Source organism: Amblyomma mixtum, chromosome 4, assembly GCF_055824585.1.
Source record: "Amblyomma mixtum isolate Tamu chromosome 4, ASM5582458v1, whole genome shotgun sequence".
In the NCBI taxonomy this organism is placed as follows: Eukaryota; Metazoa; Arthropoda; class Arachnida; order Ixodida; family Ixodidae; genus Amblyomma; species Amblyomma mixtum.
Genome location: NC_143015.1, coordinates 96441191 through 96513279, shown reverse-complemented (window position 1 = coordinate 96513279; position 72089 = coordinate 96441191). Strand labels below are relative to the sequence as shown.

Below are 72089 nucleotides of genomic sequence, written 5' to 3'. Positions count from 1 at the left end.
CCTGACGTTTGAATAAGTGAAACTGACTGTGCTATGGTGAAGTGCGCCACGAGAAGCTGGCACTTCAGAAAGCGTGATGAGTTCAACCTAGGTGTTGGTGTATTTTTGGCAACCCCTACAGTCTGGGCTCCTGGAACCGAATGCCCCGTAATCATCCCTGCAGGCTTTTCCAGCCTGCCCAACCTTTTCGTTATCTTCGTTAACTGTCGAAATTCTCTCAAAAGCTTTCGAAACAGATGCCTTCCTTATAAAAATGGTCTATAGGCAGTCTATAAACTTCTTATGCACGCTATTCCCTTCCTTTTGATCTTTCTTTTTGTTTATTCATAGTCTATAGACTGCCCATAGACAAAAGCCTACTAAAGTGTATGGCCATAAATCTATAGATTGTCTATACACTGTGTATAGCATTTGCATTGCCTATAGACTGTTCTTTAGAATTTGTCTATAGAGAGTCTATAGGTTTTATAGACAGAAGTCTATGGAAAGTCTACGAACCGTCTAAAAAAATTTAGTTAGGGCTATGCGCCCATTTTGTGCGAAGCTTCGTAGTTCTTGTTTTCTCATCTAAAATTCTTGTTTCAAAAGACCAGAGTCTGCACACGTGCGCCAATGCGAACGTCGTTAGGCCGTAGTAAGGAAACGAAATAAAAGGGTAATAGGAAACTATGCAAGGCTTAACGAAGGACGTACCTTGCGGGCCTGGGGGGCGCTCCGGTGCGGGCCATGGCGGTCGGTGACGTCATCGCTAGCAGTAAGAGCACGGGCAGGGCGAGCGCTACCGGACCGGCCGGCCGCCGTCGCATGGTCCCGCGCGCACACCTACAGCGCATGCGCAGTCAGTTGATCACTATGACAATACGTGTACACGTTACAGATTATACACACGTTGACGTGTTCGCTGGTTACAATGCAGTAACGTGTGTCGGGTGACGTGTGCATCCGAAGCCACAGCAGCATTTTCATACCAACAGCTCTCCCGTCGTCTAGAGCAACCACAAGAAATTATCAGAGCGAAGAAAGCCATCAACGCATAAAGTGCAGAGGCTCAAGCAGAATACGCAGTAGACCCTGCCTAAACAAATCTGACGTGACGACAAAGGCAAAGTGCTTATTTTTATTACTTTAAAGCATTATCTTGGTACAGGGAGGGCTTTAAACACACCCGATGACATCAATGGGAGTTGTGCTCGACATCGAAAAAGTGCCGTAAATGCGTTCCTGTAGTAACACACGAACTGAGTAGATGCCGCCCTCTTAGCATTAAGCCCACGACCGGTGACCCTTCGGTGGATCCCTGGTCGCATGGGCATCCCCGGCAATGAGCTGGCTCACCAGCTTGCCTGCGAAACTGTACACCGGGGATACCATGGACGAGCCCACCGACGGAGCAGGCGGTCAGGGCTTACAGACACACTGTCGACGAATACTACACGCAGCAAAAATTAGACTTAGCTGATTTACGACCACCACACCCATCCTTATCGATCCGTGAAGCTCGCATTCTTCGCCTAATACAGTTTAATCTCCTACGTACACCAGCCAAACTTTATCTGTACCGGCACACTTCCACACCTCAGTGCCCAAACTGTCCACACACATATGCACACATAGAACACTGCCTTACACAGTGCCACGCAGCCTTCCAGTCCCCCGCCTATCCTTTCCCCCACCCCCACCGTGGCCCATCTGCCTCGGCTCCCTGGACCTGAGGCTGCAACGTGCCCTCGTCGCCTTGGCCCAGGACGTACTGAACGCCTAGCAGAAAGGCTGTTAATAAAAGTGTCACACCCCCACCACCACCAGAAAATGCACTACTGGTGCTAACATCGTTAATAATTTCTACAACGCAAGACTCAGCGTCAGTGCGCGCTCTCTTTTGGGTGTAACGTTGGAGGTTTAACAGACAAAAAAAAAACAGACATAGCGTGAGCTCACAGAGTCGGCACGCACATCCAAGCCCTTTCAGTCTATTTCACAGATGGCTGGATTTTACAGGGGCAAAGTTTCCCACCAATTGAGAGTGACGTCATAATAATAAATTTCAAGTAGTATTAGTGTATGCAAAGTGCACTTACTGCATAATTTAGTTTTATATCATTTTATTCTCAACAATCGTATAAGGGTGCGCTATATTTTCGAACATCCTGTGCTCCTATCAGACGCACTTACTCTAGACTATTCTGGTTCGCACGACGCCCTTTGCGCAGTAAGCTTTCCGTTAAACGAACGAGCCATGCGCGCGAATCAAATAATAGCGCCGAGCTTTCAGACGCCTACCGAGGCGGTTTCTCAGATTTCAGTCGCTGGCAATAAAAATAAGAACGAGAGTGCGTGAGAGTCTAGAAGTTAAGTGCCCACTCTTAAACTTTATCTTTAAACGTAAAGAGAGTGCTTTCCCAGACATGTTGCAAGGAGTACGCGATGACAGCTAACGATGCGAGAATATTCATAAAGCTTAGGGTACAAGCCGCGCGACGGCCCAGCGCTATCATTATTTGAAAGAAGACTACCGAGAGAGATAGAAGGAAAAAGGGGGGGATGAATTAAGGAACAAAAAAAGTCAAGAAAAGAACTTGACACGCGCAACTTCTTTTTTTTTCATAGTAGTAGTATCAATGAGTGGGCCGATTACTTATTCAGCGAGAGTGATTAGCGTTTGGCAACGATAAGGGAGGAATATATTTGCATGAATAGAAGAGGTATCACCTACTGAGAAAGCCCCAGAAGGTACTCGAGCCATGGAAGAAAAACTGAGCGTGTGATAGAGGGAAGTTAGCACAAGAAGCGGCGCTACATCGCTTCCCAGTTTCGTAACGTGCCGCTCCTCTGACGCATCAGCGCCGCGGCACGGGGGTAGTACACTCGGCTGCTAGTTGCCCTATCGCGAGTAATGGATTGTTTCCCACTGAGCAAATATCTTTCACGAGGCCAACGAAGGAATTTTGAGTATGAGGGAAAGGGGCCTCTTATTGAGAAGCTGGTGGCGAGTGCTTTTGTTTAGATGGGCTTGCGATTGGCAGGCTCCTGGGGGCTGCCTCCGAGAAGCAGCAAGAGAACGAAAGCAGAGAACGGAAATGAAGAAAGAGGAAGCAATGAGAAAGAGGAAGAAATAAAGAAGGGTTGGTTTGTGGTTTATGGGCTTTAACTTCCCAAAGCGACTAAGGCTATGCATGAGAGACGCCGTAGTGGAGGGCTCCGGAAATTTCGACCACCTGGAGTTCTTTAACGTGCACTGACATCGCACAGTACAAGGAATGGGCCGAAGAATGAACCGAAGAAAGAAAGAAAGAAGGAAGGAAGGAGGGAGGGAAGGAAGAAAGAAAGAAGGAAAGAAAGAAATAGAGAGAAAGAGGAAGGAAGAAAGGAAGGAAGGAAGGAAGGAACTCAGGAAGAAAGGAAGGAAGGAGGAAAGTAAGAAAGAAAGAAAGAAGAGAAGAAGGAAAAAAAGAAAGAGAGAAAGAGAAAGAAAGAGAAAGAAAGGAAGGAAGGAAGGAAGGAAGGAAGGAAGGAGGAAAGGAAGAAAGAAAGAAGGAAAGGAAGAAATAGCGAGAAAGAAAGAAAGGAAGGAAGAAAGAAAGCAAGGATGAAAGAAAGAAAGGACTGAAGGAAGGAAGGAAGAAAGAAGGAAGGAAAGAAATAGAAAGAGAAAGGATGGAATGAAAGAAGGAGGAAAGGAAGAAAGAAAGAAGGAAAGAAATAGAGAGAAAGAGAAAGAAAGACATGAAGAAAGAAAGGATGAAAGAAAGAAAGGACTGAAGGAAGGAAGGACGGAAGAAAGTAAGAAGGAAGGAAAGAAATAGAGAGAAGAAGAAACAAAGAAAGGACGGAAGGAAGGAGGAGGAAAGAAAGACAGAAAGAAATAAATAGAGAGAGAAAGGAAGGGAGGAAGAAAGAAAGAAATAAAGAAGGAAAGAAAGAAAGGAACAAAGAAGGAAAGAAAGAAAGAAAGAAAGAAAGGAAGGGAGGAAGAAAGAAAGGAAGGAAGAAAGAAAGAGAGAAAGAAAGAAGGAAAGAAAAAAAGAAAGAAAGAAGGAAAGAAAGAAATAAAGAAAGAAAGAAAGAAAGGAAGAAAGAAAGAAAGAGAGAAAGAAAGAAACAGAGAAAGAAAGAAAGAAAGAAAGAAAGAAAGAAAGAAAGAAAGAAAGAAAGGGAAGAAAACCCATTGATACAATGTTGCTGCAGAAGGTTGGATGGTGGAAGAAACCAGCCGTCAAATTGAGAAAAGCAAATGTAGAACGAACGAAAGAAAAGGAGGAAATAAGGAAGGAAGCAAAGAAAGAAGAGAAATGCTTAAGTAAAAGTAAAACTTCCCATTGCAACGACGCCAGCTACGAAACGGTCAAAGGCCGAAGGAATCGACGGGCAAATTAAGAAAGAAAGAAGTAGGAAACAAACTAATGAAAAAAAAAAACACCCGTTGCAGCAATGGCTGCTGCAGAACAGGGGGAAGTCAACGTAAGCGACAGGAAAGTTAGCACGCTCTCTTCACGCAGCAAGACACATTTACCGCCAGTACCAACCGGGCGCCGTATTTAACCTCCTCCACTGTGAGACTGCATGGGGAACGTCCTGGAGATTCTTGCGATTGCGCAATTCACTTGCAACGCGGTTCGGTAAGCGCACCGTCCACACAGGAAAAAAAAAAATAAATTATCCGCCAACGCTTCCTCACTGTTCGTCTTAAGAGCGTTGGCTACGGGAGCTTCAAGCGTTTACATCGACGTGCTCAGCAAACGTGGAGAAGACCAAATCCAAACATCCCCTGCGACAAACGGTTCGGCCGTAATGGCCGTTTGAAGGTCCTCGGAATGCACGGTTTGGGGGCGGAAAGGTCGCCGTTGCGAATCCCGCACATTCTCGGGGCTTCATATCAATTACTAATTTTATCCTCAGGAACATGCTAAGTCATTTGACACCACTTGGAACATTCTGCGTCAAACAGGTGGCCCCCCAAATTTTATGCTAACGGTGGTCCCGAATAAAAGGGGGGGGGGGGGGGGGGGGTCCAAATTCAATGCCCGCTCTATGGGCACATAAATAACGTGTATATAGATGTATATATTGCCAAGAAAAACTTTCTCGACTGCTGTTTATAAGTTAGATAAAAGGAGGAACATCGCTTCATATCGAAACATTTATTAGGTCGACGTTTCGGCCAGATGCAGGCCTTCATCAGGACTGAGTATGAATGCAAACCAAGTGCAATACCTTCATACGCAGTCCTGGTGAAGGCCAGCGTATGGCCGAAACATCGATCTAATAAATGTTTCGATGTTCCTCCTTTTACTTAAATTATATATATATATATATATATATATATATATATATATATATATATATATATATATATAAATTATTTCTTGGCAGCTGATTGATTAATATAAGATAAATTCACCAGAAATTGAAAACATAATAAGATTTAATTCAGGACGTTTCGGCTGGAGGACGAAACGTCGTGAATTAAATCTTGTTATGTTTTTCAATTTCTGGTGACTTTATCTTATATATATATATATATATATATATGGTTGGTTGGTTGGTTGGTTGGTTTATAGGGTTTAACGTCCCAAAGCGACTAAGGCTATGAGAGACGCCGTAGTGGAGGGCTCCGGAAATTGCGACCACCTGGGGTTCTTTAACGTGCACTGACATCGCACAGTACACGGGCCACTAGAATTTCTCCTCCAAAGAAATTCAACCGCCGCGGCCGGGATCGAACCCGCGTCTTTCGGGTCAGCAGCCGAGCACCATAACCATTGAGCCACCGCGGCGGCTATATATATATATATATATACACACACGCTTTTGTAAGTGCGTTAGCTCTAGCTACTTACGCTTGTCAAGGACGCGTCTATCTGCAATGAATGTGGGTGATATATCACCCACTGTTATATGATCTCGTGTAGTCACGTGCTCTCTGTTTTGACCAATAAAACATTCATTGCAGACAGACGCGTCCTTGACAAACGTAAGTAGCTAGAGCTAACGCACTTACAAAAGCGTGTGCATTGACACGTAAACAGCTGCCCAGCGACCCCATCGACACCTGTCGGCCCTGGCGATTATTACATACGCGCGATATCTATGTGCACTTCCTTAGTCCGGATACGTTGCAGGTACTGTAAACGTCTTAATTTCTCTGAACAGCATTTACATTTCGCTAAACATTTGTCGCGCCAACAATTAGCGATGCCACAGTCACATAAGCGCAGTTTGGATATCCAAGCACCGTTATTCCTCAATCCGTCAGTTTAAATTATCTCAGATTAAAGGCGTAGTATAAGGGCTTTTCGATTATGGCAGTAATCTCTGTCATCCCCGCTGAATTCGGCATGGTCGAACTAAATAACAAAAGAATCCCGGCCGCGGCGGCTGAATTTCGATGGAGGAGAAATTCTAGAGGCCCGTAGGCTGTTCGATGGCAGTGCACGTTAAAACCCCAGGTGGTCGAAATTTCCGGAGCCCTTGACTATGGCGTCCCTCATAGCCTGAGTTGCTTGGGGACGTTAAACCCCAATAAACCATTAAACCAATCTTTTGAGGGATGCCCTTCCAAAGCATACTCGGTTTTCATCGCTGTTCTGCGGAAAAAAAAAAAATCTGAAAATTCATGCCGTGTCCGCAGGCTTCATTGCATTGATAAAAAACATACCAAGACCCTGCACGCGCCATGTCGCTGCTTGAAGCCACCTCACGCAGGCGCAACCGTATATCAGTGAATAAAACGCTTCATCGAAGCTCTGGTAAACATGCTGTTAATGTTGAGACTATTTGCTGCAAAAATCGCGTGCACTTGGCTAGTACAAGAACTTGTACTATGGTGTACGCGGTCAGCAATCGAGTACCTACGGCCTTTCCGAGAAATTCTTTCCCGCAACTTCACAAACTGAAGTGGCCTCGAATTATTTCGAAATTTCGGCATGGAATCAAATTGCAAAAAAAAAATTGTTATCAAGATTAAAGTACTGGTTTATGGGGTTCAACGTCCCAAAACCACTCAGGCTATGAGAGACGCCGTAGTGAAGGGCTCCGGAAATTTCGACCACCTGGCGTTCTCTAACGTCCACTGACATCGCACAGTGCACGGGCCACTAGAATTTCGCCTCCATAGAAATTCGACCGCCGCGGCAGGGGTCGAACCCGCGTCTTTCGGGTCCGCAGCCGAGCGCCGTATCCACCGAGCAGGCCGAGAATAAAGCACTCTGAGTATTTAGTTAATGCGCCCTTTTTTAAGTACTTTGCGCATCCAGTTTTTGCCTTTTATTGAAAAATTTGAACATCAGTCTTTTGAATTTATGGTGAATCACCAATCGTCCCAATCGAAAGCGGAAATCGTGTTTGGAATCAAAGAAAGCGAAAAGAAAATTTTGACGGGCACTAGTGAAATTGCAGTGTTTGAATTGTAAGCATGCAGCGGTAATTTAACAACGCTCAAACCGGCACAAGTTACATCAAAAGCGACGAACAAACTCCTACCTTATTTCTATTTTTTTTTTCACTTTTCTACAACTTTCCTTCCGGCTTAAGGCTTGAAAAACTAATAAAAAGGCCACTTCGCTTATTTAAAACCTCATACTTTTCCGTTCACCCATGCTTGCTTTAAGAAAAAAACATGTAATTGTAGATTGTACATGCGTCCTTAGGTTCTAGAAAAAACGAAATTTTTCGGATAAGTTTTAACTTGTAGCCCCGTCCTGTCCTCATCTTTCTGTGTCCTGTTTCAACACTACGTTTTTTCGTTCAGATTAAGTTTTAACTTTTCGAAAAACTTTTGATTTAGCACCACAGAAACACATTTCTAAACTTGTATTTGGCTTATGATAGCCTTAGCAGATTTTGTGCCGTAAAACCCAACAGAAGATAATAACACAAATAATCGGTTTGGTTTATGGGGGTTCAACGTCCCAGAGCAACTCAGGCTATGAGGGACGCCGCAGTGAAGCGCTTCAGAAATTTTTACCATCTGGAGTTCTTTGCACTGACATCGCACAGTACACAGGCCTCCAAATCCGCCTCCATCGAAATTCGACCGCCGCGGCCGGTATCGAACCCGCGTCTTTCGGGTCAGGAGCCAAGCGCCATAACCAATGGGCCACCGCGGAGGCCACTAAACAACAAATTGCCATTTTCCAGCCCACATGAACACTTCGATTCCTGGCGAAGTTTTTTTTTTTAATTCTTTATTCTTCAGGGTTGAGATGACAGCTGCCTACCCCAGTTCATCGCTTAACGAGCTCTCATCTCAATACACTGTAGCGCAGCAAAAGACAAGTACACAAGAGACGAGAGACGAACACCACGAGCGCTAACTTCCAATTAAGTTTAATTAACTTCTAATTAAGTTTTTCTAAGGAATTGATACTGTTCGCACATGTGATTACTGTTTTCTGGCGTATAAAGGTGATGCTTCAGGAGAATAAAATTTGTTGGAAGTTAGCGCTCGTGGTGTTCGTCTCTCGTTTCTTGTGTACTTGTTTTGCTGCGCTACAGTGTATTGGAACTATGTACCAACAAGCCCAAAAAGCCACGCTACTCTCATCTCACCCAATAATTTTTTTTCGTTCCACCCAGTGGCACAAATGCATTTGTTAAACCGGTGATTAGCGGCCAGAAAAGAAATAAAAAGAGTAAAGAAACGCACTGGACAGACAGCGTGCTATTAAAGCGTCACCCACCTTAGCGTCAGGGTACTCGCGCCGAACTGCCCGCCGTCCGCAGAGCGGTCTTCATGACTGCCAGCTTTCCACGGGCACCGCAGCCACTCCGCTGGCGCTGGTGTCGGCTCGCTTCCCGTCGTCCGGCTAAAAACAAAACGAACGCGACGAAAGAAAAAAAGAGGAACGAAGCGGCGGCGATCACGTCGGCCGACGCTCCAGTTCTGAGCAGTGCATGGCTGCAGAACGCCGATCGGTGTCGTCGGTTGCGGACGCACCACGCTAAGACGTTGCAACTTCTCACTATCGGTGAGCGATGAAGTCTTCTGATCGCCTGCTTGATCACTACCACTAGGTCCTCAGAGAAGTCTTCATGCAGGAGTGCTTTCGCTTCCTTGATTGCCTTGATTCTCGAAAATGTTTTCTGCCGATGAAAGGAAAAAAAAAAGGAATCTTTCCGTTAACCAGTTACTGAAGACGCTCTCATGATTTCCGATCACCTGTCTGTTTCAGGCTCTTAGCGCAGGGTTCCTGCGAAGATCCAGTTGTTCGAGCTCTTTATAATCTCTCAATAACGTGGCTAAGTTCGGCTTTCGCCACTGTCTGTCCGACTTACTTTCCCTCTAATTAAGTTCCTGTCTCTTATGTCCGGGTGTCTTGGTCACCTAATTCAAGCCTGCCCTGATTCCAGAGTTGGAGCGGCTTCCATCAATCTTCAGTTTTTCCCGTCTGCAGAAACAACGAAATTACTTCTTCCAAGCGATAACCATGAGGTGAGGCAGGTTGGGTGTCAATAGTTCTGACTTCCCAAAGACTGCTCGCTGAAGAGATGGACATGTGCAACCTCTTTCAAATTTTTTCAGTCTCTGCCTATAGCTTCCCGTGTTCTAATATTGCTGCGTTCCCTGAAGAATCAGCACTTGGTTCGAAAGTCTACGCCGACCACCCTGGATTGTTTTCTAGAGCTCAGTCAGCTCACCAATTATTGTAGTCCTGGGAATCCAGAAGACCCCTTAGTTGTAGCAGCTGATAGCAGACTCACCGTATCCTTGTGCTTTCTTGGTTAGGTAAAACGTACACTCTTCTCGTCACTTAAAAACCAGTGCGTAGAGTCCAGATCCTTTCACAAGTATCCTATTCGCTTGCTTCCTGTTCTGGTTACATAGTCCTTAAAGAGGTCACGGACAACGACACAAGGACACCACTATCTTGCATAGACAGCAGTCCAGTGATGTCTTGCAGACAAAGGAACTCTCAGTGTCGTTCCGCAGCGCCCTCTTTACACCCTGACGAACTTCTTGTCCAGTACTTTTCCAGTTCACTCGCCGACAGCGTCAACGTGTCCTGCACCACGTCACCAAAACGCACCTTCAAGAAGAGCGGCAATGGAAAGAACCACCTCCGTGAAGACACTCCGTTTGTCTTAGCTTATTTCAGTTGATTAATCGACATCCGAAGCCCACAATCCCGACACAAAGCCTTACGTCACAAACAGTTCACGTGGAACGTCCACAAAGGAAGATTTCCATATCTCGTGCGCGATGACGTCATGTCCAGTAGTCGTCATTAGCTGAAGCGTCGTCGGCGTACCGTCTGGTTCGTCTTCTGCGTACTTCCCCGAAGCATGCGGAACTGTTGGAGTCCTGTGACGGCCTGAGTCGTCCCTAGACTCTGTGCGTCGTCGGTAATTGCACCTACCGGCTTCTGCAAAGACCACACACAGTTTACTCGGAACTCCGGGTCGAGAATTAATTCCTTCTTCAGAGAGGGCTGTAAGGTTTCTGACGTGATTAATTCGGGTTGTTCCCAAGACGACGCAAAGGTTTGCTAACCGTGCTGGATTTCGAACGTTCCTTTTGAGTCAGGCTTAATGATGACTATGTGTGGGCACCGCAGTATGCAAAGAATGTAGGTCCATGAACCACGAAAAACTATTCAAACTCATAAATATGCCACTTAAATCAGGTAGTTTGTTCAAAACGTAGCAGACGACACAGGAACTCTCCTACGCCTGAAGTGTAACGATACGAATAGTGCAGTTGGTTCTAAACGTCGCAGCAGACGACACACCGACTGTTGAAGCTCGAAGTGATGACGTCACGACGTTATTGCAGTTTGTGTAAACGTTGGAGCAGGCGGCGGCTGCACTCATCAGGATCGAAGAGATGACATCACTCGGATACTGACGTTCTAACGCCCTACAGACTCCTCAACCTTGAAAATATGATGTCACTTGAATTCCGCTGTCATGGGTTAGACACGTATTGCAGACGGCGCACAGACCCTTCAAGCTCGAAAGGGTGACGTCACTGAAGTACAGTCGTCTGTTCGAAGCGTCGTAGCAGACGAGCCGAGAGATTCTTCGAGCTTGAAATTATGATGCCACTCGAACCCCACCGTGTTCGGTTAGACACGTCGTTGCAGACGGCGCACACACGGACACTTCATGCTCGGAGAGATGACGTCACTCGGGTCCAGTCGCCTGCGAGGAGCGTCCGCAGCAGACGACGCGCGCGCACTCTTCTTCAACCTCGCCAGGAGGTGCTGAGAAAAAGGGGCGGCTCCCAGAGCCGACCCATTGCTTCGGAAGCTTGCCTTTACCGGCGTGCGGCGGCGCGCTATAGGTCTAAAAGAAAGAAATTAAACAGAAAACAGGAACAGCGGAGAGAAGGGGCGATGGTCACGTGACTGGAAGAACGCTCGCCCGCCCGCTCTGTGCGGCGTAGCGTCTTACCGTCTCTCCCTCGCCCTCTTTTGGTTTATTTTCGCGGTTGATTTCACCTGCACTCTTTTAGAGAGGTCCCGCGCTCCGAAAAAAACGAGCGAAAAATAAGGACGTGGGAGTTGTGAGGCGCGGCGTGTGTGCGTACGCGTCCGACGACTGAATGGGCGAAGGGGGGTGAGACAGCCAGGCCATCCTGGCTGCTTGCTTGAGACGGGTTTCGCAACCCGTGACGTCACTTGTGGGTGGGCGGGGCCATTGAGTCCTCCGCCTCGGGGCATTGACGACGGCGACGAGGTTCTGTCGCATGCGGTGGGTGAGTTTGTGTCGCGAACGCCCTTGACAAACAAAAAAAAAAAAACGGCCGAGAGACGGCGAATACGCGCCCGTACGTGCGCGGGTTTTGTCAATGTAAATGCATATGTATATACGTATGATGTCTCATTCACGCTGTGTAGTCAATAACGAAAAAAACTTCGAATTCGTAGTATTTTCCTCTCTAGAGGTCCGTTCACACTACGTCGTACAACCGATGTGGTATGTTTTTAGGGGACGCGAGTTCGGTCAAGGAATTTAATTTCTTGGGACGCACGGTGCGTTGCTAGATATTTATCGATGCGCTGATATAGCGTGTTGTAAATTATTGACTATGGTTGTACTTTGGCAGCAATCCTTATTCAATAAAGATAACTGTAAACTGGCTAGACATTGTTTCGGAGTAAGACGCCCACATTGTTTCCATCTCGAAGAGAGTTGGTTCTGCCATGACAACAAGCGCAAACATTTTGGGCAGCCCAATGGAATCGACGTAAATGCAAGGTGATATCACACTATGTGCCTGCGTCATAGACGAGGAGGAAACAGGAAAGTGATAGCGCATGTCATTGGGGGGGGTCAATGACTTTTGTTTCCCAGTGTCTTTCAAGGACTGTAAGAACTAATTGTATGCCCGCTATCAAATTGAATCAGTCTGCCGGCGTCTTAACGTTATTTACTCGCGGTTACGGACGTAAAAGACAGCTAAAAGCATCTATTAGCCTTTTGTTTAGCCTGGTAGCTTCTGCTGCTACCTACATGTCTTCGTTCTAGCAGTCCCTGTAGCCGTGGAATTCGTAAAGTCGGTTTTGTCCACATGGTCAACTCTGCATTGTCCAAGAGCAAAGAATGCCAGATAAAGGTCTTCAACTTTATCTGGCACCGCTACATTGTGCAATGTAGCGGTGCCCGCATTGCAAAACTGAAATAAACTAGTAGACAATTAGGAAAGTACGTTTACAGCACACAAAAAAATGAACAAATTGAGATTTCGCAGTGCAAGAATTATAAAATTGCACAAATACCGGGGCGTGTAATGCAAAGGAACAACATAAATCAAAGCTGTTCCGTCACTTGCTAATGTAGCTTTACGACCGTGTAAATTTTAGGCTCCTTTTTACTAATAATAAAAACTTTGACATCACAGCGGCGACCCGCATTGGAGCAATGCGAAAGCAAACAGTCCACATACTGTATCGACGTCCGTGGCTGCTCTGACGTCCATGTACTATATCGACGTCCATGGCTATTTTGACGTCTAAGTGTATTTTTTGCGTTTCTCGCGTTTAATTAATAAACTGATTATACCTCATCAACCAAACGTTTCCCACGACCCTATTTTATCACGCACTATCTGTCACAATCACACTTTCACACATTCATCTTCTGAGAATGACGTAATCGTGCGGACAAAATTGCGGACACTTTTCGCTGACGCGACAGAGCCGTATAATGCTCTGGCATCAGCAATAATTATAATCAGATATTTTCCTGCAAGTTATATTCCAGCTGCCGTCCAGCATAATGCTGCACTTTTACCTTGCGTCGACAAATACGTCGGAAACGACCGCTTGTACAAAAATATGATCAAAAATGAAAAGCAAGTTAGATTTTTGTAGTCCATATTGCACTTGATACGACCGGCAGTGGACGGTTATGCATATCGGTGTGTCACACAGTTAGGCGAGGAGTATTCTAGATATGTGAAACGCCGTTACATATATACGTCCACTTCTGCTTTGCAACGAACTAATGAAGTTCACCTGTGTTGTATACATTGCTTGTTTAAGCTTTCTGCGAGGTGTTCGAGTTACCAACGCGACTAATCGTTAAATCTTTCGCTTGGAAACCCCCTAGCGAGAGCTTTCAGAAACAGGGCCGTTTTCCACTCCACCTCTTTCACACGGCAAGAATACTAGTTGGCACGCTTTCAACTAATCGGACTTGCAGACAAGGTGTAATGGGGTTTAGAAATAAAGGAATGGAAAAAACATATACCTTGAAGTGTTTTTCTTTTTTTCAGCCACAAATGTCTACTTGGACATGTTTTTTTACGACTTCCAGGACGGAAGCTTTTTATGACCCTAAGTCTTGTTGATAGTGAGCTCGTCGCTGAAAAGGAAAGTGGTAGAAGTTGCTTCTTGGCGCCCCCTATAAGTCCTTCCACACTTGTTGACGTTTGCGCTGATCTCGTGAAGACAGAATCGCGTTAGGGGCCTGAAATAAACGTCTGCTTCGTGGCATAGTTTCACCTTTGAGGCGATGTGGACATCGGTAGAAGATACCAGTCGCTGGCGTAAACACCAGCGCTGGTCTTTGGGCAGACGGATTTCTACCCCGGAGGAGCCAGCACGGTCAGAAGTGGCTAGTGCAGGTGCTTCTTTAAGTAGATACTTTGACCCTCACCACTAGCTGACTGTAGTTTTTGTTGATATTTATTTTTTTCCCGCCGGAAGCCAACGGAAGGAGTGTCAAAATGAAATAAACTGCTCTTACATTACTCGTAGGATTTTCTTGTGCATTTTCTCAGCTACGCACACCACGCAGACGGTACAGAAAATCTCAGTGATGGCAGGAAAAATTGGGTGACGTCATCAACGACACACTCAAGAGAAGTTTATTTGAACCCAGGAGCATAAAAGGGACAGCCGTCCCTCTACAAGGAAGGGAAGGGAAAACTTTATTTCTACTAATGCTTTTCCTGCGGTTTGGGGGCATCTTCAGAGACGTCTTGGTTCTACCTCCAGGAGCCTTCTCTGTCGAAGTCGTCCGCCTCTAATCAGTGGCCGGTTGCCCTCAGTCCAGGGCTCCTTTGGCCACTGCCGCCCGTTGAGCTCGCTGTACCAGACCTTGTTGGTCTTCACAGTGGTCGCTGGACAGCAGAGTCTCCTATTCCTCCGCACTCGGGTTTTGTATTTTGGGGACCACGTCTATGTTTTGGCAGGCCCATGTGATGTGATATAGAGTAGGTTTTTCGTCGCACCAGGGACATTTGTCCGCGTATATCGTAGGGTGCATTTTGTTTAGTATATGTAGGTTTGGGAAAGAGCCTGTTTGTAATTGTCTCCAAGTGACAGCTTCCTCTCTGCTGAGAGATTTGTGCGGTGGGGGATATCGCATTATTCTGCCTCTATAATACAGAAAAACACATTACGGTGACAGATGTCGCCCGATGCGCTCACATACAATCACAAGCAACACAGCAGGCCGAGCACCGCCACCTGAGGCAATCCTGCACATGTTGTTCGTCTGTCTATACTCACCACTGGCCCATCTCAATGTGGCGCCAGTTTTTCCAACTACAGTCGTACCGAAATTGTGACGCAACCCTTTGTCGAACAGCGTTCCGAGTGGTGTGATACCATTTATCGTTGCGTATAGCTTATATATGCTAGTCAAGCTGGAGGCTATAGCTTACGATCGGCATTCGAACCGACGACATATGCTCCTTCAATTGTATGCCTCCCAAGACTTTCGTATCGAAACTGTGATTCAACCGTTCGTCGTGTAGCGTTACAGGTTGGTGTCATACGCTCGCGCGAGTGTGTGTGGGTGGTGTAATATATCGCGCCATTGGAAACGGCGCAGACAGTGAAGCGCACTTTCTGCTGCACACAATTTACGCCACTTACAATACGCGTAAACAATGAACCCAGGAACAGTAATGTTTTCGCATTTGCATATGTAAGCAGCCTTATAATAAGTGTCTCTACGGATTTTTTTTTTTTTACGCTGAAAGTAGCATAGATCTTTCCTCCCATTATCCACCGTAACTTCAAAACATGTGTTCGTTCAAAAAACCTGGCATTCATTCATTCATTCATTCATTCATTCATTCATTCATTCATTCATTCATTCATTCATTCATTCATTCATTCGTGAAGCACACGGTATGGGTTACTTGGCTAATGACTGTCTTCTGCGAACGCATACCGGAGCCACACAGGGGTGAAAACAGCGCGACGCGGTGGCCGATTCCGGCACGGAGTGTTTCCCGTCGCTATGCGTGCTTCGAGGGTTACGCAGAAGGGGGCAAACAACGGGCGAAGTGGGGGGTCTTGACGAGGCGGCATCCCCGGCAGCGTCAAAAGGAGGTGCTAAGTGTTTCACGGTTTGCACGGTGGTTGCCTTTCTGTGAAGCGAGAGACCAGCAGGGACCGTTTGATGTGCTTCCGAAAGCGACCTGAGCGTAGAGGACAGCGGAAACGTGAATGAATCCGGCAAGACCCCCTCAGATCGTTGTGCAGGCATTTTTATGGCAGTGCCTCACAAAGCGTCGGTAACTAAAGGAAAGTGGGCTGTATAAGACTACATAAGAAGATCACTGGGAGTCATACACCTTCTGGCGCAGTGGTGCAGCGGTTAAGCGATGCGCCACAGCCCTGCGATGGCAGGTGCTCCCAGAGGTGGGCCTTGTGCGGCCCGGGTTGCTCTTCACAAGCGACCAATCATTAATTTAACTGCCACCTCCCGAGGTGGGCAGTTTTCTCACTATCCGGTGGATAGGTTGTGATGACGTTAACTAGGTGGCCCACCTGTCTCATAGGCTGCTCTCTAAGGAGCACCTGCAGAGCCATGCTCGTGATGTTTCGCTCACAACGCCGTGACTTATCAAAACGAATATACTCAAGGGCCACCTCGCAAAATATCGTTCTCGGAGGCCATGTGTGCGTGTGTTCGTGCGTCCGTCCGTCCGTCCGTCCGTCCGTCCGTCCGTCCGTCCGTCCGTCCGTCCGTCCGTCCGTCCGTCCGTCCGTCCGTCCGTCTGTCTGTCTGTCTGTCTGTCTGTCTGTCTGTCTGTCTGTCTGTCTGTCTGTCTGTCTGTCTGTCTGTCTGTCTGTCTGTCTGTCTGTCTGTCTGTCTGTCTGTCTGTCTGTCTGTCTGTCTGTCTGTCTGTCTGTCTGTCTGTCTGTCTGTCTGTCCGTCCGTCCGTCCGTCCGTCCGTCCGTCCGTCCGTCCTTCCTTCCTTCCTTCCTTCCTTCCTTCCTTCCTTCCTTCCTTCCTTCCTTCCTTCCTTCCTTCCTTCCTTCCTTCCTTCCTTCCTTCCTTCCTTCCTTCCTTCCTTGAGGCCAAGCTAAGGGTTAACCTTACGTTAGAGTGGCTCTGACGATTAACATCCGAGTCAGTACATTCTGCGTGCCTGCAGGAGATAGAGCTTTCAGGGAAACGACGTACACAAGACACGCTTAGACAATGACGGACTGTTGGTTTATGTTGAATAATGATAACGGTTGAGAGAAACGAAGGCTCAAAAATGTGAGCAGGGAAAATAAATTGACATGTACCCCGCGTGGTGCAGAGGTTTGTACCTCGACACTGCGAACTCGGATAATCATGTAGTGCAAAGGGATCGAACCTGCAAAACGGAATAAGCAAGATTGTTCCTAATTTTGTCCTCATATTCTCATCAGAAAGAAAAAATCGTGATTCTATTCAGTGACGAAGACAAGGTAAAAAAAAACAGAGAAGTTTCAGGTATATTATGAAACTAGAAATAAAAAGCAATTTCAAAAATAAAAATGACGGTTGCAGGAAGGATCGGAATTACTGCAATAAAAAAGCCTGACTAGAGAAAAAAATGCAGACCTTCAAAAAAATCTGATTTATCGCGAAGAGGAAACTGCGCTCTTAAAATATAAAATCCCGGAAAGCCTATCCATCAATTATCAAAAGGTCTGCGCACCTAAATGTTCACGTATCTAAGGGTTTGTGCTCCGAAAGCCCTTCTACCTAAACTTCCATGGCCTGAAAAGTCCGCTCAGCGCAATGTCTGCTTTCTGAAGATCCATGTACCGCGATGAGCAGTTCCGCAACTCTGTGCCACAAAAAAGTCCTGGGATGTGAGGTCCATATATATACAGAAAGATCTGCGCACTGAGCGGTCTTTGCTTTGAAAGTGCTTCTACCAGAACGGCCGTGGACAGTAAGGTTTCTTTACTGTAAATTCTATGTGCCGAAAGGTCTGCGTACCCAAACGCTTACGTACCGAAGGTCGTGCACCGAAAGGTACGTGTACCGAAAGTGCTTGTATCAAGAAGTCATGCACCGAACGAACCTGAAGGCGGTGCTTTACGCATTGTCCTTCCCGAAGCCGAATCATAACTAGACGAGAACGTAGTCTAAGGTGTACTTACATGATATTTGAACCAAGTGCGTAGTGTTGAGAGAGCACACAGAAAAGGTGAGGACAGCATACGATACGTAAAGCCCGTCCTGTCCCCCTTTTGTATGTGCTGTCCGAACGCTACCTTCTTTGTTCAAATAGTATGGCTGACTAGCTGACCACGGAGTATACTTTGCACTTAGATTTAAACAATTGCCTTCCTCTCCAATGTGCAGGCATAAGACTAGCACAAACATGTAAAAGCTTGGTATCAAGCATTAAGATAATAGGATTTGCATTTCAGGAGTGCAGTCGAGTGCGTACACCACCCCCTGAAGCTCGAATAGTCGACAGGGGTGAGGAAAACAGTCTGCCTTATTTCGGAAGTTTGCACCAACTTCTGGTGTGGTTTATGTAAAGTTCCAACTACGCGGCTAAAAGTAAATTCGAGTGGCCTTAATACTTTTCCCCGAGGGGGCACATTTTCTAACAAGGCGGCGGAGTCCTACATATAGCAGTGAGCCGACGCCGGCAGAATCCGGCCGTAAAGCTTGAAACAACCTCAACCTCAACCTCGATGCCGGCAATGTAGCCGAGGTGAACAGAGGTCAAGACTTGCCCGAGCACCTCACGCAGTTCATCAAGTTGGTGAATCAAAGTGACCTTAAACACTTCCGCCAGAAACGGAAGCGACGACCAAACAGACAGCTGTGACCAGCGACCACTGATGACGCCGCAGCCAGCGAGTACTAAGAAATCCGCGCCGATTTAGAAAGTTCTGGACGAGCTATCTTCGCCCCTCAGACACGGGATTTAATAAACGTGTTTTGCCTGCTGGCTTTGCAGAGGCGTACTTATGGAAACCTCTATAAAGGAGGTGATGAAGTGCGCGGTCTTATGTGCACGATATATTTCTTGAGCGTTTTTTGTCTAAGAAGTTACAATTTGGTTTCTATTTGAAATGTTTACAGCATGGGGGGCGGGGGAGATCAGAGTCCCCAGCGTTTTTTGTCTAAGAAGTTACAATTTGGTTTCTATTTGAAATGTTTACAGCATGGGGGGCGGGGGAGATCAGAGTCCCCAGGAATCGCGCGCGCGCGCGCGCACACACGCACGCACGCACACACACACACACACACACACACACACACACACACACACACACACACACACACACACGCACACGCACACGCACACGCACACGCACACGCGCACGCACACGCACACGCACACGCGCACGCGCACGCACGCACGCACACACACACACGCACACACACACACACACACACACGCACACACACACGCACACACACACGCACACGCGCACGCGCACGCACGCACGCACACACACACACACACGCACGCACGCACATACGCACACCGCATAAAAAATACAAAGCATTTAGGCACGCGTGGACTGCAAACATCGGTAAGAAGACAAGAGCCTAACAAAAGTACTCACGGCGTGGCACACGTGGCCGACGCTAAAACAAAAGAAAAACTAATTACAACATTCCTCAGGAGAACCAAATTCTTCCTCCGAGATGGCCACAAAGGGTCGGATAACACATTCAGCCGTCTCTTAAACCCGATGATAACCTTCTGCGTGAGCTGTTCCGTGCGTCTATTCATTCCAACCTTTTGTGTCACGGAGAAGGAACGAAGCTGTTATATAGGCCGCGCAGATCCAGGCGACCGGCCACTGCCTTCTGGATGCTATAATGAAGTGTTATAATCGGTCGTAACGCGTCACTCCTGTTCGAATGACGCACGCTTTGCCGCTGGATAAGAGAAGTGACACAATCCGCAATTTCTCGGAAAGATACGGAAGCGCTTCTAATGCATCGCGTTCAATGCTGTCTCCTCTGCCACGCTAAGCATTTTAACTTGCTTGCAAAACCTCTCGGTGCCAAAATGATTTCATATGCATGAACACAAGGTCCAGTGAATTTTAAAAGATTGCGAGGACACTTTGGCAAGTAAAGTGTTGAGAGATGCCGTGACGACTTCCGGTGGATCTGACGTCACACCGTTCCCGTGGCTATATCGATACCCAAATTATATAAATTTCGAGGATTTTAAGTGTTAATTACGCTTAATTACACATTTTTCCATCTAATTTGTCACAAATCTGAAGTTTTACCGACCATTCTGTGACAATTTTCACTATGCCATGACGACTTCCGGCGGGTGTGACGTCACACTGTTCCCGTGGCTATATCGACGTCTGCGTTATTTCGATGCAATTTCGGCATTTTTGCCTATAAGTAATTAATTAATTAATCTACAGTCATAAAACTTGGCTTTCAGGTTCATTTTTCATTTTCTATCTGAAGCAACCATTGGTTTTCTTCTTTTTTAGTTCCCGAGTTAAATGCGTGTGACACGCTTTCTTAACGGACGACAGTATGAGCCATTAAAGGCTTTCGCCTTAAAACGTCTGAACCTTTATAAATGTTACGAACGAGAACCGGTTCCCTTCAAGAGCCATTTTTTTTCGCAAGCTATGGGGTGCGTTCCAATTCTCTATACGTCCGACAAGACGTCTGGTGTGACGTCTAGGAAGCCGTCTACATGTCTACATATTGGAACATGTCTACTTCACGCGCCGTCTTGCGGCATACAAATTAAACTAAAATTTACGAATAGTTTCACTCCTATGTTCTTAAAAATTGTTACTAAAACAAGTTAAAAACGCGCTGTTAGTAGTTTGCTTGCTTTTTTTTTCTGCAATAATGGTGCGTTCATCGCTACCGCTTCACACACGATCTCACCCGCACGATTTCCACTCGCGCGATTCACATATATAATCGTAGGTCCACAAAGACTGCTTTATTGGCCGCCAGTTCTCATAAAAAATCAACTTAACGGAATGTCTCGCACTTTAAAGATGGTGCACCTCCGGGCCCCAGTGCCCGCGAAGAGCACGGCTCGCTCAGCTCTGACTGCACCAACAGCTCCGCCATCTTTAGATGGGAAGTTAGCCTGCATCGGTGTGGACTTCGGCGAAGCAGTCTTCTTGGACGGCTTCGTGAGAAATGGAACGCGTCTCAAAATGGCGGCTGTCCGGCAAGACGTCTAAGTCATAGAGTTTCTTACTATTACCTAGAGGGAAAGCTGGCGGCGCTGCACTTCAGCCACCATGGACGCTCAAAGCATCATGGGGCGGTGAGCTACTTGTTGCGGCACAGTCGTAGTTTTTCGGGAACACGGAGTGTCATTACTAAGATGTTTCATTCCAAAAACGCTGTCCGTGTGTGCGCAGACGACTTTCGCGCGAACGCAGTATGCAAAAGCCATAGTAGTGAAAACGCGACGACACACGACGCCAATAAAAGATTTTACTCTTCCGAAATGCCATTAAAAAACCTCTTAAAGTATCTAAGCAACAACATTTTTTTAAAAACATATTTACTTTTAAAAGTGCGCCTGTTAATTACGCAATATTAGTTTTTTTAGAGTTCATCACTTGGCCAATAGGAAAGCTAGTCATCTCTTATTTTGGGCAAACTTTGCACTTAAATGCTTTTCTGCTCGTTTGTTGCAATCATTAGACAAGATATTGAATGTTAGGACATTCGTAGTTATCTAACAGCTTTATTTTTCTATTATTTTTTGGCCAAAAGTTGTAGTTCTACAGTCGGTAGTTCACCGCCCCATGATGCTTTGAGCGCCCATGGTGGCTGAAGTGGTCTCGAGGGGTCTCCATGCAAACTCCCATAGAGGGGGTCGCCAGCTTTCCCTCTAGGTAATAGTAAGAAACTCTACGGTCTAAGTCGACGTCTACTCGGGAGTATTGGAACGCACCCATAGTCATCTTCATGATGCGGCGTACGTCTTCTGTTTCTTTATGCGTGCAGTTGGAAACTGACGTCAGCTAACGCGGTTATTGGAGGTTATGCCTGGAACAAAAACCACTTCGAATTCACTCTTTTCTGTATTACAAAAGTCACTAATATTTACGCTATGCTAAAATTGACTCCTAATATAATACCTTGCAAAGCATGATCAATGAGTTAGACAGGCAGAGCAGAACGATGAGGCAAAATATTAACATGCAGAAAACCAAAGTAATGCTCAACAGTCTAGCTAGGGAACAGGAGGAGTTCGCAGTTGGTGGCGAGGTGCTGGAAGTAGTAAGAGAATATGTATACTTAGGGCAGGTAGTGACCGCTGATCCGGATCATGAGAGGGAAATAATTAGAAGAATAAGAATGGGGTAGAGTGCATTTGGCAGGTTCTCTCAGACCATGATTGGCAGTTTACCAATATTCCTCTAGAGATAAGCATACAACAGCTGTATCTTACTGATCTCACGTATATGGCAGAAACGTGGAGGCTAACGAAGACGGTTCAGCTTAAGTTAAGGACAACGCAGCGACCTATGGAAAAAAAAATGATAGGTGTAACGTTAAGAGATCGGAAGCGGGCAGAGTGGGTGAGGGAACAAACGCGTGTTTATGATATCCTAGTCGAAATCAAGATGAAGATATGAGCTTGGGCAGGGCATGTAATGCGAAGGCAAGATAACCGCTGTTCCTTAAGGGTAACGGAGTGGATTCCAAGAGAAGGCAAGCGTAGCAGGGGGCGGCAGAAAGCTAGGTGGGCGGACGAGATTAAGAAGTTTGCGGTGGCCGCAACTGGCAAAGGACAGGGACGTGGGAGAGGCCTTTGCCCTGGAGTGGGTGTAGTCAGGCTGATGATGGTGATGATGATAACACCTTAATTGGTCAGTCTCCTGGTTTTAACTCCCCTATCCTCCAACCATTTTTCTCTAACGATTTCCGCTACTTAATTATTCATAAACTCTAACTCCTGGGAGATGCAGATCACACCATCGATATATAGATAGATAATGCGAGATTATAACAAAGGTCGCATTGATTTAATCTATGGATTGCTGCTAAGAGCGCCCCCTTTGAAACGGGTTGGGGGTGAGTGCTAGCAGTATTTCTTTTCATCTGTTTCTTTTGTTTTTGCCTTTTCAACCATTATGCGCACTATCCTGACATTTACCCATTTAAAATATCAATTATAATAAATTTTCGGCCGTATCTACTCTAAATTCTTAAATTAATTGCGTCGTGACGTCACTGCCACGATTTTACGCCACCAGTGATTCTCGCGGACGTCTACCGGAGATACGTTCACATTATCTCTGTTATCGCCGGACCCTACGGCCTCGGGGGTATTGATTATACCTGCATCGACATCAGGATAGATACTGCAGCATCCTAGCAAAATATGTCCCATTGTTTCTTCATATTTGCCATACTCTGCGCATGAATCATTGAGGGCGTATTTTTTTACAGCTACGCATTGTAAGGCATCCTGATTTCGTTTCAAGCAATTTTTTCCTACATTTAGAAAATATCGCAAAACACTTCTAAAACACTTCAATACACACCAGTGTACAATACCCGATGTTTTTTGCCTTGGCTTCTACCGTTTTGCCGTACTTTATACCGTAAACAGTCCTTATCCTATAACCTAGGAAATTACCTCAACACATTGGCAGCAAATAATGTTGGTATAGAAGACATCTCAAAGAAACAGTTATTATCTGTCATGTGCATTTCCGAATCTATTGTGGCATCAATGTAAATAGGTTTGGTGTATTATATTGTCTATTGTTCCTATTATTTATGTGTATCTCTGTTGTTGTGTACGCGATCAGGGTTACACTATTGTTGTCCTTTTTCGCTCTTTGTTTTGATGCGGATATTCAACTCAACTTCAGCCTGATGTTCGCGAAACACACTGCTGTCGTTGTATTCATGGGGCACTGGGTGCTACTTCAAGCTGCATTATGCAGCTTTTTGCCCAGTGTCCCCTTTTTCCACTATAATGTGTTTGTGAAATAAATTTTCAATTTAAATTTCAATTTCAATACTATTCTCTTTTCTAGAGGCCCGTGTACTGTGCGATGTCAGTGCACTCTAACGAACCCCAGGTGGTCGAAATTTCCGGAGCCGTTCACTACAGCGTCCCTCATAGCCTGAGTCGCTTCGGGACGTGAAACACCCAATACCATAAACCAAACCTGTTCCCCTTTCCCCCCTTCTATTTCCATCGTCTGCTTCTTTTCCACGGGACTGATGCAGCTATAACCCATACCCACAAAATTCAGGACAAGCGCATTTTTCAACACAAAATTGTTTGTTAATGCAATATTTTCATGTGTAAGGTTTAATTATAACAATCAATGCATGCGCGTATCTTCTCTCTCGGCAGACTTTCATGTTTTTGCTATGAACGTTTCTGCGATCGTCAAAAACATTCCCCATTGGTTTCCTGTATGTATGTATGTATGTATGTATGTATGTATGTATGTATGTATGTATGTATGTATGTATGTATGTATGTATGTATGTATGTATGTATGTATGTATGTATGTATGCATGCATGCATGCATGCATCCATGTATGTATGTATGTATGTATGTATGTATGCATGCATGCATGCATGCATCCATGTATGTATGTATGTATGTATGTATGTATGTATGTATGTATGTATGTATGTATGTATGTATGTATGTATGTATGTATGTATGTATGTATGTATGTATGTATGTATGTATGTATGTATGTATGTATGTATGTATGTATGTATGTATGTATGTATGTATGTATGTATAAGTTTGGTTTGGTTTATTGGGGTTTAACGTCCCAAAGCGACTCAGGCTATGAGGGACGCTGTAGTGAAGGGCTCCGGAAATTTCGACCACCTGGGGTGCACTGACATCGCACAGCACACGGGCCTCTAGAATTTCGCCTCCATCGAAATTCGACCGCCGTGGGTATGTACTATGTATGTATGTATGTATGTATGTATGTATGTATGTATGTATGTATGTATGTATGTATGTATGTATGTATGTATGTATGTATGTATGTATGTATGTATGTATGTATGTATGGATGGATGGATGGATGGATGGATGGATGGATGGATGGATGGATGGATGGATGGATGGATGGATGGATGGATGGATGGATGGATGGATGGATGGATGGATGGATAAGGCTGAACCCTTTAAATCAGGTGGTGCTCACGCCACCTAGCCATGACTCATGAAATTTCACTATTGTCTTGATTTTAGCCACCAATCAGATAACCTTCGCTCGGTAATTCCTACCCATGACAATCCAAGCCCGCGCCATCTGGTGACAGACCGGGGCGCAAGCGAGCGTGGCCGCTTCCTGCTAGACGCCCCGGTCCGGCCACGCAGCGCGCTCCTCCTAATCGCGGCCCAAATCGACGATTAATTACTCTACCGTGGGCGAACTCGGCAGCGCCGTGCACCCAAGCACCTGTTCGATAATTACGCCCGTGGATGGGCGGCCCATGCAGAAGGAAGAGAGAAGCCGAAGGCGGCGGTAGTTGGGACGCGGTTGCGACACGCACCACACACGCCGAAGTCGTCCGGGTCTCGAAAGGGAGGGTGGGTCCTCAGGGTGTCTGGCTTCCAGCGTCACCGGCTTTACGCTTACGGCATCGCGTACACGAGTAGTACTACGCGTGGTGGTGGTTGCATTTTAACGTCTTTCTCCTCTGTCGCCTCTCTCTTACGGCTTCTTTGTTGCTGTTGCCTGTTTGGAGGGGAACGATTAATGACTCGAATGGACGGGGAAGGGCTTGAATGTAGGGGGAGAGGTGGCGACATTAGTAGAACTGTACACTTTCCCAGGGGCCATTAGGCGTCTGCCGGACCCGACGACACGATCTGAGACGACGACGGCGGAGGCCAGGCCATATTTGTGCTGGCTCATCGATTAATGCCGAAGTTGTGTCGCAATGCAGACAGGGCCCGGCCCATAAGATGCACGTGTTCGTCGGGTCGGGCCGTGCCGCTTGGGGGAACTACCTTAATAAGAAGCGAAACTGCAAACGCTATAGAGCCGGGAAAAGTGTGTAGCTATTCGTGAGTCGGGTCTAGTGGCTTAGTATCTGCAGGTCGTGCTTACTTTCCCCAGGAGGTCGCTGGTTCAAGTGCCTGTCACGAGTATATACGGCTACTCTTTTTATGCTGCCGGCGAAAGTCAAGCTGTCGAAGAAGTCAAAAACCAATAGGAAGAGTGAAGGCATGGCTGTGCGCAGAAAGAAAGAAAGAAGGAAATAAGGAAAGAGAGAGAGAAAGAAAGAAAGAAAGGAAGAAAGAAAAAGAAAGAAAGGAAGAAAGAAAGAAAGAGAGAAAGAAAGAAAGAAAGAAGGAAAGAAAGAAAGAAAGAAAGAAAGGAAGAAAGAAAGAAAGAAAGAAAGAAAGAAAGAGAGAAAGGAAGAAAGAAAGAAGGAAAGAAAGGAAGAAAGAAAGAAAAAAAGAAAGAAAGAAAGGAAGAAAGAAAGAAGGAAAGAAAGGAAGAAAGAAAGAAAGAAAGAAAGAAAGGAAGAAAGAAATAAGGAAAGAAAGGAAGAAAGAAAGAAAGAAAGAAAGAAAGAAAGAAAGAAAGAAAGGAAGAAAGAAAGAAGGAAAGAAAGGAAGAAAGAAAGAAAGAAAGAAAGAAAGGAAGAAAGAAAGAAAGAAAGAAAGAAAGAAAGAAAGAAAGAAAGAAAGAAAGAAAGAAAGAAAGAAAGAAAGAAAGAAAGAAAGAAAGAAAGAAAGATAGACCGGCTCATGCACTTAGAAAAAGTTTAACTGCATTATTTCTGAGGCGAAACCGGTCGATATCGACTCTGCATAATTTTTGTACTTTGTGCCTAGCTTGTTGTTGGCTTCTATAGAGGTTCTTCATGCTGTTTACATGCGTGTTCTCAGACGCAGTCAGCATGCAGATACCTTGTGTGTTTTGACCCTTCGAGTATTAGAGCTTAGTAGTCGATTCTCTTTCTTCTCTTAGCCGCTCCAATTCCGTTGAGGCGTTGTTTAAGTAACTTGGCAAGCCAGAGCTGAATGAACTATATAGACATCGAACTATATAGGTTTGACAAGTGCGTTCTTTTAAATTTCTCGCTAACGGGGCAAGGGAGTAATTACATATTGACATCCACCCAAGCGCAGATATCCGGTTGCAAAGGAAAGCTACAGAGCTTTCTCAAAACCCCGGACCATTTTTTCTTTAACTACGAAGTTTTTGAGACAGCTGTACAGCTTTCCTTTGTAGGCGCATGGCTGCGCTTGAGTGGATGCCAATGAGTAATTACTCCCTTATTACGAATCTACCCCACCTTAGGGGATTGCCGTAAGCATTTGACCAACGCTAACGGGATGAGACACCTCCACCTTGGTGATTACCCTAAACATTCGACTAACGCTAACGGTACGAGACACAGCACAATTCTGATACTGAACGCGACAACTCGTTCTCTTACAGCGGTGAAGGTTCACGATGGCGCCGTGCCCTTCTTCATGATCGCGGCCGCCGCGGTGGGTCAGTCGTTATGGCACTCGACTGCTGACCCGAAAGACGCGGGTTCGATCCCGGCCGCGGTGGTCGAATTTCGATGGAGGCCAAACTCTAGAGGCCCGTGTAGTGAGCGATGTCAGTGCACGTTAAAGAACCCCAGAGTGATCGAAATTTCCGGAGCCCTCCACTACGGCATCTCTCATAGCCTGAGTCGCTTTGGGACGTTAAACCGCCATGAACCATAAACCAATCCTCATGATCGCTTTGAGCTCGTTATTATCGGACATAATAAGTGCTTCCGGATATCTCAGGTCCTGGTGACCAGCCGGAGAGGAACTGCGAGCGATGTGTGCACGACTTGGTGACTGCGTGCTTAACACGTGCGGACGCATGTAGGCACGAGTTGAACACATGACCACCGCGTGGTCAGCACGTATTCAACACGCAGTCCACACCCGGCTGTAGGCTTCTCTCGGGCTGGTCACAATGGCCCCCAGGCATCAGGCAGCACGGATGCCTGCTCCCGTTGGGCTTAGGAGGACAGTGGCACCAAATTGCTTGCGCAATGCAAATTTCAATCGCAGTGTAAGCGGTGCATCAAGTAAATAAGACCGGGCATTGTGTTTTCTGAGAATAACTTCTTCCCTTCATTCTTTCGCCTCTTCGTCATTGGCGGCTGCCGTTTGTGACGACAGGGTTGCTCGTTAAGGAGCAGTGTCATTGGCCGGGTCTGGTGCCATAGCCGGGAATCGCCAATGATAAGAAAGGAAAACTTCACGGGGACAACTAATTTATTTTATTTATTTATTTATACAGAATACCCCTAAAGGCCCTCGAGAGGGTATTACATAGGGGGGGGGGGGCACAGGCAATTGAACAGAATAAAAGAAAAACCACAAATATAAAACAAACAACAAAAGCACAAATAAGACACACTGGATGAAATAAGTAAGCAAAAGAATCAATCAAAAGCACAAATAAGACACTTTGCATGACATATAAGTAAGCAAAAGAATCAAAAGAATGGCAGCGCGGCAAAGAACGAAGATTACTGCATTATTGAAATTATACAAACAGAACACTAATACAATGAATCTTTTTAGTAACAAACCCTGAAAGAAAGGAAGCCATGAACAAATAAAATAACAATGTATGCGAAGAGTTAAGCAGTAGTTATTGAAGATATAAGTTTAAAATATTTATCAGGATCAGTGGTGGTTGCGATATGTGAAGGCAGAGTGTTCCAGTCAGATATTGTGCGTGGTAAGAATGAATGCGCATAGATAAATGTTCGGCACGTGAAACGTCTAACTTTAAAGGGATGATCGCGGCGGTCAAAAATCGAAGTAGGCGAAGAAAAAAAGTCGTTATGAAGGGATGGATGATGATAAAGCTTATGAAAAAGTGACAGTCGTGCAATTTTACGGCGGAGACATAGATCCTGGAGACCTGCGCGTTTCTTTAAGGCTGTGACGCTGGTGTTACGTGAATAATCGGAGTAAATAAAACGAACGGCGCGGTTCTGCAATGATTCAATGTTATTTATTAGGTAAGATTGGTAAGGGTCCCAAATAGCCGAGGCATATTCAATTTTAGGTCGAATTAGAGTGGTATAGGCATGAGCACGGAGGTGAGGAGGAGCATGCTTTAGGTTATGTTTTAAGAGACCTAATGACCGATTAGCAGATGCAAGCATAAGGTTAATATGGTGGTTCCATGCTAAGTCTGAATGAAGGTGAAGTCCTAAGTACTTATACGTGGTGACTAGCTCGAGTGAGGTATTATTTAAGGAGTATGCTGTTTGAATTCGAGACATTCGGTTAGTAAAAGACATCAATTTAGTTTTTGAATGATTAAGTTGCATAAGCCAGGTTGAGCACCATGCTGTTACTGAATCAAGGTCAGATTGAAGGGATTGGCAATCGGTGTTAGAATAAATTTTGCGATAAATTACACAATCATCAGCAAAAAGTCTGATATGGGAAGAAATGGAATCCGGTAAATCGTTGATAAATATTAGGAAAAGTAAGGGGCCAAGCACACTTCCTTGTGGGACGCCAGAGTGTACTTGGCTGAAAGACGAATTGTGGTTATTGACAGTTGTAAATTGAGACCTGGAAAAGAGAAAATCTTTAACCCATGCAATGACAAGAGGGTTAATATTAAGCAGTGCTAGTTTCATTAATAACCGGTTGTGTGGTACTCTGTCGAAAGCTTTAGAAAAATCAAGAAATATGGAGTCTACTTGAATGCCAGCATCAATCGATGAATGTATGTCTTGAATGAATCCGGCAAGTTGCGTTTCGCAAGAGTAGCCTTTACGGAACCCATGTTGATATTTAAAGATAATGTTATGTTCTTCAAGATAGTTAATTACCTGAGAGTGAATTACGTGTTCAAGAAGTTTGCAAACAGTGCTAGTTAATGAAATGGGTCGGTAATTTAGTGGTGAGGAACGATCGCCAGACTTGAAAATTGGCACAACTTTAGCTAGGCGCCAGTCCAGCGGAATCACGCCTGATGATAGAGATTGTGAAAAAATAGCGGACAAGATGCGATGAATACCATCAGATGAATTTTTGAGTATTTTGTTATTAAAGCCAAGGTGATCTGATGCTGATGTTGTTTTAAGCTTCCCTAGTAAGGATAAGATACCGGTCTCACTGATAAATATTTCGGACATTGATGTATTAGAAGTGCTGACAGAAATAGGAGGTAGAGGGAGATCTTCACGGGTAAAAACGGATGTGAATGCGTTATTGAAAAGTTCGGCGCATTCGGCCACTGGAACACTGCTGCCTTCCGCGTTAGTAAGAGTAATGTCAGGATGATTAGCGGGGTTTATTATCTGCCAGAACTTCCGTGGATTGTTTGTTAGCATTGCCGGTAGATCGTGTGTGAAGAAGTGCCTACGTGCAGATATCAACTCAGACTGATATTCCTTATCACATAGTTTGTACCGTTGCCAAGATTCGGAGTGTCTGTTCTTGTCGGCTTGTCTGTAAAGGCGCTTTTTCTTGTTATTAAGGCGACGTAGATGCCTATTAAACCAAGGCGCTGTGTTAGTGCAAGGGATACTGATGACGGGTATGAATCTGTCAATGAGAGTAGCAAGTTTCACGCTGAACAGGTTCCAGTTCGTTTCCACGGAGCGTGACGAAAAATCGTGAAGAAAATGATCAGCAAAGGCTGACAACTGAGCGTTTATTTCGCCGAAGTTTGCTCGGTTGTAGCACCTTATTTGTTTAGTACGAGTTACCTTTTTATGGGGTACAAAATTCAGGTTACCCGTGATTATGGAATGGTCGGAAAGGCCTTCTAAGAGCGCAATGTTGGAGCAAAGGTAAGGATCACTTGTCAAGATAAGATCGAGAATATTGGCTGTAGTGGCGGAACGACGCGTAGGTTCAGAAATAAGTTGTTGCAAAGAGAAATCGAGACAGGACTGGAGGAAAGCCTGAGCTTCGGGATCATGTGTTGGCAATGCAATAGCATTATAGGCTGTTGATGCCTTTAACAACCGTGACCTCCCTTCCGGTTTGGTGACACCGCTTTCCGCCAGCCAATGGTCTAAATTTATGACCTATGACCAAATTTTTTCCTCCGAGGCTTCCAATATTCGAGAAAATAATAGTTTGAAAGTATTGCCTCCAGGCATTAGCGTCCGTAAACACGCACACTGTGTAACGGCCTGGGCCGCAGTATCCCAATAGCGTATTTCGTTCCCTTTTGGTTCCACTCACACTGAATGCAGTAAAACAGAGAGTTGAGCAAGTTGGTACATACCCAGCTGAATGCAGTGCTTGCGAAAGTAAGCAGGCCGCTTCCTTTTTTTACCACAGTAGGGGGCGAACAGTTTTGCAACATCTCTGAAACTTTAGTAACTTTGCTTATTTCCAAGGGGAAAGTAATTCCAACATCCGCGAAAAGTCAATGTTCTTCTTTCTTTCTTTTCTTTTACTTCCTGCGGTTCGTCCATGAGGTTATAGGGAAACACTAATTATACTTTTACCCATTTTCTGGATCTGTAAGAAGAGACAGTTAATGTTTTAATTTACTAATATCACTTGCTCAATATCTGTCCGTCTGCAGTCGTGTGATGCCGCCACCCTCCAGGAGGCCTCTTCCCACTGCCCACCCACCTTTGCCCTCCACCTATCTCCACCCATCTCCACCTTCCATAATCCTACACCCTCCACCAAACAACCAACCTACGCCCTTTAGAAGGCCTCCACCAACTATCCTCAAACCTTCACTGTCCAGCAGCCACCACCAACCGTCCTCCCACCCTTACCGTCCAGAAGCCACCACCAACCATCCTCCCACCTTCACCCTCTAGAAGCCACCACTAACCATCCTCCCACCTTCACCCTCTAGAAGTCACCACTAACCATCCTCCCACCTTCACCCTCTAGAAGCCACCACCAGCCATCCTCCCACCTTCACCGTCTAGAAGCCACCACTAACCATCCTCCCACCTTCACCCTACAGAAGCCACTACCAACCGTCCTCCCACCTTCACCCTCCAGAAGATTTCCACCAACTATCCTCCTACCTTCACCGTCCAGAAGCCATCACCAAATGCCCCGTTCTCACCCTACGGAAGCTTTTCCCACCGCCAACCACCCATCTCCGCCCTCCAAAAGGCCCTACCCACCATCCACCCACTCACTTCCACCCTCAAGAGGCCTCCACTCACGACAAGTCCACGCAGCACTAGAACGTAAAACCCGCGGTGAAATACAATTCAAAGCCGCCACAAATAAGGCCATCATTGTATACCACCAAAATGTACAACCAGCACGACTAATGCAGATTTGGCGCACCACCTCGTATGATCGTCATTGAATTCTTTCCTCTGCCATTTAGACGCTTACTATACTACTCCTATGGTTAGCTCTCATGTGCGCAACCTAGAAAATTACTGACCACTTCCTTTACCGTCCACACTAGTTTAAATACACTCTCCGGAATGCCAAGCGCGCACCGGAGGCTTTTGAACTCGCATGCGTAATCCCGACCGTCAGGCGGCGCCGAGGAGTCGCGCCGGCCAGTCTCTGTTTGAGGTACATGACTGAGCGATCCCATCTCTCCACTCGATGATGGCGTTATTGGCGCGAGCCCAACCTGCGCCCGTTCTGCGCGATGACCTCATTTCTCTTCAAACTCGCCCGGCATGTTGTATGGCGCCTGGGTGTGTACACGCCGTCTACGCACATAGGTTCTGAGGAAAAACTCCTCGAAGTCACCCCTAGTGGCGGAACTGCTTTTGCTTTCAGTTTGTTTTTATGTGGAGCACTATATATACTATGGTACGCCTCAAGGGCACTCAGTGTTTCGTCCGCAGCTTGAGAGTGAGTCGGTAAGTTTGGAGAAGGCGTGACTATTTTTGTCGATGAGTCTGGGCGTCGATGAAACTATACACGATGAATGAATGAATCATCGTAGCCTCCATATAAACGGACATACCCGCCAAAAATACCTCAGCCAAAGTTAGCCTATAGGTGGGTGAAATAGCGCAGCAACTTGTACGTGATCAAAAAGGTATCGATGACCTTGATGGAGGGAGAGCGTTCAGACTGTGCAGCTCTGAAAAACTAGCAAATCTACCAACCTGGCTACGCGGGGAGAGTCGGTAAACTCATGTAATGAGGAGAAAAAAAATCTTAATTCCCTTTCTGCAATCTAATTTTTTTTTTTTTTTCTCCAGGTTCTGTCTTGTAGGCCAACGACTGGTCATACATTGTGAGGAAATCGCCGCTCGCTTGTATGCATTGTCAGCCGGTTCCGTAGTCAGCACAACGACTTTACGCCGTCTGCGTAAAGCAACGTCTAAGCCAATGGCGGTTCTCAGAGGAAAGCGGTTGGTCGCGGTTTGAGTAGTACGCAAGTGCAGAACGGCACAAATCTATCACATTACGGAGTTTGCGTACAGTCACCTGTATATTTGTCTACAGCGCTCGAAAGGTGCGCTCTGGGACGTCTTGACGACCTATGCCACTGAGTCCTCGAGTGAACAGTGTTTTACGAAGTATGCCATGACCCGCAAAAAAAAAGAGTAGTAATAAAACCCAGGCGACGGTATTGCATGGAGCTCTGGGCTGCTTGTAAATGACGTCACCGCACTACCTCACGTTCTCTTCGCGCGCTCTGCAAAAGTGTTTGGGGGACTGTAGAAGACTTAATTGGGCGGAAAGTGTGTGGCTATCTACGTAAAAACTTGACCGACATGCCCTCGTCTTCTTCACTACATGAGTACAGTTGACAACGGCAGGCGATTGACGTTATTACGGAGAACGCTTCCTTAGTGCGAATTCGTCTGCGTTCAACTCGCCTCTCCTCCACCCTTCACCCCCTTCTGCATTAAATACGTCGAATCTGAAATTTCCGGGCCACTGCATAGCTAGAGCTTTGCTGTTAATGCTATTGCACCATGGGCTATTAATTTTTTTGTACTAAAACACTACTTCACTATACTCCGTTTCATACATAGCTGTCAACGCAGTCAAGGCTACGGCGCCTGTTCGCGCTCCTCGTCCGCATCGTAATGTAGTGCGTCGAAAGTGAAAAGAGTAATGAACTCAAAATTAAAGTTATTGTTGGTTAATATTGCAATATAATGATAATGGTGTTTTATTTTGCAAAAAGATTGCTTTTTCTTTAATGTTCTTCAAAACAGAGTGCCTTAGATTTCTGGCTTTTTTCGGCTCCTCCTGTATCAGGTTTTCGCAGCTAGGCCGGCTGGCGATGTCGTCTGCTTTCGTCTTTAAGTTTCCGAGTATGCGAAAATGGCACCGCTATCTCCTACTCGCTTGTTTTCTTCGCCCACTGCGGCTTTAAAAACATCTCCTGCTCGCATATTCTCCAAGCTGAAGCCTCCGAAAATTTCGAAAGACTGCAAGCAGGTGATTGTCAACGTTTACTGTAGCGTAAGGAAGCGCTTCCCGGAGAAGACTGTGCGTGAAGTTGTCGGGCGAGATGACCGGGTGAGCCATCCTAGCAATCCTGAAAAAGCCGATGTCTGCCTGAAGGCTCTCAGATACGTGCAGGAATAAAATAAATATATGCGCGACTGGGTATCGAACCCGCAGCGGCGCGAACGGATCACCTTCGCTGGCCACTGCACGAAAGCACTATGCTATGCAATGCCCATGGTCGTCTTCATCAACTTCCATCTGTGGGCAAAAGTCACGAAAGGAAAGGAAGCCCGCACAACTGGCTCCCTGGGTCAGTGGACACTGCAATCGCGCTTTCAGGTGCGTGGCGTTTGTACCCACCTGCAAAAACCTGCTGTCGCACCATATTTAGTGCTCAGAAAAGGTATATTTCCAGCTATTTTTATATGGATTTGTATTTGAAAAGGAAAATATTTTTCCCCGAATTCACTGCCCTTAATAATTTTTTTGAACTTTATATGCACACTTGTTTTTCTTTTTTTTTCAATGTTCTTCTGATTCGCCAAAGCGGCCATTGTCTTGTGGCACCCTTAGCGACAGTTTTTTCTAATATTCTCGAACCGCAAAGAATTTCTTTTAGCTCCACCTCCTTAAACAATGCCAACTTTAAATACACTTTAAATGGACTACAGCTGACGTTACAATTAAAGGTGGACAATTTTTTTGGTGCTAGGCGGATCACTTACACATGCGACTGTCACTACAGCAGTGTAGTAAGAAAACCAGTCGTGAGTTAATATGCAGCTTGGATGGACTTTAAAAAAAAAAAGGGGAAATTCGCTTTCAGGCATCGCGACTTGGAAAATCAGTCATTTAATGAGGCGGATTACGTAATAATTATGTAACTTTTTAAGGTTTTTGCCTCTACGTCAATGGCTAGTCGCAACTTTGGTGCCGTAACCAGTGTCTGAAACTGCTAGCTATGAGCTCTGACATAAGAGGAAGCGGCTTCCAGTGACAAGGATCAGAAAAGAATGAATCGGAAGAAAAAATCGCAGCAAAATTTGACCCCTACGTCCTCAAAATCAACCTTAGAGGCCTTGAAAACAACATTTCTCCCGCTATGGGGCTCGAACCCGAGTCCACCCCTTGTCTAGTGCAATCGTTTTATGCCACTGGAGAATAACATTTCCGGAGCCCTCCACTACGGCGTCTCTCATAGCCTTAGTCGCTTTGGGACGTTATACCCCATAAACCACCCAACCAACATCCAGGATATCTTTTATGATTCTCCAGACCTTCGAGTCGTCAACGTAAGTCGATCTCGTGAACTGAGTGGCTGCCTTCTGTGCACGTATTCAGAAGTGTTCAGAAGTCGACATGTCCCCAAATGCGGCCCTTACAAAAACTGGTGTTGAAATTCTGTGGAATTTTTGTTGTCTCAATAAGCACTGTTTAAAAGCTGTGGAAATTCTATGGCATTTTTGTTGATGAACATTGAGGATGTGTTGAAAATTGGCCTCTGTGTTTAAGTTGAAATTCCGTTGCGGATTTTTGTGTTGATTTTCTGTTGATTGTAGACTGAATACAAACTTAAAAGCAACATGTGGTTCATGTGTTAACTTTCAGTTGTGCACGCTGGCAATCCATCAAGTACGGTTTGGTTTGGTTTGGTTTATGGGGTTTAACGTCCCAAAGCGACTAAGGCTATGAGAGACGCCGTAGTGGAGGGCTCCGGAAACTTCGACCGCCTGGGGTTCTTTAAAGTGCACTGACATCGCACAGTACACGGGCCTCTAAAATTTCCCCTTCAAAGAAATTCAACCGCCGCGGCCGGGATCGAACCCGCGAAGTACGCTCTGTACTTCCTACATACATAGATACATGCACTCTCGCCTATACAACCATCAGTAAAAGAACTTGGAACAGTATTGCACACGAGGTTACAACACGGCCTCGCTAAGAGTTCATAACTTTTCCATCTTAAACAGTCTCTCAGCTTCACCTTTATCAACTCGTGCTATAAATAATTCGGATTTATATTAAAGAATTCGAAAATAGAAATAAGTGGCTGTATTCGATGTAAAGGCGATGAGGGCTCTGCAACAAACACAGTCCGAGACGGCGACGGCGCTGTTCACCTTTTTTTTTTCTTGAGCAAGAGAGCGCGCTTTCTTTATGACACGCCCATTTGGAAGCGCCTGCTTAGGCGAACAGTTGCAGAATAACCAGAGTGTTTTACGTGACACTGTCCACAATTTTTAAAACTAGATTTTTAAAGTTAGAAGAGCGCTTTTCTCTGCATATCATTGCCTGCGCTGTTTGGTTTGGTTTATGGGGGTTTCACGTCCTAAACCGAATCAAGCTATGAGGGATGCCGTAGTGAAGGGCTCCGGAAATTTAGACCACCTGGGGTTCTTTAACGCGCACTGACATAGCATAGTACACGGGCCTCTAGAATTTCGCCTCCACTGAAATTCGACCGCCGCGGTGTAGTACATCAGAATACAGCTAACCCGTGCTAACTAGCTGGCTGGTTAACTAATATTGAATAGTTAACTCTTTCACTATTGTTGTTAGGCTCCTTCATCATTAAGAGGAGCGTAGCCCAGCGTATGTAATATGTGTATCAATTTTTAGAATTTCGAGAACACGGTTAGCCTCGGCGCTGGGGCCCAACCAATTCTAGCTACATCGTGCCAAAATACATGCGCTCTCAAGAAGCTTGCAGGCAAAGCAACCCTTCCAGTGCCCGTACCTCACAGAAAGAGTCAAAATTTTCTCTGCCACAGCGCCGAGAGGAACCGTGTTTTCGAAATTGTAAAAACTCGTATGGGTATTACTTAAACCTCATAAACCAAACCAAACTTAGGGTAGTTTACGCGCCTTTCAGTAATTAATGAGCCTAACAGCCCCGCTGCGGTGGCTCAGTTGTTACGGCGCTCGGCTGCTGACCCGAAAGACGCGGTTTCGATCCGTGCCGCGGCGGCCGAATTTCGATGCAGGCGAAATTCTAGAGGCCCGTGTACTGTGCGATGTCAGTGCACGTCAAGAACCCTTGGTGGTCGAAAGTCCCGGAGCCCCTCACTACGGCGTCCCTCATAGCCTGAGTCGCTTTGGGACGTTAGACGCCTATAAACCAAACCAAACTAAGGAGCCTAACAGCAATAGTTGAAAAGCTGACTATTGAAGCGAGTTAACCAGCCTACTAAGTTAGCGCGTGTTGGTTGTATGCCGATGTACTACCCCGCTGACAATGCTGTTCCGAAAGAAGCGCTCTTCCAACTCAAAAGCTTATGTCTAAAATTTGTGGAAAGTATTAGGTTAAACACCCTGCGTACGGGCTCTTGTCAGCTCACTTCGTCGCATAGTTGATCGAGCCGAGTCCATGCATCGGACCAGGAAAAATTTTGATTGAACAACCAGGTTTGCTTCAGTTACATGAAGTTGAGTTACTCGGCGCTGCACGTGCTACAATTAGTTGCACGCAAAACTTTCTATCTGATGTGACGCCCGCGCGGCGCTCTGACGCTACCCTGGTCTTCATCTGCTCGCAGGGAGAACACAGGTCCGTACACTCTAAACTTAAAGGAGTAAAATGGGAGTAGAGTTGTCCTCTAGAGCACCCCCTTTTTGCTCCAATACACGCGTATTATTGTTTAGAGTGCAGGGTTTCGAATGTGTTAGATGGGGTGTGTGGAGTTGTGAAATGTCCAGTGGCTGCACGTACGCTATGAGGCATGCCTAGTGGAGGGATCCGGAAACAGTTATCGACCCCCCCTATGGTTCACGAGCGTTCTGGTACTTAGCCTTCATCGAAAAGCGGCCCCAGCACCCGGGGTTCGATCCCTCGACCTTAGGATCAACAGCCGAACGCCGGAAATACGCGCCCTGAGACCGCTGTGAATATAGCGCTAGCATAACCATTAGTGTATCAGGGCCGCACCAGTTGGAAATGCGCATGCGCGGATAGGCTTGGCGGGTGGGTGGGTGGTTGGCTTACTGCAGCTTTCAGAGTACTACTTTGCAAGCATTAACCGAGACACCTAATTACCTTACATGCTGGCAACGCGATAGCCTTAGAAGCTGTTGATACCTCTACTGGAAATGACGTCACTTCCCTTCGACCAATGGGAATTATCCGATCTGGTGACGTCCCTTCCGTACAACCAATAGGAATTATCCGATCTGCTTACGTCACTTTCCTCCAGCCGACGGGCGAATTCTAATACCGACTGTAGAATTCTTTCTCGATGGGGCTTATGATGTTATCGAATTAGAACTTTTTAATGTCTCTAGCTTAGTGTTTTTCATTGGAAATAGCGACGCGAGCAACCATGGTCACACACCGAACGCTGTAGTAATGATAGAGTCTAGCGGTACTACATGACTGCGGATGAAAGACAGAAATCAAAACTTACTCTTGCAGACAAAAATATCGTATTCTCTAAGCAAAAAGTCGTAGATACAAAATATATGCTACACTTCACCACTGTCCCGTCACAAATACAACCTAAAGAACTGTGTGTCATGTCTTGTTTTTGAGCCCGAAACGGCAAGAGTTGAAGCCGACGAGCGCGTGACGCCATCCATCGGGAGCCGCAAGCAATCTTGACAGACGTGGGCCAAGAACTTGGCACGGGAAATGCAGAAGCAAACAGACGAAAACGCAGACGCTAATGACGCGAACAACGCCAAATGTTCGCCGCAGTATCACGCGTTGTTTCGCAAAGAATACAACTATGTATTGAACTCTAGTCCAGTACGGACCACTAACACAAAACAGCAGTCACAGAACATCGTCTGCTAAGCATTTCAATTACTACACACCTGCTGCCACTGCACCATTCCATTTTAAAGTACGTACGCGACACGGTTTTCAGAGAAGTTCGCTTCTGTTCTCGTTTCGCAGTGCCGACGCTAGGTGGCGAGAGAGAACACATGTTGCTGGAGTCGCTGGAAAGTCACGTTGCTGCCTACGAGGGTGCTTTCTTCGTCAAAGCGCCACACATATGACAGCTAGCACCGCTCCGCACATACAACCATTGATGTGAAGAACACGCTTGGGCAGTTCCAGCTCTGCAGAGGCCAAGGCTGCTCCAAGAGGAGTCCTAACCAATCCGGTGCGAATTCTCCATTCAAACAGTTCCACGTATGCTGGCGTTAGAAAGGACCGTGCTTATTAGTACATCACTTTGCTGTCATACGTCTGACGTCCTCAGGGGCAGTTGCAAGAACCAGAGGGAAAGAATCCTCATAGCCTTCGCCCAGGCAACGAAAAATCATTCACTGAAATCATGGTGGTCGTTCTTGATCACTGGACATCCCCTGGCTGTCTAAAAAAAGAAACTTGACCAACTCAATGAGGGCTGGCTTCGGTGGGCGTATTCCGGGGTGACTCTGAACACCTCGTAACACGTTAGCAAATAAGTACTGGTCCCATATCCCAGGATTAGTGACGCAGGCTTTGGGTTTTTAGGTGAACTGAAGTACAAAGAAGCTCCGCTTAGCACACCGAGGCTAGAGGAGCACAGTCTTGACCTAAACTGTGCAAAGTCATTCAGTGACATAATGGCCACCACTCTTGACTCTCTGGACATACCCTGGATGTGTTCAGGTAAAACTGGCCTAGTTCAAACGTTGTCCTCAAACCGTTGCCGTGCTCCACCCGCTTCGATGAGGGCTTCCTGAGGTATACCTTTCATACCTGAGGTATGCGTGCACAACAATAACGTGGAACTGGTCTCAGAGAAACTGAGGAACTGTTGACGAAGAGAGCGCCTTTTGCACGAAACCTAGCGCCAGAAAGTTGCAGTTCACACTATAACTGAACACGCCGAGGCTGGGAGGGGGTGGGGGGAGAACTTCCCTTTCAGCAGCACTTCAGTGGAAACTGCGAGGCAATCCTCGATGCCAAAAAGCTCCCATCCCCCACAGCTCTCAAACCGTGGCGTGAGTTCTGGTGCTTGAGGAACTGGCTCCCGGCGTGCTCGCGATCGCGGCCTCGCTGTCGCAGCTAGTGCACTCCCCGTCGCTATCGCTGGTCGATCTCTCGTCGTCGGAACTGTCGCTAGCGTCGCTGACGTTGAGGCGTGGCGCCTCGCCCCCGCTGAGAGACTCGTAGCATCCGTTGCTTAGCGTCGGAGTGAGGGAAGACCGCGGCGGTTTAGGAGGCGGCGTCGGTAAGGGTGTCGTCAGTTTCGGCGCCTCTGGCGTTGTCGCCGAGACCACTGCGGTCGCTGTCGGAGCCCTCACGTAAGAAGGCGATGTCGCAGCCTTGCTATTGTGGCGGCCGAAATGATGGCGATGTCTCGCGGACCGCAGTTCCCGCATCCTCCGCAATGCTTCGGGAATGCCTGCAACGAGATGGGGAAACACACATCACCACAATGGTACCCTTCTTGAGATTCCTTTATGAAGCTTCCATATTTTTTTGTTGCATGGTATTGAGTAACGCCCGTAAGATGCATGCCGGGTTAGATTCACAGCAGCGAATCTAAAGTGCGAAATAGAACAGTATTCACATACACTCGCAGACAGTCCTTCCTCGTCATGTGTAAACGTGATAGGAAGCCTTCTTCTTTCTATGGCCAAGCGCACAAGCTGCACTTACTTGTGTGAATGCCAGACAGGGCATAATGTTTGCTACGTAATGCATAGAGGAGTTTGATCGCAGAATAGTAGCCCGTATTATTCTGGTCGCGACATTACAGTTGGCCACAAAAGTCTCTGCAGTCGCCAACATTGTCAAGCATGAACTTATACTCGCCAGCCAAAAGCGGGAACTTGGAAACTAAACTCTCCAGTCCACACTTTTGCGTGCCGCTACTTCACTCTAGACCCCTCACATCCCGGAAACATCTCTAGGCCGTGTGGAAATTAAAATTTTTCACAGGTGGCGCAGGGTCGATCGATACTGCACGTGCTATTTGTCGGGACTTGGACGCTACTAACGATTAAAAAAAATGTGGGCTTAGGTTGAGGTCAGCTCAGCGGCCTATGAAAAACTAGAAGATAACGGCAACACTAAAAGGCACAGAGCAAATCTGGATTTCAGGTCAAAAGAAATTTAATGACATCATAACTGAAGACCAGAACCGGAACCGGACTTGGAAGGGACATGTAAGCCAGAGAACACTTTAAATACGAATTATCCTGTAGGGGAGCTAAAGGGAGTAAACGGTCCACTAGTGTACTCCCTAATAGTGACACTGCATACTGTGCCCCTATTAGAGAGTGCGCTAGAGGACTGTTTCCTCCCTTTGAGGATAATTCGTGTTTACAATGAAAACATAACCAATGGTCCACTGACCAGTTGGGCCACAGTCGGGAGAAAAAGCCATGCATAAGTCGCCATGGTTACGACTCTCACTCAGCCTCAGGTTGACTCAACCACAGGTTCATTTGCACAGCAACCGACTGGAACGGCCTCGTATCTGCTACCGCCTGCTCATTAAGGTTTCTTAAACGTTTAAACGGTCACTCCAATTATATAATGATCTCAAGATAGTCTGAGTCCCTTCGAAATGAAGTGCGCGGGCTGACAGCGTGCATTCATTCGTGATCACTGGCTAAACCAGCAAGAGCTGGAGAGCGTAGACCTCATCATCATCAGCCCGACTATGCCCACTGCAGGACAAAGGCCTCTCCCAAGTCTCCCCAATTAACCCTGTCATTTGCCAGTTGCGGCCACCGTATTCCCGCAAATTTCTTAATCTCAACCACCCACCTAACTTTCTGCCGCCCCCTGCTACGTTTCCCATTCCTTGGAATCCACTCCGTTACCCTCAAGGACCGGCGGTTACTTTGCCTTCGCATTGCATGCCGTGCCCAAGCTCATTTCTTCTTTCGATTTCGACTAGGATGTCATTAATCCGCGTTTGTTCCCTAACCCACTCTGTCCTCTCCCTGTCTGTTAACGTTAAACCTATCATTTTTATTTCCATAGCTCCCTGCGCTATCCGTAACTTAATAAGAACCCTTCACGTTTCCTTTCCACTTTTCATGACGAAGTAAACGCGCCGATCGCTGGCTCTCATCGGGAGATGCCATTGTACTGCATTGGAAATTGAAAAAAAAACAGTCACAAATTACGAGGACCCAGAGACGGAGTGTACACGCCACAACCAGTCGTTGTGGCATGTCGTTGTGTTTTCCAGTCGTTGTGGCGTGTGCACTCCTTCTCTGGTCCCTCGTCTTTTGTGTCCGTGTTTTTTTTTTTCAATTTACAATGTACCAACTGGCCCGCATTTCAACACTACTGCATTGGTCGTAGCCTGGTTGATGATGATGATGATGACGATGATGACGACATCGACGACAATGAATATTCGCTAGGGTAGCTGTTCGGGCTAGATGGCCATGTGTAGATTCCCTTGCAGAGTTCTCATACAGATGCAAGGTGATGCTGCGCACTGGTCTGACGAGTGACAAGGTCGCATGCCAGCACTCACTCTTGGTGGAGAAGTACTGGGCGTCGCACCGGCGCACCAGCAACAGCACGGCACCCACGGCGAGCAGCATCACGGCCAGCGCGCCGAACACGATGCCCACGATGACGCCAGCGCTGGTGCCGGCAGTGGGCTGAACGCGGGCGCCCACCAGGCCCTTCAGCTGGAGCCTGCGTAGCAGTCGGGGTAGGGTCCAACGCTCATACATATCCCATTAATCAAGATATTGTAGCGTGAGCTACATTGGCCACAGTCTTGCTGTTTCACCTGCTCTCTTGCATGACCATACTGCGCATGCGCGAGGCGCAAGTGACGTCACTACGCACAGCTGGCGTGCCTCGCAGCACGCGCTCGCCTTCCTTTCCTTAAAATGATCGAAGTGTAAAACGCTGACAACGCTAACGCCAATGAACGCAATGAACACCGACGGCCTATGGCTTCAGCGCTGCGTTTCTGGCACAATGTTGTCAATGCCGACGCATGCAGCGCACACCTGTCACTACCGCCACGTAGCTTAAAGCACGATTGAGGTGTCCACTGTTTCAAGAGGGCAGTTATACGCCTTGCATCTGGTTCAGGTGTTTACCGAGATGTGGACACCTCGCCCTCACCTCAGCTACCTATAACTTGGCATACATATCACCAAATCGCCACATTTTACAAATTCAGCCGCATGACACTGCCACCACCCCACAGTACCTTGTCGCCCTTATCCAGCGCCACATGGCGACAATTACAGACAGGCTGTTTTATTTCACCTCACCGTCTCTCATGCTTCAACCCCACCTTTCCTCCTGATTGTAACACCTGTGGCGTGCCCAGATCCACACTTTTCCACTACCTTTGGGATTATCCTGCCCCAAAGGCAGTACCCCCCATCCTTAATCCCACTCATTCTTCTTGGGAGGCTGCTTTACGGACCGGTCAGCCCAATGGCCAGAAATGGCTGGTAGATCGGGCTTTGCGTGAAGCCCAAGACCATGGACTCCTGGACCAGTAGAGGACCACCCTGGAAGATTTTTTTTTCAAATAAAGTTGTTTCCATCCATCCATCCAAATGTTTTAGAGTACGGGCAGCAAAGCTTAAGCTTAATTCTGCATGTTATTCATGTGCAATACATTAGTATCGATGGTATTAGCCTGTCATGACAAAGTGATTCACACTTGAATATCATCTGTAATGTGAGGGCGCCAAATTTGAGCGGGTGGCGCCAAATTTGAAAACGCCGGAAGTGTGAAAACACGCGACTGGATGTGTGGGCGGAGCCAAAGCCTAGCGCAAATCTGAAAGCCCGAAATGGGTACAGAGAGAAAAGGATGGATTTAATGATTTACAGAAATTAAGAACGGAAATGAAACAAGTAACGGATTACGGGTGAAGGTGAATTAAGAGTGAAGTAAGGTGAATTAAAATGAATTAAGGCGAATTAAGGGTAAACTATTTTATTTTATTTTTATTTATTCATACTGTTAACCCTCTGTATGAGGGTCATTACAGGGAGGGAAACATATACAGATACAAGTGCAATTCTCTTCGCTAAAAAAACACTCAAATACAGAGAATCACAGATTTGTACACCAATCCTCCAGGAATGTGTTCACACCTATCTCAAATTTGTCTACATCTGTTTGGTCCCCAAAGGCACTTGGTAGTTGATTCCAAATTTCTACTGCGCCGGGAAAAAGTGAGTAGCGATAGACATCAGTACCTGCAATAATAGGTTGTAATACCTTACTGTGATTCAAAGTCCTTAAAGTGAATTAATGGTGAATTAGGGTAAATTGACGTGAATTGATGGTGAAATAAAGGTGAATTAATGTGTGACGGTGATGGATTATCGGTGGTTACTATGGCAGCTAATGACGCCACGTCATGTTGACATAGTAAGTATCGATATGACGTCACCGGGGCGGCAGAGGAGAGCGCCCGCCATAGTGTCTCGGGGTCACTGTGACGTCAGAAGCGAATAAAAGGCAGAGAGGGGCGACCAATGGCGAGGAGGCGTCATTGCTTGCGCATTACTCCAATGCGGGTTACCGCGGTGATCTGGAACGTTTTTGCGTAATTTCCTTTCCTCAAAAGCCAATTTTTTGAAAGGCGAAGAACCCGCCGTTGCGGCTCAGTGGTTAGGGCACTCGGCTACTGAGCCGGAGTTCCTGGGCGCGAACCCAGCCGCGGCGGCCGCGCCTCGATGCGAAACGCAAAAGGCACCCGTGTGCTGTGAGATGCAAGTGCACGTTAAAGATCCACAGGTGGTCGAAATTATTGCGGAGACTTCCACTACGGCAGCTCTTTCTCTATTCTTTCTCACCCCCCCCCCCTCCTTCATCCCTTCCCTCACGGAATAGTTAAGACGTGTCCACTGTGAAGTGAGACAATCACTGCTTCCTTCTATTCTTCCTAACCATTTCGTTATTAACGCGAAAGCGTTTAATGCCTCATTCTCCGGTCCGTCCGTATGGCTACAGTGAACTAGAGTATGGCGTTACATCCAGCGCCTAGGGAGACTCATCGACGATGACGGGTGTCCACCGAGATATGGAGACTAGAGCACTGCACGGGCCTCTTTCTGAGGCCCAAGCCCGGCCCGGGCCCGAGACCTGAAGCCCGAGCCCGGCCCAGGCCCGCGACTTCAAGCCCGGGCCCGGCCCGGGCCCGTTTAATTTTCACTCTAGCGAACCCGGCCCGGCCCGGCCCGTGAATCCCGGAGTGAAGCCCAACCCGGGCCCGGCCCGGCCCGTTTCACAGTAACGCTTGAGATATACTGCTCAATCTGAGCAAGTAGACTGCTACTAGACCGAAACTGGCCGACAAAGGTTATGAAACCACAGTTTGGCTTGCAGAATGTTGGTTCATTTTAACCCAGAAGGAAGTGATAAGAGTAGTGCTCGCCAGGCCCGTCTTTTGGACAGTGATCTCGTGTACGTACGCAAAGATAAACTCGGAAGTTCCGAGAGCCAAATAAAAGGGCTGCATACGCGCGTAATAGACTACTTTGCATTCCCCCATGATTTTAATCAGTTATATTTCGCCACCCGGAGGTATAAATATTAAAGCTGCTTAGCAAGCAGTGGGATGACATTTTTTTAATGAACGCGATCTCACAGGTTGAACTCATAGCCGAACTGGTCGGCTTTCAGCCGAACCGAAAAGCTAAAAGGCTTGAGTATTTCACGGTGTGTGTTTTGAAGACTATAACCGTCCTAAACTAATATGTTCTTCCCGGATGCATTTCTAATATTGTATAGGTATGTTTTGGGATGACGAACGATCAATGGCCAATTAAGACCGGTTGAATTTTACTCTTACTGGTGGCGCAGAAGATAACGCTCGAACCACGTGATAAATTACAGAGCAAAACACTTGTCATGACAACCAGGCTGAAGAGCGAGGAGGGATAGATGTGGTTATGAGATGAGATTCACAAAACTCTCGTGGGCTTTTGTGCTATTTCATTTACGAGTCGTTCCGGTCAGCTGATCAAAAAGAAATCCAAACGCGCTTTACCAATCCAAACGCGAAATCCCGGCCGCGGCGGCTAGAATTTCTTTGGAGGAGAAATTCTAGAGGCCCGTGTACTGTGCGATGTCAGTGCACGTTAAAGAACCCCAGATGGTCGAAATTTCCGGAGTCCTCCACTACGGCGTCTCTCATAGCCTTAGTCGCTTTGGGACGTTAAACCCCATAAACTAAACTAAACTAAACTAAACTAAACTAAACTAAACTAAACTAAACTAAACTAAACTAAACTAAACTAAACTAAACTAAACTAAACTAAACTAAACTAAACTAAACGCGCTTTAGTTTGTGAATTTTCTCACATGAGAAAATATAGCTATAAAATAAAAGCTATGTTTTTGGGGCTTAAGGGCCCAAGGGGAGTCAGGCTGTGAGAGACACCGAATCAGAGGGCTCCGTATCATTTCGACCACCTGGGTTTCTTCAACAAACAATGATACTGCAAAGTACATGGCTGTCATGCTTGCCGCATAAATTGAAATGCGGCCGCCGAGGCTAGGAGCAAATCCGGGTTCCCCGGCTCAGTAATCAAGCGCCTTGGCCGCTAAGCCACCGCGGCGTGGAGATAAGGAAATAAATAAGTCATTGAATAAAGCGTAGTTTTTTTCTCGGCGCGTACTATAACCCATACCTCATCCATGTCGCTGCTCCAATGCCGCAGTTGTGTACTTCACTCTGCAATAGTGAATGAATAGTCGGACACCAGCCGTTTCTGTACGGACCCAAGCCCGACTCGGGTCCGCAGCTTTAAGCCCGAGCCCGGCCCGGGCCCGCAACTTCAGGCCCGGGCCCGGCCCAGGCCCGGCAAACCAGATCATGTCCCGGCCCGGCCCGCGGGCCGGGCCGGGTCCGGGCTTTCGGGCCGGCCCGAGCCCGTGCAGTGCACTAATGGAGACAGTTACTGCGTAATTTCCTTTCCTCAAATACAATTTTCATTTTCTTCATTACGGCTCCTCTTTATCTATCTTCTTTCACTCCCACTTCCTCCCTTCCTGTACGGTGCGGTTCAGGTGTCCACCGAGATGAGTGAATTACTGCGCCATTTCCTTTCCTCAAAAAGCGTTGCGTTCAAAGGGCAACGCCTCGCGCCGAACGGGTGGTGGCGTTCTACGGACTCCCTGGCAGCGCTACAACACGCTGTGGCGTTCCACTCCTAAAGGCGAAGCTTAACCGTTATTAATTAGCAGTTAATTAGTATATTCCGCATGAATTTGACCATATACTACAGCCTCGCGCCTCTTGTTGGTTCAGGCAAAGAGCGGTGCATACCTGCGAAGCATGTCGAAGTAGGACTGGACCATGGACTCGAGCCCCTCGTAGAAGTCGCAGTTGGCGAAATGGCCGCGGCTCTCCAGGAAGATCTGCTCGGCCACCTCTTGCGGGAACACGTCCGACACGGCCGGCCCCACCAGGGTGTGAGACTGCGGCGTCGCAATACAGCCTCGGTGTGAGATACGCGTGTGTAGAGCAACCTTAAGTGTTTTTTTTTAGAGCGAAAGCTTTACTACTTGCACTTTCAAGCCTTTGCCGTGCCGCGGCGGTGCCACCATTGACCTTTCGCATGACCTCTGTGTGACGTCACGCCGAAGAGCTGGGCGACCATCTCGCGCCGTCTGCGAGTAGTGGCGGTGCCACCACCGGCGGCCTTAGATTAGATTGGATTACATTACATTACATTAGATTAGATTGGATTGGAGTGGATTGGATTTAATTAGATTAGATTAGATTAGATTAGATTTCGATTGGATTGGATTGGATTGTATAACCGATGCATCACCACAAGTCTAACCGCAAGCACCACCACCAGCTACACTACCAGCTGAACCATGGCGTAGGTACGGATATTAAGGCGAAAGCCTTTAATGCCTCATCGTTGTAAGCAGCAGTTGTCGACAGAAAATGTCACGCTTTTCAATTGGTCGAAACGGCCGTGACGTCACAGTGCGCGAATTTCAAATGGGCCAATTGTACTTTGCCTAGTAACCATGCAACGAATTGAAGGGATCGTATAGTGATGCTCCAAGTAAGTGAGACTGAGCTTAGTTAATTGCTTAATTACCCAATTAGCCTAATTAACTTTTCTAGTCAGACCATATAAATAAATAAAACCGAGTAGGAAACCGGTGGAGCTCAGGAATCGAACACCGGTCTTCGGCGTGCGAGACGAGCATGCTATCCACTGCGCCATGCCAGCTCGATGGTTTGGAGTGAACAAAGGCGCGTGTAGTGAATACGGTGTCTTCGCTCACTGTCATCCTCCTCCCTTCCCTTCCGGAGAGGTTTAGTTGTCCACCGAGATATGAGAGACAGATACATTTCCTTTCCTCAAAAACCAATTTACCAATGAGCGAGGCGTAGAACGGAATGGGCAATGGCGTTCTATGGACTCCTGGCAGCGTTGCAAGATGCTGTCGCGTTCCACTCTTAGAGGCGAAGCTTAACATCTTAACCACACATCAGTGACCGCACTTTAGGTAAAAATGTGAACCCCTGAATTTTGACGGGTGTTCACCGAGATATGTGAGACAGTTACTGTGTAATTTCCTTTCCTCAAATACAATTTTCATTTCCTTCATTACGGGCCCTCTGTCTTCTTTCACTCCCACTTCCTCCCTTCCTCTACGGTGCGGTTCAGGTGTCCACCGAGATGACAGAGAATTACTGCGCCATTTCCTTTCCTCAAAAAGCGTTGTGGTCAAAGGGGAAGGCATCGCGCCGAACGGGTGGCGGCGTTCCGTGGACTCCCTGGCAGCGCTACAACACGCTGTCGCGTTCCACTCCTAAAGGCGAAGCTTAAGCGTCATTAATTAACAGTTAATTAGTATTCAGGCATTAATCAGTAATTAGCCATTAATTAGTGCTTTGTCATCACTTAATAATTAGTGCGCAATTATATGTGACGCCACCAGTGCCACAAAAGCAGCGAAAGTGGTTCGGAAAACGCTTTCGCCTCTACGCACTTTAGACAGTCAAAGTGCCCCTGAATTTTGCTTTCGCAATTACCGGGCTTAACCAAGCTAAGCCACAGCGAATTTTTTTTGTGATAGAAATTGTGCGCGGGCGATGAGCGCTAGCTAGGTGGTGCGCATCGTATCTGAATCTCCTCGCCCGGCCGTCACTTAGCGCTGCTTTTTCATACCAATGGTATAGGGTGTTCGGTTCATGCGTGCTTCAAGGCAAGAGGAAACTGCGTTAGCGTAGTGCACTATAAAAAGAAAGGAGGGAAAGGGGAGCAAGCTGTCCTCTAGCGCACACTCTTTTGTTGCGAAAGCAATACTACGCGAGTCGGCGAGCCATTTCGCGGAGCTGACGAAAGGCCATTCTGCGCATGCGCGAGGGGCATTGACGTCACACGGCGCGCCGCCGCCGTCGCTGCGCGGGTGACTCAGAGGTGCCGCCGCCGCGCTCGCCAGTTGCGCATGCGCAGTAGCGGCGCATATAGCTAGCGTGCCGGGGCCGCTGCCTCTGCCGCGCGCTCTCCATCGCCTCTCTCTCTCTCTCCTCGTTGCTTTCGCAATCCTCCAGGTTTAACCAGAGATAAAACACTGCCAATTTTTTTAAAAGGGTGTGCACTATAGGACAGCTTATACTCCCTTTTTACTCCCATATAGGCGAGTTCGTGTTTAGAGTGAGGGTACAGTAATGTTCAAAGGTTTGCTGACCATCTCACGTGCAACATTAATAGTCGCCTAGCCGTGCGGTAGATGGCGTTGCCTTACACATTGAAATTCCGATTGACAATCCGATCGAAAATCCGATTGACAGAGTGGTGGACGCTGGTGCGACACTAGAACAGTACTGTTTCGTTGGTATTTGCGTGTGTGTCTGCCGCTTCGCGTTTGATAGTGGTGTTTTTTACGTATGTGTGTGTTTATCCAGCCAGGGAACCTTTGGTAGGCGCCCGCCCGTTACAAAGGGAAGGCTACATCATCATCATCACCACCAAATTTCAGTTATTGTACGCACTAAAAGGGCAGCCGTATACATCGCCGCTATCTGGAGCGAAATTAGCCCCTTCCCACGGCATCAGACCGGAAGACAGCTAGCCTTTCTCCCTCTCTGAGGCGTATTTAGCGAGAATTACAAGCCTTAGAGCATTGTTCCAGAGTCTCATTTCAGTGGGCGGCGTTAAACTGTAATGCCGAGAAAGCCTTGATTTCTTCCTGGCTGCTGGTTGAGCATGAAATTATGCCGAGCAATCCCGTTTGCTTTTGGTTTGCTTTCATTACTTCACGCTTGTTCCCACGCGCCTTCGCAACGCCCAAGAGAAGCTACGTGCAGTGTGGTATAACCTTACATATATGCCTTTCATATATAGACCACATTCACACTATCAATCAGGTGATAGAGAAATGCGCAGAATATAACCAACCCTTATATATAGCCTTCATTGATTACGAGAAAGCATTTGACTCGGTGGAAACCTCAGCTGTCATGCAGGCATTGAGGAATCAGGGTGTAGAAGAGTGTTATGTGAAAATATTGGAAGATATTTATAACGACTGCACAGCTACTATAGTTCTCCATAAAGTCAGCAATAAAATTCCAATACGGAAAGGGGTCAGGCAGGGAGACACGATCTCGCCAATGCTCTTCACTGCCTGCTTACAGGAGGTATTCCGGGGACTGGAATGGGAACAGTTGGGGATAAGAGTTAATGGAGAATACCTGAGTAATTTGCGATTCGCTGATGACATTGCCTTGCTAAGCCACTCAGGACAAGAACTGCAAAGCATGATCAATCAGTTAGACAGGCAGAGCAGAACGGTGGGGCTAAGAATTAACATGCAGAAAACCAAAGTAATGTTCAACAGCCTAGCAAGGGAACAGCAGTTCGCAATTGGTAGCGAGGTGCTGGAAGTAGTAAGAGAATATGTCTACTTAGGGCAGGTAGTGACCGCAGATCCGGATCATGAGAGGGAAATAACTAGAAGAATACGAATGGGGTGGAGCGCATATGGTAGGTTCTCTCAGATCATGAATGGTAGCTTACCAATATCCCTGAAGAGAAAAGTATACAACACCTGTATCCTACCGGTACTCACCTATGGGGCAGAAACGTGGAGGCTAACAAAGAGGGTTCAGCTTAAGTTAAGAACAACGCAGCGAGCTATGGAAAGGAAAATGATAGGTGTAACGTTAAGAGATCGGAAGAGGGCGGAGTGGGTGAGGGAACAAACGCGGGTTAATGACATCTTAGTTGAAATCAAGAGGAAGAAATGGGCTTGGGCAGGGCATGTAATGCGAAGGGAAGATAACCGCTGGTCCTTAAGGGTAACGGAGTGGATTCCAAGAGAAAGCAAACGTAGCAGGGGACGGCAGAAAGTTAGGTGGGCGGATGAGATTAAGAAGTTTGCAGGGATACAGTGGCGGCAACTGACAAAGGACAGGGTTAATTGGAGAGACATGGGAGAGGCCTTTGCCCTGCAGTGGGTGTAGTCAGGCTGATGATGATGATGATGATGATATGCCTTTCAGTGTTAAGGCGAAAGCCTTTAATGGCTCATACTGTCGTCCGTCCGTTAACAAAGCGTGTCACACGCCTTTAACTGGGGAACTAAAAAAGATAAAGGCAACCAATTGTTGCTTCAGATAGAGGAGGAAAAAATGAACCTAGAAGTCAAGTTTGATGGCTGTAGAACAATTAGTTAATTAATTACAGGCGAAAATGTCGAAATAGACGATATGCGAAATGCGCAGCGCCATCTCTCGGCGCTCCGAGAACTAAGTCCTCCATGTTGGCACGGTACAGAAAACGAAACCGCTGCCCAGCGTTGGGTTAAAACGGCTGCGCTTCGTTTGAAAAGTAAAATGCCGATGGAGTGTTGCGCTACCCTCTCCACTGTGAAAAGACACTACGATGCGCGCCAGAACTAGATGCGTTCCAGCTTTTCGCTTTTCTATTTTTTTACTCCGTCCCAACGTTTTAGTAACACATAACGCCATGCGAGGCGTCATGTGTCAGCACGCGGATCAGTGCGCAGCTTTCGCTTTCTGCGCTGATTTTTGACAAATCTCTCGAGGTGATTTGCGTTTAAATTAAGATAGGGACCACAGCCTTTGTTGTCTCTGATCAAAATTAGAAGCCGATTTCGTGCATTTATCAACTCTCCGGCCGGGCGTGAATATATATAGACGCATACTTGAACAACGTAATAGAGAAGGTAATTTTTTTTTTAGCGGGCCAATCGCTCGTGCTGTGGTGAAATAAGTTCACTCGAAGAACCATATGCCGATTACTGCTTAGTTTGCTACGTGTTCAGTTAAGTTTCTCCCGTGTTCAATTAGTTTTAGAAGGGCGAGCAAACTCTCTGGACCATACGCATATGTTATGCGCGTTAAGGAGTCTTTGTGAAGCAATACACCCTACATATAAAAACTGAGGTGCGAATGCTTTATTTCTTGAGGATTCCTATACCTTCGATATCTGTGGCGACGAAAATCTAAAAAAAAAGAAACGAATAATATAGCTACTTTATTATGAAGGAGGGACGCATTTCTAAGCTAGAAAGTACGTGCAACAGTGTTCTGAAAACGCTTCAGGCCATCAGATTTTATTATCGTTGTGGCAAGCTCCAACAGCTTGCTTCGCAACAAAGCCATTTGTCCAAGTTTGGGAGTAAGCTAATTAAGTTTCGGAAGCAACCGAACATGCTAATTTCGCCCCTGCACACACAGCTTGACCAGCGTATCGAGTCCGTGCATGCACCTACAGCTGTAGCATCTTTCTCTAATCAAGCCACCGCGGTGGCTCAGTGCTTATCTGAAAAAAAAAAAGCTGCGCCTTTGCTTACAATATTTTGAATTATATGTGCATGCCTACTGACTGACTGCGTCTTAAGCAGGACGCGGTTTCAACGAATTGTGCAACCGGCGCCGGGCTCTGAAACGGTGACGTTGAAAACCGCGAATGCGCATTGCACATTACAGTAAAGGAATCGAATTACGCAGCTGGTCGAGGGTCTTGTGTGATTATACTGCAATGCACGAAGCTCCTGGCGTCGGCGCGAACGAAAGTTCGCACCGTCACAGAAGTTTGTCAACACACGTGCGCACTCACCGCAAAATAACCGCTCGCTACCCTACCAGAAGAATTCGCGTCTACCTGGGAATAAAATAGCCATGATAATGCGTGATGTTTGAACTGGTGCTTTAATGCGAGCATTAAAACGACAACAGCACACGGTCACGGTTCGACTTTCCAACCCACTTTCGAGTGCCGATTATTGCGATCATCAGCGCCAGACTTCAAGCGAAGCTGAAGACGGGGTAGGAGTAAGCTGGCGCTTAATTATTGAAAGCACCTACATCTGGTCAAAGATCAGCTGTGAAAACAACGCAGCAGCTGAAGCTTGCCTGTTGAAATTCCACTCGCAAGAAGAAAGTACGCACAGCAATCGATGCACCAGCTCGACTAGCTCGACCGAGCCAAGATGGAAACCGGAAGTTGTGGGCGTGGTGTTGCCAGACCGCCAAGCAATTTCGCATATCGTCTATTGCGTCTAAATAGCGCGGACGTCAATATAGCCACGGGAACAATGTGACGTCACACCCACCGGAAGTCGTCACGGCATAGTGAAAATTGTCACAGAATGGTCGGAAAAACGTCGTATTTGTGTCAAATTAGATGGGAAAATGTGTAATTAGGCGTAACTAAGGCTTAAGATTCCCAAGAGATGCATAATTTGCGTATCGATATAACCACGGGAATAGCGTGACGTCACATCCACCAGAAGTCGTCACGGCATAGAGTCCTCGGCTTTCGTCACATCCACCAGAAGTCGTCACGGCATAGAGTCCTCGGCTTTCGCCTCTCAACACTTTAGCTGCCAAAGTGTCCTCGCAATTTTTTCTCTTTACTTTCGGCGTCAGCATGAAATATTCCCACTTGGCTCGCGCTTCCCTCGAGCTGTAAGTAAATATACCTGACGTAACGCACGTAACAGCGTGACACGAAATTGAACGTCAACTGACGCCCACTTTGTGACAGAGCACTTCACTCCAACAAGGCAACTGTAAATGTTTCTTCTTTCGGGCACGTATACCGCGTGTTCCGTATTTATCTGTCCCTGTTACGAAAAATTCCGCTGCGCAATCTACTGAACTATATGGGCTCAAAACGCCGGCTACAAAGTACCTTATAATGGTCTTCGTCTTTCGATAAGTAATTTAACATCTAAAATTGCCTGCATTTTCAGGAATCGGCAAAAAACTGCATTTAGCTGCGGCAGAACTTTTCGTCCAGGCAAGCAAAGAAGCCAGTGAGACAGACTGCGCCATCTGGCGAGCGGTGTTAATTTCAAGGAGCAGACGACACGCACATCCGAAGAAACCGCGCGAAGTGCGCATTCCCGCCCAAAGTCGTGACATCGGTTGCCTAACCGCTCGCCAGATGGCGCAGCCTGTCAAAGTGGCTTCTTTGCTCGCCTGGACGAAAAGTTCTGCCGCAGCCGAATGCAGTTTTTCGTTGATTCCTGAAAATGCAGGCAAGTTTAGATCTTAAAGTAAATATCTAAAGACGAAGACTATCATTAGCTACATTGCAGTCGGCGTTTGAGCCCTATAGTCCAGTAGTTTGCGCAGGAGAATTTTTTCTAACACGGACAGAAAAATACGGAACAGGCGGTACATACACAGACGTAGCTCACATTGCTCTCCATTTACCTCTTTGTCCTTGGTGGAGATGAGCAGTAGTATGTCGTCGTCGCAGTGTCCCAAGCCCCACTGCTTGCGCAATCTCTCCGCGAAGAGCCGCACGGCCTCCGACATCGGCAGACTGCGATCAGTTTTGGCAAATGAGCTGTTGGTATAAATGATTGGGTCACTGGTTAATGCAAAATGGTGACTAATCAATCTATGCCGTTCACTTCAATGGCCGCCCTATACGCATGAATCAGTCGTACCACTGACGATCTGATTAGTTCATTCACTCAATCTAGTAATGGACTCATCATCATCATCAACCTGGCTACGCCCACTGAAGAAAAAAGGCCTCTCCCATGTTCTCCAGTTAACCCTGTCCTTTGCCAGTTGCGGCCACCGTACCCCCGCAAACTTCTTAATATATATTCAATATAGCCACGGGAATAGTGTGACGTCACATTTGCCGGAAATCGTCACAGCATCATCATCATCAGCCTGACTACGTCCACTGCAGGGCAAAGGCCTCTCCCATGTCTCTGAGAGAGATTGCCTTGATTGACAGACTGTGATTATTTCCCGTTCCTTCTCTCTTTCCTCTTTAATTCCCCTCATTCCCTTCCCCTGTGCAGGGTAGCCAACCGGAATCCTTTCTAATTAACATGCCTGCCTTTCCATCTCTCTGTATCTATCTATCTCTCCAATTAACCCTGTCCTTCGCCAGCAGCGGCCACCATATTCCCGCAAATTTCTTAATCTCATCCGCCCACCTAACTTTCTGCCGCCCCCTGCTACGTTTGCCTTCTCTTGGAATCCACTTGCCTTCGCATTACATGCCCTCCCCAAGCCCACTTCATCCTCTTGATTTCGACTTGGACGTCATTAACCCGCGTTTGTGCCCTCACCCATTCCGCCCGCTTCCGGCCTATTAATGTTACACCTATAATTTTCCTTTCCATAGCTCGCTGCGTTGTCCTTAACTTAAGCTGAACCCTCTTTGTTAGCCTCCACGTTTCTGCCCCATAGGTGAGTGCCGGTAGCATACAGCTGTTGTATACTTTTTTCTTGGGGGATATCGGAAGTACTGGAAGTGTAAGGTGCTAGCAGTGGTGAGGGAATACGTCTACTTAGGACAGGTAGTGGCCGCTGATCCCGACCATGAGAGAGAAATAATTAGGAAGATCAGAACGGGGCGTGCGCATATGGCAGGTTCTCTCAGATCATGTAACAGGCGAAGGCGGGCTAGTTGGCTGCCGACAATGGAGTGCATATTGCAACCGTGCAAAACGACGAGGGGCGAAGAGAGGAAAGCACAGGACAATACGCGGATCCGCGTTTTGTCCTATATAATATGCACTCCATTCTCTCAGATCATGAATGGCAGTTTACCAATATCCCTCAAGAGAAATGGACTACCTTTGACCAACTGACTGATTGTGTGAATGAAGGAACGAGCGGGTGGGAGAGTGAATAAGAGAGGATGTGGTGAGCGAGAAAGTGCCACTCACTTGTGCGGCCTGTGGATGTGCTCCATGATGGCTACTCCCAGGGTGATTCCCCTGGCCTGAGACTTGCCGCACGTGGGGCAGATGCAGAGAGTCTCGTTCCTGATGCGCTCGATGATCCAGTCCAGGGAGTCCGCTGCAGAGTTGTGAGCACTATACGTCATGATCGTATAGCTGAGCAGGAAAATGCACCGCGTGCAAGTGTCGCAGCTAGTGAACGACGATTCCCTAGTTCCGGTTTCCGGTTTCCGCTGCCACTACACTCCTAAAAGACCTTAACTGAAACTAGCCGTCTCATTTCACCTGAGGGTAAAAACTTGAAAACAGGAGCGATACTGCCACACGGCGCAGGTCATGCATTTCTAACATTGAATTTTCAGCATTATTTCGTGGTCACCAAAATAATGTGCAAAAGATAGAACTTTTAAAATCAAAATGCTGTTTTGTATTCCATTAAGCCTAAAATTGCATTTAATCTCACATCTTTTGGTTTATGGTTTCTGAGGCTCAACGTCCTAAAGCGACCCAGGCTATAAGGGACGCTGTAGTGGAGCGCCCTGGAAATTTTGACCGCCTGGGGTTCTTCAAAGTGCATTCACATCTTACAGTACACGGGACTCTATCGTTTCGCTTCCAACGAAATGCGACAGCCACAGCCGGTATCGAGCCCGCGTCCTTCGGGTCAACAGCTGAGCACCAAAGCCACTGAGCCACCGCAGCGGCAATCATATTTACAACTTTAAGGGAGCTATTGAAAAGCAGTTTGGTCAGATGCAGGTCTTGTTTTATGCCTTGGGTACCATGTGCACTCATTGCATTTTTACTATGAGAAGATCTGAGAAGCAATATAAACCCGCGTCCAAGATTAAAAAATCTAGGCAAGCTATTTATAGATTTCTTGTTGTTGTTGTAGGCTATAAAAGATAGTTTCTTTTTCCTCTTCGAACTTCCCTTCAACAATTGAGTTTGAAACGAAAAAAAAATTGTATAACTGAGATTGCCAGCTTAGCGCATTAATCAGCAAATGCTGTTGTATCTTTGGTTTGGCCATTTAGGTTAATCCCAGCCTTCAACCCTTCCCACCCTCTCTTTATTCCCTCTCACAGTTTTATTCTTCCTAGCTCTTCACTCTTAAACGTGGAGATGAGAATTCATCTCGCCACTTTTTCACCTACCACCATAGCAGGTGGTGGCCGTTGAATTGAATTAAATTAAGTTAAACCACCAAGTAATTAAGGTTTATATGGCTGACGCTGTAGATTCCACGTTAGAATGCATGGCTGTATGGCTACCCTCAGCTATAACAGGTTTCGCTAAAAAAGCGGCTGTGGTTTAGCTCTGGTTAACCCTAGTTGAATTTCGGAAGCAATTGATTGCGTTGTCTCTTCCTCGCTTCGGTCTTTCGTTGTTGCCTCTCTTTCGCGCTCTGCATAACGACTAGAATCCACTGAGGCGAAGCGCATATATATATATATATATATATATATATATAAATACCCCGCGAGGCGACACCTCCTCTCCTTCTACCCCAGCGGAGCACATCTGGTGGAGCGAGCGGCGACGGCAGCGGCGTCGACGGCCGCGCCATCTGTTGGAGCGCGGCTGCGCCGTTGCTAGGCAACGGCGGCTCAAGGTCGTTCGTGGGCCACGGCATACTGCTGAAGTGCGACCATGCCACGAGCCGAGCTGGCTGGCGTAGTGTTGCTTTCGCAAAAAAAAAACGGGCTCCGGTGAAGTATATATGCTTAAAGATATCTCGCCTTGCTTCTTGTTGATCACCCTATCCGGGTCGCACACGAAAGAGGCCCGGTAGCGATTGCAGTAGCGGGGCTGGGTTATCGGGTGCGGGTACTCGTCCACGCGCCAGTACCATCGGGAGTCCGGGTCCTCATCCTCGGCGCTGCACCAGCTGTCGGCCGACACCGCCAGGGGCGCGCAGGAGCAGAGTAGGGCGGCCAAGATGGCCGCCAAAGGCCCACCGCCGTGTTCCCTCATGACGTTCGTCGCTGTCCCTTCTGGGGGCTACACCGACCTCAGCCGATTGAGAAAAGAAGGGGGCGGCTGGACTGACGCTTCGGCACCTTCTGTGGCGCCGCCCAGATCCGGAAATCTTCGATCCAGGTCATCGTGGCTGCGGACTTGAGTCTACGCTGATCATGTCTCGGTGCTACTATGGGACAGGGTGAGAGCCGCCCATTGGATCCATAAGGGACTGTCTGCAGGAAGAAAGCACGAGAAAAGGACAGGTATTTAAACAATGGACAAAAGAGCTCCTGGATTTTTCTTTCTTAGCTGGGACTGAGTACCGACATCAATACCTCAATTAGTACGTTCCCCTCCCGCAGCTCTCCCCCTACTTCTCGCATCAAAATGGCTCAGTTAGTGACCAAGCCTAGGCCGGCAGATAGCGTAAGACCACTGATAGCACGGTGTTAGTGGCCAGAGGTACAAAGCTGGCCATTGAGGCGAACGTTCTCATTGATCACAAGCTGACTGCGTGACCCCGGAATGCTGACACTCATTGAATGATAAGTTTTGGGCACAAATACTTTCGATGGAGAGCGAAATTCTAGATGCACATGTAGTGTGCGATGTCAGTGCGCGTTAATGAACCACATGGATGGTCGAAATTTCCGGAGCCCTCCACTACGGCGTCCCTCAGAGCCCGAGTTTCTTTGGGACGCTAAACCCTCATAAATCAATAAACAACAAATACTAACACTTGCAACTACGACTGCTAGACTACTGCAACTGCCATCACTTGAAGCATCGCTTATACTGCTGCTGTTACCGCTACTACTGCTGTTACTACTGCTACTTCTACCACTACTACTATACTATTATTACTACAATCATTGTTACTGCTGCTGCTACGATGGCGATGCCGCAAGTTGGAAATCTGGAGGTATAGAACAATGCGAAAAAAAAAAGGCAAGCTACGCCCCAAAATCAAAACTGCTGTTCTGTGTATCTTGGGTAAATGTGTGCGTTTGGAATTAACAGGCAGGTCGAATCTAATATGAGAGTGATCCCGTCAGGTTGCACTATACCGGACAAAAGTGCTCCATCGCGCTTTTATTTCTGCAGTGCGATGAACGAAACACGCGAGCTTCTATGCCCCAATTGCTTTCTCCACCCTTCAGATTGGAAAGGCAGCGACCGCGGCACCAAGAAAAAGCCAATGCCATCGTTCGGCCAACGTGAAGCTGATAGCCGGCACACTGATTCCCACAGTACTTGATGGCCCGGCCGAAAGGACAGTTTCGCTAGCACTCGATCAGATTCAAGGCCCTGGAAACTTGGCACTCTATTGCAGGAAACATGGATGCTTCGCACGGTAAGATAAGGCGAAGGTTACCGGCACGCCCATCCTCAAACCGGCATGTGAGGTTATTGAAGCTCTCTGCAGGGTTTCCGTGGAAGATACGGAGGGTCTCGAGCATTCCATAGATTGTGCAACAAAAAGACCATCGAAGATAGCACTTCGGTGCTATCTTCGGTGCACCCTTGTTTAACGAGCTAGGGTCTCGAGCCCCGTATTGAAAGTTGGGAACTTGGCGAACTGTTAGTTCAAACAACTAGAGTAGGATACAACTTAAAAATAAACAGCAGTTGTGAACACTGGGCCACGGTCTGCAGCGTCTTGCATACCCCGCTAGCCAATCGCCGCAGTAAACAAAATTAGCTTTTTAATGCACACACGAAAAAAGGAAAAAAGCTGTTCAGTTTCGTTGACCGCTTTGTATAATGGTGTGCTTTTCCATTATGCGCAAGGTACTCACAAGAAATAGTGTCATACACGTCTCTAGCTCGCTGAAAACGCATTCGTGTGGATGCTGAAACTGGGTTTTATTTATAAATTTTTTTTTTTGAAGTTCGCATATCTCAATGCATATCCATGTCCAACATTTTTGGACAAAGACTGAATTCTGAAAAAATGTAAGGTACGTTTAAGGATATATTGAAAGCATTGATCCATTTGTCCGATGTGTAGAAAAATCTTTCTTTTAAAATGTTTTTATCGCTCGCATCGAGAAGTTACGAGTGTCATAGAAAACCAGTGGGGAATGCTTTTGACCACAGCAAAAACGTTATTAGCAAAAAAAAAAAAAAAAGAATGCAAACGTGTCGACGGGCAACCTGCGCATATATTGATTGTTAGTCAAATGTTTAGGGGAATCCCCAAGGTGGAGGATTTTTATTTCTTTAACTGCGAAGTTTCAGAGAAAGCTGTATAGCTTTCCTTTGTAGCCATATGGCTGCGCTTGGGTGGACGTCAATGAGTAATTACTTCCTTATATTGATTGTTATAGCGAAATCTTACAATATATGAAAAATGGCGTTCATAAATTATTTCACGTCCAAGAATGCTTCTGTCCTGGATTAAATTATTGGATAATTGTCCTGCTCTCCATCCTGATCACCTTCGTCATGTCTCATAGCAGTGCTGCGTTCAGTTTCGACGCAAATCTATTTTAATGTCTGCCATTTTCGTCACCTCTTTGCAGCAATTACACGAACTCAGCGTTTCCGACATCACAGATATTATCCGTACGTCGACACCCGCTCCCGACTAGTTCATTGGTTTATTAAGGTTTAACGTCCCCAAGCGACTCAGGCTATGAGGGATGCCGTAGTGAAGGGCTCCGGAAATTTCGGCCACCTGGGGTTCTTTAACGTGCACTGACATCGCACAGTACACGGGCCTTTAAAATTTCGCCTCCATCGAAATTCAGCCGCCGTGGCCGGGATCGAACCCGCGTCTTTCGGGCCAGGAGACGAACGCCATAACCACTGAGCCACCGCGGCGGGTGCCCGACTAGTTCAACAAAAGCTTTCGCGTTTATATTCAGTTATTTCCTGCTTTCATGAGTCATAATTTGCAGTCGGTACTTACACCAATCAAAGCGTGTATACGAGACTCTTGTAATATTTCTGACGTCATCACTGCTCTATGTGAAACACCTCGTCCCGCCGCGCAGTCGTGTTTCAGTTTCAAGCTTCTGCTATTCCAAAACTCAAGTCATTACACTGAGTGACTATTGTAACAAAGCAAGACGAAAGTACTGAACCGTCATCAAATGAATTAACTTTTAAAAAAAGAGACCCTAAAGACGCGGATTCGATCCTGGCCGCCGCGGCTGAATTTCGATGAAGGCGAAATTCCAGAGGCCCGTGTACTGTGCGATGTCAGTGCACGTTAAAGAACCCCAGGTGGTCGAAGTTTCCGGAGCCCTTCACTTACGGCGTCCCTCATAGCCCGAGTCAATTTGGGACGTTAAACTCCCATAAACCAAACCAAACCTAAACTAAACAAACCTAATTGGTCTCAAGAAAATGCGTCGTGTACAAATATCTTCTTTTTATTGCTTTCTTTATTTATTGGTTTATTAATGTTTAAAGTCCCAAAGCGACTCAGGCTATGAGAGACGCCGTAAGTGAAGGGCTCCGGAAACTTCGACCACCTGGGGTTCTTTAACGTGCACTGACATCGCACAGTACACGGGCCTCTGGAATTTCGCCTTCATCGAAATTCAGCTGCGGCGGCCAGGATCGAATCCGCGTCTTTCGGGTCAGCAGCCGAACGCTGTAACCACTGAGCCACCGTGACGGGTCCTTTTTTTTCGCTTTTTAGAGAGTTGCACGTACGGTGCTGTAATGTTTTACTTCAGTTATGAAAAACAGTTTTATCGTAGTCTTCCATACGGCTGGCACAGGTCGTCACTGCTATTCCGAGTGTCAGATATGGCGCATGCTCAAACATAGCCGTTGCTTCCGTGTGTCGTAACGGAAGCGACTATAAAGAAAACGTTTCTGCAGAGACGACAAATCTGCGCTCGAACAACCGAACGCAAACAAACCCGAGGGTCGCGACGGTTACAGTGAAGCCACGCGCTGTCTGAGTGGCGACGGCTGTTTACCGCCGTCGTCGAACGATGCACGATAAGGAAGTGGAGCCGTCGGTGCAAAGGGCCGGACAACGATACTTCCCCAAAAGGAAACGGCAACCTCTGTACTGTTTACTCCTGTGACAACTAGAAAATTTCTTTGAAAACATGCCTCAGAAAGGACACGGACGACACACAGAACTGGACGGGACATAGCGCATGTCCCGTCCAGTTCTCTGCCGTCCGTGTCCTTTTTGCGCTACCTTTTCAAAGAACTGTTACCAACTAGCCCAAACCATTGTACTGTAACAATCAGGAAAAGCCCAATCCGACATGCAGTAGTTTTCACCGCACACCACTTTTACTTTCTCTCAGTGTTTGCTTATTTCTAGCCGTTTTTTCTTTCTTCAGGGTTTTGCTTACTGCGTCTCTTTCCAGCATTTTTGTTTGTTTGTTTCACGTATGTCGTGAGTGCAACAGGCTCTGCAGGTCAGCCAAATCTCAAAGTGAAACAACCCAAGCAATGCGTTTATTTCTAAACGTATCGTTTTATTTTCTTTAAAAAAAGATAACGAATAGACCTCATTCTAAACTGAAGGTCCACAGAAGTGGCTCAGTGGTTATGGTGCTCGGCTGAAAGACGCGGGTTCGATCCCAGCCGCTGCGGTTGCATTTCAATGGAAGCGAAATGCTAGAGGCCCGTGTACTGTGCGATGTCAGTGCACGTTAAAGAACCCCGGGTGGTCGAAATAATCCGGAGCCCTCCACTACGGTGTCCCTCACAGCCTGAGTCGCTTGGGGACGTTAAACCCCACGAACCCAAACCTCATTCTAAACTGAAATCGGCTAATACATATGTTGTTACTTTTACTAGGCATATCCGCCTATATTTGCCCTAAATAATTCCAATTCTTACATTTTAAAAATGCATGTCCCGTCCCTGCAACGATCTCTGTTTAGATTGGCACTATCCCTGAATTAAAAAAAAAAACTTGTTCCGCAGAAACGGCTGCACAAAACACGGGCCGCTTAAAGACGGGTCGATAACAGGGCGTTGACTATCAACTGACATTGCTTTCATCCCTGAAAGCGAAGATACGTAGTTATAGCTGAATCAACTATCTCAGTTCCGTACTGTCGTTTTGTTTACAGAACAAGCAACGAGATGTGTCAGACCCGAGCTCCCGCCTCTTTGCTGACACCTGAGAAGTACCTAGTGAGCTTCGACGAACGGACACGATATAAACACTCGTCGATATAGACTGGAGGGTTAAAACTGCAAAACGCACATTCAGGAAGGAACGGCACGGAGTTTGATTGCGTTCTTCTTGCGTATTTGTGCTCTGAGTTTGAACCGAGGGTTCATGAAGCAACTACACTGTAATATGTTCTTACACTATATATGCAACTTGGGGCACGATACCGTCAAAAGGAGAGGCGTCACTTAGGACGCGGAATTTTTTCCAGCGTTTCCGAAGCTGGCCGCGATTAATTGCATGTTTTTATAAAGAATAAACATACATCAAGAAAAAAGAATCGAATTTCCCGTAACGGACACATGGACAGGAAGTCTGATCGACAGGCTAAACGCCACCTTTCTTCTGTTTCTAGTCCTTTACTGCGCCTTGCGTTACCATAAAACGGAAGAATTAGCCCAACGTGTTCGGCTCTCGGAAGATTTACGCTTACAACAGTTTAATGCCGTTTTCATTGAACCGAATAGGAGCGTTCAGGCGGATATATTCAGAACGGTGGTTAATAACAAAGTTATATAGATCTGCTTATCACTACGCATCAACATGGCAGAAACGCATACGTTTATCGACAGCAAAAGAAACCAGGAGCAAGCTGGGCCATCTTACAGTCCACCGAACGACTCAAACAAGCGGAGCATTACATCGTATACGAGAGACGGCAGTCTTACACATCGATAAGGATAGATAAGGAGCGAATAACAGCTCACACACGCACTCACCTGAGATCCCCGTTCACACGTACGAAAACGGCATCAGAGCCTCGTGAGCACCATTATCCCTCGCTTGCAGTAGCACCCGCCGCCGACTGCGGCCAAGACGACTCCTGGCGACGGCGATACACAAAGCCCGGGGCGAGGGATACGCACCTACGACGACTCTGCGTATCTTTGACAGCCGATAACGGCGCTAGGCAGCATAAATGTCGTTTTGGCCCACGGAACACTGATAACGAACGCCTCGCGGGGTCGAGCGTTCTCCTTGTGTGCGCCTTGTCTGCTTTCGTTCTGTGTAGTGACGCACATTGTCCAGCGCGCTTCTTCTTTTTTGTTGCACTTTTTTTTGTAGCGTGGTCCTTATCTCAGTTCACGCGCAGCCACCGACAATATGGTGGCTATCGCGCTGCCTTGTAAGATTTCGCTTTTCGACACTTCCGCTCAGTACGGTGCAAGCCACTGCAGCACTGTTGTATGCCCGGTCTGCGGCTGTCTGCGCGCGCAGGTAAGCTCTAAATGCCAAAAAAAGAGGTCCATAGAGTGCTTAGAGGGCGTTGACACTCGTCCTATATTTCAGCCTTCCTTCCGAGACTCGCTGCACTGAAAGGTGAAATGCTTTGTTCACTCCTGCGTTCCGGAGCTCGTGAGGCGGAAAAGCCGGCGTCGCCGGCGTTGCCACGCCGTCGCGTCGTTCGTGGCGAAAAATGCCGGAACACCGGTGGCGGAGGCCTGGCGCATAGCTGCTCTATCGACGCTCCATCAACCTTCTGCAGCCTCCTGCTGCGCCCTTGGAATTCACTCCGTTACCCTTAAGGACCAGCGGTCACTTCGGTTATCTTGCCTTCGCATTACATGCCCTGCCCAAACCTATTTCTTCCTTTTGATTTCGACTAAGATGTCATTAACCCGTGTTTTATTCCTAATCCGCTCTACCCTCTTCCTGTCTCTTAACGTTACACATATAAATTTTCTTTCCATAGTTCGCTGCGTTGTATGGTATGCATCCAAATTTATAAAAGCCTCGGGACGAATTTTCTTTTTCCTCCACATTCGCGTCCCGTTAACTTTCGATCGCAATAGCACCGTGCTGAAGTAGCTGGTGTTTTAAATCCTCATGGAAAAATATCCAGAATTTGTTGCTGGGGACGTTATTTAAACCATCCCTCTTTATCTGTCTGTTAGCTTCCTTCACTGAACGTGGCGCTGATGTAAACGTCTTCAATACATGCTCGTTTCTGGGAATCGCTCCATGGTTTCCACCTCCTAGAAAAGGGTACCCTTCTATGGGAGCAGTGGCAATTCACATCCTTCGGAGGAGCTTCATGAAGCCCTACACTTTAAGCGCGGTGGTTGTCAGGCAGGACGGCGTCATTTCGCTGTAACGAAGATGACGATGATTAGGCTACTTTTCAGGTTGAACTTTGCGGTGGATGAGTCGGCTAAGCGGCTTTGGCGTTCGGCTGCTGGTCTAGCCCAAGGTTGCGAGTTCGAATCCCAGCCTTGGCGGCCGCATTTCGTCGCAGGAGGAATGCAAAGGATTCCCTATGCTGTACGATATTTCAGCATAAGTAAAGAGTCCCTGATAGTCGAAATTTTCCGGGAGACCTCCACTACAGCGTCCATCAAGCCCACATACAGCATCGGGAGTTTAAACTCCACATACCATACCGTACTGTACCATACCATATCATACCATTTCACATACCGTAATGTACCATGACATACCATACCGTACCATACCACGTAATATCGTACTGTATCGTGCTAAACCTTAATGTAGCATACACCATACCATATTGTCACGTTGTAGTGACGGCAGTCCAGCGGTCAGGAAGACACCAGAAAGACTTGCAAACGAAGCTCTTTATTTGGGCTGTCTTGCGCCCGCAAAAGAACTAAATCACTCGGTGGCGGCGTAAGCAACAAGCGTGCTTGTCAATCGTCGAACTACGAATACCCGCTGCTCGTGGCATCGTTCAATTTAAAGCCGGCTAGGAAACTTCGAGATAACAGGTCGAGATCATCTAGAGTGATCTAGAAACACGTAGGCGAAGCTGTTCATGGCTGTGAACAATGGAGATCAGTCCGGTCGCTTCTCGCGTCAGGAACAAAAATGATAACACCACTTTTCTGCGGCTTGCGCGAACGAACGGACGCTACAATGATACGTGGCAATATCATACAACATACGTCATAAGGTACCGTACCATTTCGTAGCATGCCATACCATACAGTGCCATACCATACACCATACACCCTACGAAAGCGTACCATATCAACCACACCGCACCACATCATACCAAATCATCCTCTTCCACACCGCGCCGTACCATGCCACACAGTACCGCGCCAAGCCTTAATGTACCGTACATCATACCATATCATACGTCATAAGGTACTGTACTGTTTCGTAGCATACCATACCGTACAGTGCTATACCATACACCCTACGAAAGCGTACCATAGCAATCACGCCGCACCACATCGTACCAAATCATGCTATTCCACAGCACACCGTGCCATACCACACTGCACCGTGCTTATCGAATTCATACTCGTACAAGTGACCTTGCGCTCTGTGCATCGTTGACTGCACACCTTAACAGATGCTCTTCGTCTTCTAATCCTATTTAGTCTGCGTGACATATCTGTTTAATATTTTGCCCCATCGTGTGGCTCCAGATGAAGACAGTCTACGATCATTTTAAGCTTGTATGAACCAAAAAAGCCGGCACGATAGCTCAGTGGTTAAGCGGCCCTCAATCACATGAGCTTACTGAGAATTAAGAAGGTATTTTGTACGCAGCAAAGGGTCAGATTATCTTATCTTAACTAAGTTTATTTTGTTATTGCTGACGTCACACTTCTAGATTCCTCCAAAGCGCTTTCCCGCTCGGCCCTCCAGCTCACGCAGTTAAGACGTTGTACCGCGGACCGCATGAGTGACTGCAGTACTGATGAGGTGTGGACGCTAAACTTGGCGAAGTTCAACTTCGCGGCATTTAGTAATGGAGTGCAGAACCATTTGAGCAGGGCAGAATTCTCTCTGCCCCCGCACCCTCCCCCACTTTCTCTCTCTCTCTCTCTGGATTTAGACTCTGGATTCTCTGGATTTAGACTGTTCCGATAGTCGCGATATCGTGGCACTGCTTTGCAGTGTTTCAGCAGCGCGCCGCTTATGTTTATTAATACGAAAGCGTTACTAGGCTGTGTCTGCAAAAATCGTCCGCAAAACGTGTCATGCAAAATATGTCCGCAAAAATGTGTCGCCGGATGTGACGCCGATGACGTCACCAGTCATGATCTGAAGAGTGGTGCGGTGAAGTATATAAAGTCAATGATTAAACAATATCGAGTCGGTCATGAGTCATCGGTCATTAATATTAACAATTAATCAACGATCACAATTAATGACATTAATTACTGACATCAACTAATGGTAATGATTAACGAGTGTATTTAATTGGTTACATTAATTGGGCTAATCAGAGAGACAGATTCACACAGCGCAACGGAATAAGAAGGAACACGAAACACAGGACGGGCGCTGGTCCTTCTCGTCCTCGTTCCGTTGCGCTGTGTGAATCGGTTTCGTAGAAAGTATGAACAAACTAGGCCACGCCAAAATCCTCTTAGAACGTAATTAGAGCGACCGTGTGACGTCATCCACACGTCTGATTATGTCAAGCCTACAACCAATCAGAGTACAGCAACAAAATAGTACACATCGTCGAGTGGTAGCATCGGAGATCGAACAGTAGCGGTCGGATCTTAACAGAGTGGGTAAGTTGGTGCAGAAAGGCGTCGACTAGGAGCTACCAACGTTACTGAAAACGACAGTGCTTTTGCATTTCTCCAATGCAGTCTCAGCAGTGATCTTCAAGTTTTTTCCCTTAATGTTATTAATATCCACCCAAGCGCAGACTTAAGGCTGTAAGAGGAATCAATTAAGCTTTCACCGCAACTTCGTATTTAAAGAAAAATTAGTCCCGGTCCAGAGCATGAGCCGGGCACCACCGTCTGTCAGGGGCAGGCGCTCTACCAACAAAGCTTTGTCAGCGAATTGCCAGAGTGATGAGCCAGGCATTAATTTTACAGTGACACGCCTAGCAGACGGTAATGCGAGGACGAATCGATGGAAAGCTCAAAGTCATAGCGGTGTTCTGTTTTTTCACTTTTTTAAAGTGGAATCCCCAAATGGGGATGACATTTGTAGTAAGCGGACAATTTCTCATTAGCATCTCAGGGGGCGCCATCAGCACCTGCTTTCACATTGGGTGTCTCGCTGGAATAGTCCGAGATTGACTGTTTTACCCAGAGAGAACGAATTATGAGATAAGGATAAAGGTCAATGACGTCACTGAGGTCAGCGGCATCGGGTGCAGGTCCCTTATCGGCGGAGATTAGCGGATTGGGGGAGTAGAGCGAGGGAGTTGTTTAGATTAGGGGAGAAGGAAAGTGACTCCATGGATTCCATAAGAAAAGAGCATTTAGAGTAGCACGTGACAATTATCATCACCCCGATACACAGGAATGCTACAGCCTACCTGCCCTGCCTGAAACGGGGCCCCTCCCTTACAAAATTCTTTTACAGGTCTATAAAATCTGCCTATAAAGTCTATAGACTCTTCATAGTCTATAGTCTATATAGGCAATACAAATGCTATGTATACAGTCTATAGACAATCTATAGACTTATAGCCATACACTTTGAGTACACTTTTGCCTATAGACAGTCTATAGACTATGAATAGACAAAAAGAATATCTATAGGAAGGCAATAGAGTCTACAAGAAGTATATAGACTGGCTATAGACCATTTTCATAAGGGCTGGTCGAGCTCGTGTAGGTTGGCCCACCGACACATGCCAGACCTCGGTTGTATGTGGTCTCTATCTCTAGATTTTCTCTTTTACTGTTCTCTCAATTCTTTTCCCCCACTCTATTGTTTTCACACTGCAGATGGCGGATGTAAGGGTGCTCAAGGGGGGAGGGAGGGAGGAAGTCTTTTCCACGAAAGCACCGCACTGCAGCCCCCAAGTTAAGGACTTAAGGACTAATTCCGCTTAATCACACATTTTTCAATCTAATTTGACACAAATCCGGCGTTTTCCCGCTCATTCTGTGATAATTTTCACTATGCTGCGACGACTTACAGTGGATGTGACGTCACGTCGTTCCCGTCGCTATATCGACGTCCGTGCTATATTGACGCATTTCGTTCTTTTCTTTATTTTTTCGCTATAATTGGCTGTAGTTAATTAACTATTCACTCTACAGTCATAAAACTTGGCATCGAGGTTACATTTTGTCTCCTCTATCTGATGCTACCATTTGTTTTCTCCTATCAGCTGCGCTCGTCGATGAGTCACCCCAGTCGCTGGATGTAACGCAGGACGGACGGACGGCCCTAATAGTGCGCTGCACTAAATCTCATTGAAAAAAGAATTTCAGGGCTGTTTCATATTAGTGGGAAAGCACCATTCCGATGGGTCAACCCTGAGCATGATCTTGCAATGTGCCATCACTGCTGACAATGCTGCCATCCCACATCGTTTATACTCCTAGCGCGCCCGCTTGGTGGTCGTACTCCCGCCCACCCCGTCGTCCCCGCTCCCGACGCGCAACAGGTATTGGCGTCGGAATCACGCGAGCAACCGCGCGGCGGCATCCGACGTGAGCTGTTCGTGGCGTATTAAGGCGAAAACCTTTAATGCCTCATACTGTCGTTAGCAGACGCGTCGGCAGCCGTGTCGATAGACCCGTCGGCAGCCGTGTCGGCAGATTTGTCCGCCTTTCGGCGTCACTGCTTAAAAAGAAACTGCGTAACATACGACACGCAGACTGGCTCAACATCGAGGAGACCCTCGGTAGCGACCACTGCATCCTTAACATTACAGTACGCACACGCCCTCTAGAGCGTCCCAGAACACAAGCCCGTATCCCAGATTGGACGAAATTCAGGCAAAATTTTCACTCACTTGATAATACACCCATTTCCGAGCATGGTCTCAACAACTGCTGACACACCTTTGCTCGCATGAAACTCAGATCCAGCTCTCAGAGGCGGTCACGGACGTGGATAACCACCTTCTACACCTTAGGGAAGCTCGTCGCAGCCTCGTCCGCCGTTGCCGACGCCAAAAACACAACAGAAAGCTTAAAGCTCGAATTGCCGAGCTTACACAGAAAGCGGCAGAGTACGCGACCCAACTCGCCGACTCCAACTGGGTGGATAGATGCAACACGGCCGCGCGACAAATGTCCAGCCGCAACACGTGGCGTCTCTTTCGAGCCCTAATCGACCCAACCCAAACACGAACCGAAACACAGAAACATTTGCAGCGAGCCGTGCACGCTTTCCCTGGTAACACCACTCAACTGCCACAGAAACTTCGGGACCAGTGTCTGTGTGCAGCCCAAGACCCCCGTGGATATGCGTACTCTTATGCAGGCAGAGAGAACACGGAGCTGCATCAACCTTTCCAGTTCCATGATCTGCGGGCGGCTGTCGCCAAAATGAAACAGGGCACTGCGCCAGGAAGGGATAAGGTCACCGTCAAGCTTTTGACGAACCTGCCCGACTTGGCATACCAGTACCTCCTGGAATACGTCAATGCGATTTGGCGCGGGGACACCCAACTGCCAATCGAATGGAAAACGGCTTTGGTCACTTTTATTCCTCAAGCTGGCAAACCAATTGACACAGATAACCTCCGCCCCATCTCTCTAACCTCATGTGTGGGCAAACTAATGGAGACGATGGTGCGGGATCGGTTATCTACATATCTTGAACACAAACATGTCTTTGCGAGCACCATGTCCGGATTCCGCCCACTCAGATCCGCACAGGATGTCCTCCTGCAACTCAATCGGGAAGTCCTTGACCCCCTCGAATGCCCCCATAATGACCGGGTAGTACTCGCCTTGGATCTTAAAGGGGCATTTGACAATGTAACACACGAGATCATACTCACTAATTTAAGCCAGACCGACAGTGGCCTCAACACATTCCGATACATATGGCAATCTTTAATCGATCGTCAATCCTGCATCCGAATCCAAGATAGAGAGCATGGTCCTTACCTACTCGGCAGGCGGGGAACCCCAAAAGGTGCGGTACTTTCCCCGCTACTCTTCAATCTGGCCATGATGCACCTGCCGGCCCAGCTGAGTGGTGTCGCCGGCGTGCAGCACGCCCTGTACGCTGATGACATCACTCTGTGGGCCACGCAGGGCAGCACAGGGGACATTGAAACCAGCCTGCAAACAGCGGCGACTATAGTGGACCGCTACGCCCGCCGCTGCGGTCTTCAATGTTCCCCTCAAAAATCTGAATTTGTGCACCTCCGCCACTCACAAGAGTGCGCAACTAAAATAACTCTTTCTCTTGAGAGCGGTCCCATACGCGAAAGTGATGAGATACGGGTACTCGGACTCTACATCCACAAACACAGACGGCCAGACACTACATTGGCCAAACTCCGTAAGGTGGGGGACCAGGTGGGCCGCATGGTCCACCGGGTTTCCAACAAACGCAGGGGGTTACGAAGTAAGGATGCCTTGCGGCTGGGAGACGCCTTTGTAACCAGTCGAATTCTCTATTCGACTCCTTATCTCCACCTACGGAAACAAGAGGAGGATGCGCTTGAGGTCATCCTTCGCAAAATTATTAAGCGTGCCCTTGATCTCCCCGTCACTACTTCAAACAGCCGGCTTACGGCCCTTGGGGTGGTGAATACTTTGCGAGAGCTCCGGGAGGCGCACCTTACAAACCAGTACACGCGCTTGTCGCTAACGGAGTCGGGTCGCCGCCTTCTTGCTCGACTCCATATCCAACACTCCACTCCCATGGAAGACAGGTTTCACATCCCAGAACTGTGGAGACGTGCCCTCCACGTGCGGCCTCTTTAAGCCAACATGTCACACGAAGACCATAACGGTCGGCGCCTAGCACGAGCGGAAGCACTAGCCCGACATTATGGCAAAAAAACAGGTGTATACTACGTGGACGCCCCCGGTCCTCACCATGGGGGATGGTACACGGTCGCGGTAGTTCACAACAGAAACACAGTT

At 47.1% G+C, this 72089-nt stretch overlaps 2 protein-coding genes across 5 annotated transcripts in view; both read right to left on the bottom strand.

The window, feature by feature from the left end:
- The window catches only part of LOC149347516 (noggin-2-like), a 16184-nt gene extending 4915 nt beyond the window's left edge, over positions 1–11269 (bottom strand). Inside the window, exons 1-3 of one of the 2 annotated variants that reach the window (XM_089587162.1) lie at positions 9700–11269; positions 8679–9081; positions 694–822 (exon numbers count right to left, since the gene is read on the bottom strand). In XM_089587162.1, coding sequence (XP_089443288.1) covers positions 694–806 — 113 coding nt within the window. In that variant the 5' untranslated portion in view covers positions 807–822; positions 8679–9081; positions 9700–11269. Of the gene's footprint in view, positions 1–693; positions 823–8678 lie in introns of both variants that reach the window. The other variant, XM_089587161.1, reaches the window with a different exon arrangement.
- Positions 11270–38458: 27189 nt separating this feature from the next.
- On the bottom strand, positions 38459–64221 carry LOC149347515 (uncharacterized). 3 transcript variants are annotated; one of them, XM_089587158.1, is made up of 7 exons: positions 64020–64221; positions 57917–58372; positions 56160–56292; positions 54676–54811; positions 47281–47432; positions 42495–42661; positions 38459–40397 (listed from the first exon to the last, which is right to left on the bottom strand). In XM_089587158.1, exons 2-7 carry the CDS (start codon positions 58149–58151, stop codon positions 39982–39984), a joined length of 1239 nt encoding a protein of 412 aa, XP_089443284.1. In that variant the 5' UTR covers positions 58152–58372; positions 64020–64221; the 3' UTR covers positions 38459–39981. The 3 variants fall into 3 exon arrangements, with proteins under 3 accessions (XP_089443284.1, XP_089443285.1, XP_089443286.1); XM_089587159.1 differs by having other exon boundaries at positions 57917–58368; XM_089587160.1 differs by having other exon boundaries at positions 54676–54787; positions 64020–64215.
- Between the last annotated feature and the right edge of the window lie 7868 nt (positions 64222–72089).

What these genes read in the sequence shown, in the direction of transcription:
- LOC149347515 (XM_089587158.1), bottom strand. Translation starts at nt 58,151, where the DNA reads ATGAGGGAACACGGCGGTGGGCCTTTGGCGGCCATCTTGGCCGCCCTA. An exon ending in GGTGATCAACAAGAAGCAAG is followed by an intron (nt 56,293 to 57,916) that starts GCGAGATATCTT and finishes ACAACTCTGCAG; the next exon opens with CGGACTCCCTGGACTGGATC. An exon ending in CCAGTACTTCTCCACCAAGA is followed by an intron (nt 40,398 to 42,494) that starts GTGAGTGCTGGC and finishes ATCTCGTTGCAG; the next exon opens with GCATTCCCGAAGCATTGCGG.